General features: G+C 58.8%; 7 protein-coding genes across 9 annotated transcripts in view; 3 read left to right on the forward strand and 4 right to left on the reverse strand.

Moving 5' to 3' along the window:
- Positions 1-3,151: 3,151 nt before the first annotated feature.
- CCS (copper chaperone for superoxide dismutase) lies at positions 3,152-7,588 on the reverse strand. 2 transcript variants are annotated; one of them, XM_031941695.1, is made up of 7 exons: positions 7,503-7,588; positions 5,221-5,358; positions 4,682-4,859; positions 4,025-4,085; positions 3,774-3,851; positions 3,587-3,690; positions 3,152-3,467 (listed from the first exon to the last, which is right to left on the reverse strand). In XM_031941695.1, the coding sequence occupies exons 2-7, from the start codon at positions 5,345-5,347 to the stop codon at positions 3,314-3,316; spliced, it is 702 nt and encodes a 233-aa protein (XP_031797555.1). In that variant the 5' UTR covers positions 5,348-5,358; positions 7,503-7,588; the 3' UTR covers positions 3,152-3,313. The 2 variants fall into 2 exon arrangements, with proteins under 2 accessions (XP_031797555.1, XP_031797556.1); XM_031941696.1 differs by lacking the exons at positions 5,221-5,358; positions 7,503-7,588 and adding an exon at positions 5,084-5,214.
- Positions 7,589-7,876: 288 nt separating this feature from the next.
- On the forward strand, positions 7,877-11,587 carry CCDC87 (coiled-coil domain containing 87). Its single transcript, XM_031941667.1, has one exon. The coding sequence runs from the start codon at positions 8,065-8,067 to the stop codon at positions 10,726-10,728; it is 2,664 nt and encodes an 887-aa protein (XP_031797527.1). The 5' UTR covers positions 7,877-8,064; the 3' UTR covers positions 10,729-11,587.
- Positions 11,588-19,600: 8,013 nt separating this feature from the next.
- On the forward strand, positions 19,601-25,524 carry CTSF (cathepsin F). The gene is made up of 14 exons (XM_031941684.1): positions 19,601-19,884; positions 20,465-20,563; positions 21,869-21,941; positions 22,053-22,108; positions 22,206-22,281; positions 23,067-23,180; positions 23,297-23,442; positions 23,527-23,623; positions 23,706-23,786; positions 23,885-24,004; positions 24,110-24,174; positions 24,327-24,417; positions 24,641-24,699; positions 24,789-25,524. Exons 1-14 carry the CDS (start codon positions 19,696-19,698, stop codon positions 24,861-24,863), a joined length of 1,341 nt encoding a protein of 446 aa, XP_031797544.1. The 5' UTR covers positions 19,601-19,695; the 3' UTR covers positions 24,864-25,524.
- A 541-nt stretch (positions 25,525-26,065) lies between these two features.
- On the reverse strand, positions 26,066-43,735 carry ACTN3 (actinin alpha 3). The gene is made up of 21 exons (XM_031941665.1): positions 43,575-43,735; positions 39,409-39,523; positions 37,031-37,150; positions 36,850-36,936; positions 36,680-36,767; positions 36,223-36,301; positions 36,035-36,116; positions 35,267-35,352; positions 34,032-34,124; positions 33,632-33,862; positions 33,399-33,546; positions 32,611-32,761; positions 31,117-31,225; positions 30,888-31,028; positions 30,185-30,367; positions 29,644-29,778; positions 28,885-29,064; positions 27,911-28,057; positions 27,725-27,790; positions 26,517-26,675; positions 26,066-26,404 (listed from the first exon to the last, which is right to left on the reverse strand). Exons 1-21 carry the CDS (start codon positions 43,707-43,709, stop codon positions 26,246-26,248), a joined length of 2,694 nt encoding a protein of 897 aa, XP_031797525.1. The 5' UTR covers positions 43,710-43,735; the 3' UTR covers positions 26,066-26,245.
- A 3,390-nt stretch (positions 43,736-47,125) lies between these two features.
- ZDHHC24 (zinc finger DHHC-type containing 24) lies at positions 47,126-51,513 on the forward strand. Its single transcript, XM_031941693.1, has 3 exons — positions 47,126-47,457; positions 50,636-50,913; positions 51,002-51,513. Exons 1-3 carry the CDS (start codon positions 47,183-47,185, stop codon positions 51,274-51,276), a joined length of 828 nt encoding a protein of 275 aa, XP_031797553.1. The 5' UTR covers positions 47,126-47,182; the 3' UTR covers positions 51,277-51,513.
- An 829-nt stretch (positions 51,514-52,342) lies between these two features.
- On the reverse strand, positions 52,343-59,379 carry BBS1 (Bardet-Biedl syndrome 1). Of its 2 annotated transcripts, XM_031941677.1 has the most exons (18): positions 59,096-59,379; positions 57,859-57,935; positions 57,618-57,652; positions 56,719-56,991; positions 56,189-56,341; positions 56,035-56,081; positions 55,915-55,953; positions 55,379-55,451; positions 55,158-55,289; positions 54,975-55,081; positions 54,677-54,797; positions 54,397-54,555; positions 54,246-54,315; positions 53,971-54,129; positions 53,642-53,775; positions 52,892-53,026; positions 52,717-52,803; positions 52,343-52,621 (listed from the first exon to the last, which is right to left on the reverse strand). In XM_031941677.1, the coding sequence occupies exons 1-18, from the start codon at positions 59,167-59,169 to the stop codon at positions 52,535-52,537; spliced, it is 1,962 nt and encodes a 653-aa protein (XP_031797537.1). In that variant the 5' UTR covers positions 59,170-59,379; the 3' UTR covers positions 52,343-52,534. The 2 variants fall into 2 exon arrangements, with proteins under 2 accessions (XP_031797537.1, XP_031797538.1); XM_031941678.1 differs by lacking the exon at positions 56,189-56,341 and having other exon boundaries at positions 59,096-59,374.
- A 914-nt stretch (positions 59,380-60,293) lies between these two features.
- DPP3 (dipeptidyl peptidase 3) overlaps positions 60,294-65,112 on the reverse strand; it is an 8,312-nt gene continuing 3,493 nt past the window's right edge. The window contains exons 7-18 of the mRNA XM_031941668.1: positions 64,473-64,603; positions 64,249-64,379; positions 64,100-64,158; positions 63,597-63,791; positions 63,374-63,486; positions 63,202-63,294; positions 62,682-62,744; positions 62,367-62,491; positions 62,093-62,213; positions 61,745-61,924; positions 61,215-61,377; positions 60,294-60,773 (exon numbers count right to left, since the gene is read on the reverse strand). Coding sequence (XP_031797528.1) covers positions 60,601-60,773; positions 61,215-61,377; positions 61,745-61,924; positions 62,093-62,213; positions 62,367-62,491; positions 62,682-62,744; positions 63,202-63,294; positions 63,374-63,486; positions 63,597-63,791; positions 64,100-64,158; positions 64,249-64,379; positions 64,473-64,603 — 1,547 coding nt within the window. The 3' untranslated portion in view covers positions 60,294-60,600. The remainder of the gene's footprint in view (positions 60,774-61,214; positions 61,378-61,744; positions 61,925-62,092; positions 62,214-62,366; positions 62,492-62,681; positions 62,745-63,201; positions 63,295-63,373; positions 63,487-63,596; positions 63,792-64,099; positions 64,159-64,248; positions 64,380-64,472; positions 64,604-65,112) is intronic.

Here is a 65,112-nt window from a genome sequence, read left to right on the forward strand (position 1 = left end):
AGCTCTTTGTGGAAGCAAAGAACTGGAAATTGCAGGTGTTTGTAAATTGGGGAATGGCTAAATAAGGGCTTGTGGTATAAGTTCATGATGGAATATTACTCTGCTGTAGAAAAATGATTTTAGAAAATCATGTCGAGACTTCCACAAAATAAGGAAGAACGAAATGAGCAGAACCAAGAGAACATTATTATAAGTTTTTATTTACAAGTTATATGCATGGGTAATTTTGTAGCATTGACAATTGCTAAACTTTTTGTTCCAGTTTTTCCCCTCCTTCCCCCCATTCCTTCCCATCTGATGGCAGGTTGACCAATACATGTTAAATACGTTAAAGCATCTATGTCCTAACAGTTATTTCAGCAATATTGTTTTAAAACAAAATTTGAACAGCCAAGTCATTCTAATTGTGGATAGAGCATTGTGTTTGGAGTCAGGAGGACCCGAGTTCAAATCTGGTCTCAGACACTTAACCGGTCTTGGCTGGGTGACCCTGGGCAAGTCACTTAACTCCAACTGCCTCAGGAGAAAAACAAAAAAAGCTGTTCATCTTCCATATCTCATGGCTTTTACAAGGAGCTGAATTTTAAATTGATTGCAAAAATAGTTGTTTTAATTTGCATGCAGGGTATTGAATAGTTGAAAAGTTTCATCAAGCAAGGAAGGAGAGCAAGGGAGGCATCTCTTTCTCCCACTTGGGCAAATCCAAAGAAAGACCTTCCTAGTTGTCCAGGATAGAAGCTTTGTGCAGTCTTCGCGGGGAGGGAGATTGCAACCACTGGTTATTGCTTCTAGCCCTCTGTGTCCTTACATGCTTGTCTGGATTTCTCTGAGGTTTCTCTCACTCCAACAGTCACACTCCATCCCACCCATGTGCCCCAACTGCTTTCTTCCAGCCCATGAGCCTCCAGGTTTGTTAAGGGCCAACTGTGCAGTTCCCTGAATGATGTGACCCTCAGTTAGCTCCAGGTCTCGCGTCCTTCCAGAGGAAGGTGCTCCTGTCGATGTTTTGGCCCATGAAGAGCCTTTCTTTCAGTCGGTGGGCTCCTGGGGTCAGGCCCACACTCCTGACAGTGGGCTCAGTGTATTCAGATATACTCAACATATCTTCAGTATATTCCTAAGTAAGGGAGATTGTGTCAAAAGGTTTTTTTTAAAAGCCTCTTTACTTGAATAATTCCAAAATGAGGAGGTTGTATGTGCAACAGGAGGCAACCTAAGTAGGGGAGCAGTGACCATAAAGGAGTCTTTTGGTTTGTCAAGTTAGAGGGAAACAGAGGCCCACTCCGAAGGAAACAAAGGAAACTGCTGGGAAAGCTAGAAAGCAAATCTGAAGGAAATCAAACCTACGTCGTCATCTCTCGCCACGTACCCCAATAATTCAGAGGGATGGTTGGCTGAGACATTAAACATAAAGGGCAAGCGAAACCTTTCCCGACTACGAGCAGAGGAAGAATTTTATTCTATAAAGAATTAAATTGTATTTAATTTTTATTTTTGGTTCCAAATATTCTCCCTCTGCACCCACCGAGAAGGCAGGGAAGAACGATCCCTTTGCAAATAAGTATAATCACGCAAAACCAATGTCTGCATCAGCCATGTTTAAAAAAAAAAAAAAATCGAGAAAAATGGGAAAAAATGTCTCCTTCTGCTCTCATTAACTGGGGGAAAAATATCTTTGCTGCGACAACAATAATTGTACAATGTTAGATATGGAGAGAACTGGTTCAGATAAATGCAGAGGAGATAAACAGCTAGTTCTCAAAGGAAGAAAACTAATGTATTGGAAAAGATGCCCCAAAGGGAAAATGACAATCGTTAGGGAGGCTCTGGGAACTGTGGCACGTGACTAAGGGACTATTAGTGGGCGTGATGACTAGAAAGGGGCCCACAGGTGCTGGATGTTTACCGTCAAGCTTTGTTTTCTGTTACTCGGTTTTGTACAATCTTTTTTTTTTGCATTGTTATCCACACTGGAACTTTCTGCATCTCCATCAATGTATTGTGGGTTGGACTAAAAAATTAAATGAGAAGGGGGGGGGGGAATTTTGTGGAAGCTGTAGACGACCCAGTTGTAAGGATATTATTGTATAGTATCAATTTTATCTTCTAGTACCCAAATGTAGACTATTTTTTCCCTAGGACAAAGGGAAGGCCAAAATATCCTCCCTCCTAGATATGGAAGGAGTAACCATTATTGTTTTATGAGGGACACTGCAAGAGCAGGAAGGACACTTGATAAGCAAACATTGTTTGGTCACTCAGTCATGTGACCTAAGGGAGGTCATTGTCCTGCCGGAGGGCTCCGGGACAGGGAGGTCGGTGACCTAACCTTGTTTGAGGTGCTGGGGTGGGAGAAAGGGGCGCATGGCGGAAATGGCCTGGCCGTGGGAATGGCAAGATGACATCAGATCGTAGGGAGCTGAGGGTGACCCCGGGAGGGATGGCTCAGGAAATCTGAGCGGGGATGGAGGGGAGGATAAATGTCTGAGGTTTATGACTAGAGGCCAAAGGCCGGCAGAGAGCCGAGGGCTGCCTTTAAAGCTCAAGGGACCATCTGCCACCAAGGAGGCAGGAGACCAAGATCCGGCGGGGAAGGAGGCTGGGAGACAAGTGCGCCCAGAGAACACGGACAGCAGTGGCAAAGGCCGTAGAGGCCGGGACGGGACTGGGAGGCCACGATATTTGGCCACTAAGAATACTGGTGGCTTAAGAGAGCGAGCGAGGGACTCAGAGCCCAGGTCAGTTAGGATTCACCTACAAAGGCAGGCTGGGAGCCAGGGGGGTGGCCAGGTGACGTGAGGACACGGGCAGCAGAGGGGTGGGGTCAGGCAGAGGCAAGGGAAGGACGGTGAAGGTCCCGATGGGACAGTCCAAGGTCACACTCAGAAGTCCCACACATGTTAGCAGGACCCTTGGATACCAAGGGGAGGGCGTGATGTTCCACCCATGCCCGGGAAAAGGCTTTCACCTTTGAGGAAGGAGCCAGCTGCCCCCTGCCTAGAGGACGTGTGCCCACTGCCGGCGGGGGAGCGCAGAGAGGGAAGGGGTTCTGCTCAGAAATGAAGGTATCCTAGAAGCCGAGGCCACCAGTCCCGAGGGGGATGGGAAGGAAGTGAGACCCTGGCTAAAGCACAAAGAACCAGCATTGACGTCTGATAGTAAAATAAACCTTTAATTACAAGAGAGACGGGATCAGCTTGGTCGTGGGCAGGAAGGGGTGGGGGCTGGTCCACAGAAGGGGATTTTCTGATTCATTTGATTCAATGGGGGTGTCAGCCGAGCCCTCAGGGGCATCCCAGTGGTTGGTGGCGGGTCAAAGGTGAGCGGGGGTCTGCGGGGGCTTCTTTCGGCCCTCACCAGCGATGGGCCGGCCTCGCTCGTCCCAGAGGGTGAGGCCGTCACAGGAGCAGATCTGCTTGGGGTTCTGGAAGAGGCCGGCGGAGCGAGCGATGATCCCGCAGGCGAGCCTGTGGGACAGTCCGGGTGCCGCTTGGTCAGGGACAAAGTGAAGAGGCCCTTCCGGAAGCTCCAAGAAAAAGACCCCGCCCCAGCATGCCCAAGGAGGGGGGAGGGGCAGTGCCCTTACCTTTCTCCAGAGTTCCCCGTGATCTTGGAGAGTGGGTGCCCTCCCCGCCCCAGGTCGTCCTCGCCTGCATCGATGACCAGGCTTCGGCCAATGATGTCCCACACCTGCAGAGGAGGCAGCTCTGAGGCCCTGCCCGGATGGGAGGGACCGGCCCTTCGGCCCCCCCAGCCCCCACTCAGCCCCTCACCTGGAGCTGCTCATCCTCCAGCCTGAAGGTGGCTCTCCCATCGGACTCGGCGTAGACGTTTCCCAGATCTCCGCGGTGCTGGGAAGGGCACAAGAGCTGCGGAGGCTGCCCTGGCCCTGGGCCGCAGTGGCCAGGGCAGGAAGGCAGACTTCCCTGGGGCCCCCATCCTCTCGCCCACTGCTGTGGCCCCTGGGAGCCCCGCGCCCCCCAGACCAGACCTGCATGCTAGCCCTTCCTGGCCCAACACTTACCCGCTGGGCGTCCTGGGGGCCGCCATGAGGCATCCCATCCGGGTTGAAGTGGTCACCACAGCTATAACTCAGAAGCATTTTATGGGCCTGGAGGAGCTCAGCAAGTGGGGCCTGCTCCCCTCCCCCACCATTAGGTCCTTCCTACCCAGACCACCACGGGGCTGCTGCCTCTCGGCAGGGCCCACTGAGCCTTTCAGCTTTTGGACTATATTTGGTATCTCTCATTAGCAAGCAATCAACAAGCATTTATTAAGCTCCTATGGGATACTGGGTCCCATGTAGGCCCCATAGAGGCAGCCTACTCATAAATGGGGAAATCGAGTCCATGGATATTCCCAAATGAACCCAAAGTGACTGAATGGAGAGGCAGGACTCGGACAGCAGGGAGAATGAGGAACCCCGAGGGGTGCTCCCCGGGCAGTGTGGACAAGTGGACTGTCCTGGCTGGGGGACTCATTCTGGGGACCGACTGGGAGGGGGGCTGGGCCTGAAATCCCATGAGGCCACCTAGTAGCAGGAGGGGGCCAAGGAGGTTCTGTAAGGGAGAGTTCTGTGTCCTGCCCTCCTTTGGGAGCTAACTGGCTTATGGGGCACGAGTGCCTAGAAAACAGGGGGATACGAGGCTGATTAAAGTCATCCCCAAGGGCTCCTACCCACCTGGCACAGTTCTCGGTCAAGTCCCCATACTGATGGACATGGAGGCCGTGGGGCCCAGGCTCTAGGCCATCGATCGTCCCCTCGATGAGGCAGCATTTGGGGGACACTTGTAAGAAACGCACAACTCCCTGGACAGCCCCAGGCCGCCCTATCATGGCCACGGCTGCCCCCAGGTTCTCTGCAAGATCAAGTAAGATGGGTGAGCTGACCCCCCCATTGTGGCCACGGCTGGCCCTAGGCTACCTCACAGCTGGCTCTAGGACCCCCATCATGGCCACCGGGCCCCCAGGTTCTCGGTAAGACTAGGACAGGTGGGCCGCCTTCCCCACCCACACTAACCCCAGGGCCCCTTCTCTAACCAGGACGAGCCTTCCTATTCTCAGGATATAGTGACCCTGGTACCTGAAGATCTCTTCCGCGTCAGAAGCCAAGAAGCTGGCTTGGAAAGCTATTCCGGCCTTGTCTCAGGCTCCCTTCAGGTCCCAAGTCTGCCCTCCTCGCACCCCGCTTCTGCCCCTTTCCCCGGCCCAGATTCTCACGATGCATGTGGCTGCCCATGCCCTTCAGCACTGCCTGGCACCCCGTACTCTCCAGGAGATCCTGCACCTCCTGGCTGGGCAGGGTAGTGGTCACGAGGACACTCTGATTCTCCAGCTGCACCTCCATTCCCTGGATACCTGTGAGGACGAAGGAAGGAGAAGGAAGATGCAAGGAAGGGAAGAAGGCCTGCTGACTCCAGAGCAGCCTCTCTTGGGGCTCAGGCTGCCCCAAGAGAAGCTCGAGCGCCCACTTCAGCGCCCCGAGCCGGGGCTCACGGACCCGCGGGCAGGACCCCGGGCAGCCTGACCAGCCGAGGACGGGGGCTACAGCCTGTTTTTGGAGGCAGTTGGGGTTAAGTGACCTGTCACAGCTAGGAAGTGTCTGAGGCTCCACGGTAACTTGTCTCAGGGTGGGGCCACCTTAACCATGATGCCCCAGGCCTGACCCGAGCCCTGCACAAGCCACCCCGAGAGGGGTCACTCGAGGCTCACCATAACCCCGTGAGGGAAGTGCTGGCTCGGTGACCCTCCCTCCCAACACCCTGGAGGTCGTTTCCCCCAAAGCCCATGCTCCGATTCCACTTCCTGGTCACCTGGGAGGGGAGCAGGAGGGAGGTACAGGGACGACCAGACCAAAATAAGAATCTGATGACGTATTTTAAAAAATACCCAGAAGGGAAGGGAAAAGCCGGCCGAGTCTGAAGTGGGAACCCCACAAGCTGCCCGTGTGGAGACTCCCACGTCCTAGACAACGTTCTCTTGCTCTCCTTCCAAAGAGGACGCGCCTATTTGTAGGCTTTTGCCTGCATCTTGGGCCAGACTAGCACGGGGCCCTCAAGCCTCGAACCCAGGACTGCCCAGCTGCAGGGCCCACTGGCTACCCCAGGCCAGGCCCCTCCCGGTGAATGTTGGCCCGAGATAGGAAGGGAAGGATTCTGGGCCAGGGGACGAGCATGTCCAGATGCAGACACCGCTTGGGGATTCGGGGCTGCCCCCATCCTCCCCGCGCCTCCTCGGCATCCACGCCCTGGTCCAGCCCCAGTGGGAGGGGGGACCTCCAAGTGAGACCCAGAAAGAAGGCAGGCAGAGCCAGGCCCCCACTTCAGGCCCCTCCCAGCTTCACCCCTGGGAGCCACAAGCCCAGACCCCGAGGCCTGTGCACCCACTAGACTCAGTCCTGCCCTCCTGCCTACTGCTCTGGGTACAAGGAGTGTATGAACTTGGGGAACGCGGGGGTGGGGCTCCAAGGCAGGCCCACCACAGTGTGGCTGTGGAGCTGAACCTTGAAGGCACTTAAGGATTCTAAGAGCCAGGAATGGGAAGGGAAGGCATGCCCGGCAGGGGGGACGAGCCTGGGCAAAAGTCCGGAGGCCGGAGCTGGGGGAGCAGCAAGAAGGTCCGGTCCCCAAAGCTGGCAGAAAACTTTCAGTGGGGGGGGGGGGGGGAAGAGAACAAGATGCTCTTGGTAGCCATGGAGGCTGGACTGCAGAGAGGCCTGCTTGGAGCGGGGGATTCTGGGAGCAAACAGGAGGGGAGATGCCCATTTAAGCACCTGCCATGTGCCAGAATCCCCAAGGGCTTGGTGGCAGGCGGGGCCCCGAGAGATCTGGAGAGTAAGCCCTAGACTGGGGGGGCCCAGCCAAGCAGACCTGGAGATGATATTGGGGAGGGGGCCAGGGACCTCTCGGTGAGAAGGGGGGTCACCACCCACAGGCCGCACAGGTGGCAGAGGAGGGAGCCAGTGAAAGAGGGGCAGCGCCTCGGGTACCCCCAAACCCGGGGAGGAAGATGCAGCAAAGCCTGAGGAAGGTGGGCCAGGCACGCGAGGGGGGCTGCGGGGGCGGAGCCGGAGCCGGGTCTGCAGCAAGTGCAGGCGAGAAGGCGCCAGAAAAACAAGCCCCCAGGACCAGGCCTGGAGGCTGCCCCCGGGACCATCACCGAGGAAAGGGAGGCTCCGGCAGGAGACGGAGGGAAGGGCCTCGCACTCTCACCTGCCACGCCACGCAGGGACGCCCGCACCCTGTCCACGCAGCTTTGGCAGCTCATTTGCACGGCGAACTCCAGCTGTGGGAGGCAGGGTTATGTCAAGGGGCGGGACTCTGCGGCCAGGGGGCGGGACTCTGGGGGCGGTGGGGGGCGGGACCACGACGGCCAGGGGCGGGGACAAATGGGAGGCACACGGCTCCGCCGAACCGAGGGGGGCTCCCCAACTTGCCGCGACTGCGTAGCCGGCCCCCTCGGAGCGGCCCGTCCGCCCTCCCGAGATCCGTGCGCCCACTCACCGTGCACGCCGTCTTACTGTCTCCCGCCCGCGCAGGGGCCGCCGCCGCCGCCACGGAGGCCATCTTCCACCTCCCAGGGCCGGCGCAACTCTCCCAGAGGCGCCAGAAATCCAGAAGTCGACCGGAGGGGGCGGAGCCTCGAGACCTTTGGCCCCTTTCACGTGGTCCCAGCCACTCAGATCCGCCGAGAGGAAGCGAGCCCTCAAGGCCTCCCATAGGCTGCGGACCCACAGGCTCCGCCCCCTTGCTCCTCCAGAGGGGGCCGTACCTTACGCTCTTCCCCCGCGGGCTCATAGGTTCAGCTCCCTCGGGCCCATCCTCCCGACCGCGTGCGGCCATTGGCCAGGGCCGAGAGCTCAGGGTTCGGCCCCTTCCTTTTCCGGTGTCGTCTCCATAGCGACGCGTCCTGGCTCCTAGAGGCACCAACAGAACCGCCGGGGCGCCGGCTGCTTCGGGGCGCCGGCTGCTTCGGGGCGCCGGCTGCTTCGGGGGTCGGGATCCGCACTTCGCGGCTCGGAGGCTCCCCGGCCGGGTCTTCGGGGAGCGAGCAGCCGCCGCCGCGATGGAGCACAGGACGCGCAGGCAGCCGCCGATGGACAGGACGGCGGACCCGGAGATGCAGAAGGTGTACCAGCAGCTCTTGCGGCCGCTCTCGCTGTTCCCGGAGGGCATACAGCTCCCGACGACCCCCGAGCCGCTGCCCCCCTCCCAGATGAAGCGCGAGGCCCGCGTGGGCCGCGACGCCTACTTCCTGGAGCAGCTGTCTCCGGGCTCCCTGTGCCTGCTGGTGTCGGACCGGCTGTTCCGCGTGGGGCTCACGCGCGAAGTGCCCCTCGAGCACCGGCAGCAGCTGCTGGACGTGATCCTGTCGGAGCTGCGGTACGGCTGGCAGATGCCGCCCCCCGAGCCGAGCCTCAGCCCGCGGGACCAGCAGAACCTGCGCCAGCGCGTGGAGACGCACGTGGTGCTGGCCTCGGAGCAGCTCTTCGCGCACTACCTGCACCTGCTCATCACCCTGACGAGGCCCCAGACGGAGTCCGTGCTCACCGACTCCGCCACGCTCACCCGCCTGTCGGCCTACCTGGCCGTGGACTGCTCCCGCTTCCTCACCAGCCCCCAGGTCTACCGCAGCCTCGTGAACGACTTCATCGACCTGCAGGGGCTCCGCCCCTTCCACATGGGGCCCGCCAAGCCCGAGGACTTCCGCAAGCAGGCCCTGTTTCCCCAGCAAACCTTCGGCGCCTTCCAGGCCTCCCGGCTCTGCCCGCTGCCCTGGCCGCACAGCACGGGCTTCTCGGAGATCCCCTGCTCCGCCCTGAACATGAGCTACCTGATTTCCCTGAGCCGCCCCGCGTACCTCTCGGTGAGGCCTTGCCCCGACGCCTTGAAGGGGCTGCGATCCATCCCGGACCTGGACCTGAAAAAGTACCTGCGCTGGCTGCCCACTCTGACCCCCAGGTCCTCCAAGTACGAGGAGCCTTTTGCCCAGAGGATCCACCCCTCAGAGGCTTTGAACTTGGAGCAGGGCCTGGAGATGGGGACTTTTCTGCAGCTGCACATCCCCAGGAAGTGCTGCTCTTTGCCCAACATGAGAGAAGGTCGGAAGCTTTCAGACGAACTGGGCTTAGGTCCTTTATCCCCTCGAACTCTAACCCCGCTGATCCTCGGCCTGGAGTCAGGAACAGAGTCCTTCAAAGGCACGCCTTCGGAGGACCTCAAGCACATGACGAAAACCCTCATAGTGGAACGGTCCAAGAAACCCCTGAAGAGCTCGGCCCTCCCCCCTCTCCTCGGGGCCTTAACCCGACTCCCCAACGGCTACCTCCGAATGGAAGAGCTGCAGAGAGTACTGAAGACTCTCCAAGAAGAAGACGACTCCGGAAAATGGGACTACAAGCCCATCATAAAATTCTCAGCCACTGAGCACGCACAGCCAGCCACTGTGGCCGTGCGGTGGAAAGATCAGACCATTCTGAAGGCCGCGGCGCCCAGAGTGTCAGATCGGGCCTTCCGGGACAGCTTCTACCTGAAGGAGGAAAGCGTTCTCTATAACCACCTGTCTGGCGAACTGGACGGCAAAACCGTGGAAGACCTGGACAACATCCTCTTTGCTGGGGCTGGGATCCAGGAGATCTACAAGGAGCTTTTGAGTCGCGTCTCTGCCGACTATCTGCAGTTTGACCGGGGGCCCCTCGTGGAGCCCACTTCCGACCAGGACTGGACCAGATACGTGATGTCAGGCTTTCTGAACACAGATCCCAACATGCGCATCATCAACCCTGCCCTGGACGGCATCGGAAAGCACAGATTACCTTCTTTAGCCTACGATAGGTTTGCCCCACTGCTGTGTCCCAAGGTGCCCAAGCGGTGGTTCAGAAACAAGTCTTCCTGGCTGCGCTGGTGGAGAGCCACCCTGACCACAGATGACTACTTTCTGTACCTGGCCACCCAGGAATGTGACTTTCTCCATGTGATCTTCCACATGTACCCAGAAGATGAACCTGTGCAGGCTCCTGTCATCACCAAAGACACCCTACAGCTCCCACCTGTGCCTCCACTGGGGCAGGAGGAGGATGTCGGGGAGTTTGTGTCAGGGTTCTGGGATGCCAACTCGGTCCTAGAGTACGGCCTGGGAGCCGAGGGCACCAGATCCCTAGGGGACTACAAGGAAGGGAAGCAACTTCAGAGGCGACTCGAGAGGATCTGGGCAATCCTGCAGGTGCCGGACAAGGACCGGTTGGACATGGCCATCAAGTACAGCACCAATGCCCGCTTGGGGCAGCTCCCTGCCCTGGTGGGTGCCTGGGAGAAGGCCTTGCAGCCCATCCAGGAGCGGGAGATCTTGTTAGCACAGCTGGAACGCTTTGAGCAAGAAGCCTCTGACCCCAACCGCTTCTTCCTGAAGGTCGATTATGACCTTTGGCGCTTGGAAAAAGAGTCCCATATTCGCAGCAGCTTACATCAGAGGATTAAAGCAGTGGAGACCTTACTGGCCAAGCTCCTGCACAATATCCAGATCACCTTTGGAGACTCGGTGACCTACAAGGGGCGGTGCTATCTGGAGAAGATGAAGAAGGACAAAGTGGAGATGTTGTACTGGCTGCAGCAGGAAAGGCGGGCCAAGAACCTGCTCCATGTCCAAAAGAGCTCCCGACTGCCTTCCCTTCTCCCCAAAGTCACAGGAAACCCAGAAAACGGTTTCATTGCCTCTCACCCAAATAGCTAAACGGCAAATATTACCCCCTTCCCCAGTCCCCAGATGGGTCAGCCGGGTGCTAGAACATCTCAGAAATCCAGGCCCACTGGGGTGGGTTAGGAACAAATCTCTTCTAGTTGGAGATCTTAGTCGAGTTCATATTTTATTATAACAGTATAGCTGTAGGATGAAAATTGCCACTCTGAAGGCCCCAGGTTGGCCAGCTAATTTCAAGTCCCGTTCAATCGATATAGCCGAGCTCTGGTATGTCGAGATAACTGCGTCTGAACGTTCAAGTGATTGGTAGGTAGAACGCTTGAACATCTCATTCTGCTCCAGTTCTGAAGGATGCTTGGTCCCTGAAGAGGAATAAGAGTCTCTCTCAGGTCTGGCTTAATCAACAGAGAAGGCAAAAGCTGATGCACTGTGGCTTCCCCACCCCCCCCCACCCCATCTCCAGACTGTTGTTGACAGCTGACGCCCCCGATGGGAGTTGAATTTCTTTCCCTGGGCTTCACCACACAAACACCATCGACCCTTTGCTGGGACTAGGTTTTGAAAGGGGAGAATCTGGGCATTGTCCTGGTTATCAGGGGGCAGGCAGCATGAAGGTCCTGAGTAGGATGATGGGATAAAAAGGCCAAGACCGTACCTCGCCGGCTTTTACAGTTTTGTCCAAGGTATAGATCCTGAACTTGGTCCTCAAAGGCTAAAGTCTAGTAGAGGAATCTTTCCCAGATCAGATCCCATGGTTTTCCCACTTCTGTCCCATGGCCAAGTTTAGAGAACATTCTACAAGTCAGGTTATGATACTCGCCAAATACACACCTACTAGGGACCCTGTGGCTCAGCCGCAGGGAATTGGATTCGTTGTTTTTTTTTTTTTTTTTTAAACCAGAAAAGAGGAAACAGCCTCCAAACAGATGAGGAAAGAGGTTCACTGACCATCTGAGTCGGAATTTGGAAATGGCCAAAGGACTATGCTTTCTCCCTGGCTTCTTTTCCCCAAGCCCTGGGATTTTTCTGCTTGAGACATCACTTTAGATATAATCCGGTCTCCCCAGTACAGGCTACCTTGCGATCAGCTTAGACTCTTGGGAGTAAGTGAACAAATGGAAAGATTGAAAAGTTTTCTTGATTACTTAAAAGATGAAATTATGCAATCTAACAACTAGACAATCTGAGGTTTGATTTTCTGATGGTCAAATTTTCAATTTCTGGTCAAAAGTACATGTACAAAGATACACGTGTGTCTATATAGAGATATATCTATATATTTCCTAATGACGAACTTTCTCTACCCATGAAGATTTAAGTCTCCTCTGCCACCGAGTCTCACTTGCTTGGAGGCCCATAGAAGCCCTTCATAGTTTGAGCTAAAAGGGACCCTAAAAGTCATGTAGTCCAAGCCCCTTCTCTGCCTGAGATTTTCAAGTCCAACTTTCCCAGGCGGCCTCCCACATTCATAGATAGAGATACACGTGCACAAAATATATTTATGTTGCATATGCATCTATTCCATACTTGTGTGCTCAAATGCATATGCACATTTGCTATTTCAAGGAGAAGCTGTGATTGCTTTGGTGCAGTCATTTAAGAGATTCATTTAAGAGACTCCTTCCCCCTGTCGCTATCCAGAGGAACAAGCGTCCAAGTCAAAACGTTGGAAAGCTGCCAGTTTTATCCTAGCTTCCTTCGTCAAAATTCAGGGCAGCTAGAAACCCAATTCAAATCCAGCCTTAAGACATTAGTTGTGTGACCTCGGGCAACACAACGTAGCCCTAATTTCCTCATCTGTGAAAGGAAATGGTAACCACAACAGTATCTTTACCAAGAAATTTAGTCACAAAGAATCAAACACAACTGATCCATACCTCAGTTGACACGTTTTACTACAGCCCAGCAGCCAAGGTGTGCAAACAGTCCCTTCACCAATGCAGATTGCTTCCTCTGCAGTTTTGATTCTTTATTGAGCCCATGCCTGGGTAATTTTTTTACAACATTATCCCCTGCACTCATTTCTGTTCCGACTTTTCCCCTCCCTTCACCCCCTCTCCCAGATGGCAAGCAGTCCTATACAAGTTAAATAGGTCACAGTATATCCTAGATACAATACGTGTTGCAGCTTTGATTCTTAATGTAAGCCCAGATCCAGAAGATTCAGGATCACACAGCTCTTCTATCTTGGCTCTCGGCTCAACTCTGTAGCTAATACTCTATCCCCCGCGCCATGCTGTCTGAGCGGAGGGTGGAGGTGACCACGTGAGGGATTGTCTAGCCTCTGGCAATTCTGGAAGTGAGTCCCAGGGTGGCCACAATAGAAGGGAGCCCCTCAATGAAAACACTGCTCTGAGATAGCCCATTGTCAGGAGACCTGCCATACCTCCAATACCCTCTAGAGGGTACTCCTAGCCACATGTTCTTGCAACCATGAAAATGCAGTCCATCCAATATCAACTTAGCTCAGTATTAAATGGTCTTGAATTTAACAGCCAGTGCAAACTCTGTATGCCATTTGCTCCCGCAATACCACTTCTGTATCCCAAAGAGATGATGAAGGGGAAAGGACCCACATGTAACAAAACAGCTCTTTTTGTGGTGGAAAACTTGCAAAATGAAGGGATCCCCATCAGTGGGAAATAGGGGAATGGCTGAACAAGCTCTATTTGATTGTAATGGAATATTACTGTGCTATAAAAAATGAGCTGGTTCATTTCAAAAAACCTAGAAAGACTTCCGTGAACTGATGGGAAAGAAGTGAGCAGAACCAGGAGAACATTATGCCCTATGTGATGACCAACTGTGACACCTCGTTTCCTTTTCTTCCTTTTTTTTTTCTCCTTTTTAAATATTTTTCAAAGAGCTTTCAACATTCACCCTTGCAAAACCTCGTGTTCCAAATTTTCTCTCTCCATCTCCTCTAGTCAGCAAATAATCTAATATAGGTTAGACATGTGCAAGTCTTCTACACAAATTTCCATGGTAGTCATGCTAAAAGAAGAAAAGCAACCCAAGCAAACAATAACAAAAAGGTGAAAATACTCCATTACACTCATTCAGTCCCCTTAGTGCTCTCTCTGGATACAGAAGGCTCTTCACAAGTCTATTGGAATTGCCTTGAATCATCTCATTGTTGAAAAGAGCCAAGTCCATCAGAATTGATCAACAGTCTTTGCCGTTTATAAGGTTTTCTTGGTTCTGCTCTAGCATCAGTTCATGTAAAACAGCTCTTTTTCAATAAAAAGATCCAATACCATCAACATAATGACAGTTCCAAAGAAATGGAAAATGCTATCCACCTCCAGAAAAAGAACCTATGGAATCGGAATACAAATCAAAGCAGATTTTCTATTTTTTTGTGAGCTTTTTCTTTTGATCTGTTTCTTCTTTCACATGACTAATATGGAAACATTTTACATGCTTGCACATATATAACCTATATCAAATGACCATTTTAGGAAAGGGGAGGGGAGAAAAGTTTAGAATTGTCATACAATTTGCAAAAAATTAGTTTAAGTATTTTACAATAGAGAAAATGTACCTGAAAACTTTGTTTTTGGGGGTTTTTTTGGTCTTGTGTGGGACGGGTGTTAGACCCCCCTTTCCCAAATTAACTAATCCAGACATCTTCAGATACAAAGAGAAAGTTGTCTGACATTTAGAGACCATGTGACTTCCTGCAACCCAGGGTTCAAGACCTGATCAACACAACTGATCCATACCTCAGTTGACACCTTTTACTACAGCCCAGCAGCCAGGGTGTGCAAACAAACTCCCTTCACCAATACAGATTGCTTCCTCTGCATCTTTGATTTTTTTTTTTTTTTTATAACTTTATATTGATAGAACCCCTGCCAGGGTAATTTTTTACAACATTATCCCTTGCACTCACTTCTGTTCCGACTTTTCCCCTCCCTCTTTTCACCCCCTCCTCCAGATGGCAAGCAGTCCTATACATGTTAAATAGGTCACAGTATATCCTAGATACAATACGTGTTGCAGCTTTGATTCTTAATGTAAGCCCAGATCCAGAAGATTCAGGATTACACAGCTCTATCTTGCCCCCCACTCAACTCTGTAGCTAATACTCCATCCCCCGTGCCATGCTGTCTGAGCAGAGGGTGGAGATGACCACGTGAGGGATTGTCTAGCCTCTGGCAATTCTGGAAGTGAGTCCCAGGGTGGCCACAATAGAAGGGAGCCCCTTGATGCAAATACTGCTGAGATAGCCCATTGTCTTGTAGAAGAACCATGTAACTGTCTCAAACTTTATGCAATCAGTCCCATTCAGTCTAGATAAGTAATTCCATCAACATAATGACAGTTCCAAAGAAATTTTGGAAATGGAAAATGCTACCCACCTCCAGAAAAAGAACCTACTGAGTCTGAATACAGATCAAAGCAGAATTTCCCATTTTTTGTAAGCTTTTTCTTTTGATCTGTTTCTACTTCCACAACGTGACTCATATGGAAACATTTTACATGCTTGCACATATATAATCTACATCAAATGACCACTTTTCGGGAACCAATTAGGAAATTGAGGTTTTTTTAATGTTTAAAATTGTTTTTATATGGAGAATTTTAAAAAATATTTTACAATAGACAAAATGTGCCTGAAAAACCAGTTTTCGCTTTTTTTTTGGTCTAGACAATTCATTCCATCTTTGTGGCGAAATCCTGGTCCCAAAACTTCCTCCACTAAAACACCTCAACAATTTGCAGGTCACTCCCAGGCTTAGAAGCTGCCTGGGACAGAAAGCAATTATCTTAAGTCATTTGTGACAAAGGCTGGACTTTGAGGAAGTCCAGAGCTTCCCCATTCTCAGAAGGACATCCCATTTCAGGGCATTTCCTGGCCCCATATCAGGGCCAAAGAATCAGCTATTTAGCTCCAAGTCATTATTAATCAGAGAAATGCAAATTAAGACAACTCTAAGATACCACTACACACCTGTCAGATTGGCTAAGATGACAGGAAAAAATAATGATGAGTGTTGGAGGGGATGCGGGAAAACTGGGACATTGATTCATTGTTGGTGGAGTTGTGAACGAATCCAACCATTTTGGAGAGTAGTTTGGAACTATGCTCAAAAAGTTATCAAACTGTGCATACCCTTTGATCCAGCAGTGTTACTACTGGGCTTATATCCCAAAGAGATTATAAAGAAGGAAAGGGACCTGTATGTGCACGAATGTTTGTGGCAGCCCTTTTGTAGTGGCTAGAAACTGGAAACTGAATGGATGTCCATCAGTTGGAGAATGGCTGAATAAATTGTGGTATATGAAAATTATGGAATATTACTGTTCTGTAAGAAATGACCAACAGGATGATTTCAGAAAGGCCTGGAGAGACTTACACGAACTGATGCTGAGTGAAATGAGCAGGACCAGGAGATCATTATATACTTCAACAACAATACTAGATGATGACCAGTTCTGATGGATCAGGCCATCCTCAGCAACGAGATCAACCAAATCATTTCTAATGGAGCAGTAATGAACTGAGCTAGCTATGCCCAGAAAAATAACTCTGGAGATGACTAAAACCATTACATTAAATTCCCAATCCCTATATTTATGCACACATGCATTTTTGATTTCCTTCACAAGCTAATTGTACAATAATTCAGAGTCTGATTCTTTTTGTACAGCAAAATAATGTTTTAGTCATGTATACTTATTGTGTATCTAAGTTATATTTTAATATATTTAACATCTACTAGTCATCCTGCCATCTAGGGAGGGGTGGGGTAAGAGGTGAAAAATTGGAACAAGAGGTTTGGCAATTGTTAATGCTGTAAAGTTACCCATGTATAAATCCTGTAAATAAAAGGCTATTAAATAAAAAAAAAAAAATGTAAAAAAAAAAATACTTAAGGCTGTGTGACTCTGGGTAAGTCACTTAACCAATTATCTCAGCAATGGAAGGAGATGAGAACTCACTCGGAGAACTCACAAAAACACAAACTCTGAGTAAAATTCCTTCGAGGTGTTTTGTCAGTAAAGAGTGCAAAGAAAAACTGCAAAACAAGATTAAAAAGTCTGAGCACTGAGGGCCCCCTTTTCTCCCAGTACCTGGGAGTCCGGGCTAATATTCTAATCGCAGAAATCTATCCCCAAAATAAAAGAACAAATCGCTTTTAAAGGAGGTACTTAAATGCTATTACCCCCCTATCCTGTTCTCACCCACCCGTCCCCACTTACCACAGTCGGTTTCTGCCGCTGACGGGACAAAGCTCCTTTCTGACAGAGGTATCGGGAGTGTGGTGAGCAGGGAAAGAGATCCTGAGCCCGGCAGGGAGAAGGCTCTTGTATCCATCAGTGTGGCCCAGAGTCCCACCCTGTGGGAGGTGATCTGCTCTGTAAACCACTTATGTCAAAGCCCTGAGACCCACCCCCTGCAGAGGTCTGGAGGGGTCTCACTTGGGCCATGTCAGAAATCCCCTGAGGTTACATTTTCCCTATAAAATATACTTATTGGGGGGAGGGGGGGCAGCTAGGTGATACAGTGGGAATACTGGCTCTAAAGTCAGGAGGACCTGAGGTCAAATCTGGCCTCAGACACTTAATACTTCCTAGCTGTGTGACCCTGGGCAAGTTACTTAACCCCAATTGTCTCAGAAAAAAAAAAGAAAGAAAAGAAAAAAAAAGTACTTATGGGCCATCCCCTGACTGCTGCCCTCCATTGATAGGATCTGTGACGTGGGGGTTGGCCTCTGATGGCGGCAGGCACCCAAAGTTGGGGTTCAGTCGTGTGAAGAATTCCCAGTGGCCGTTCTCTTTGGCAAAAAGTAGATTTATTTAGGGAAGAGATTACCGAGGAAATGAAGGGATGCGCAGACACCAGGGAGGGTAAATGTGAAATAGAGGGAAAGCCAAGCTCCTCAGGGAGCTCACAATTACCCAGGGGAAAGAGCCCCCATGGGGGGGGGCACGCCCTTAGCTGGCAGGCTAAATCCTGAAAGGGACTCAGCGCCCTATAAGGAGAAGTGGGGCTGGGAAGCCTAGTGGAGTTGGGGGAGATACCACACAGCTGGGGGAAGGGAAGGGAAAGACCACAAGGAGGCTTATGGGGAAAATTAGCCTCAGGCTCTTGACAGAACTTGGATTCTGACTGGATTACCTGGACAGGGTGAGACCAGGGACTAAGTTGATCTCCTTTTTCAGAGCCCTCTTCCAAAGGGGAGAATGTTTGTCCCTTCCTCTGCCTGCCACACCTGACGTCCAAGACCTCCTTACCATCCTCTGGTGGCCACATTGAAGCGGGTTGTGGTCCATTTAAGACACTATTTCCAATGGCTGAATAAATTGTGGTATATGAATGTTAAGGAATATTATTGTTCGGTAAGAAATGACCAGCAGGATGAATACAGAGAGGCCTGGCAAGACTTACATGAACTGATGCTGAGGGAAGTGAGCAGGACCAGGAGATCATTATGTACTTTAACAACAATACTATATGATGATCAATTCTGATGGACGTGGCCATCCTCAGCAATGAGATGAAACAAACCAGTTCCAACAGAGCAGTAAGGAACTGAACCAGCTACGCCCAGGGAAGGAACTCTGGGAAATGACTAAAAACCATTACATAGAATTCCCAATCCCTCTATTTTTGCCCACCTGCATTTTTGATTTCCTTCACAGATTAACTGTACACTATGTCGGAGCCCGATTCTTTTTCTGCAGCAAAATAACTGTTAGGACATGTGTACTTATATTGTGTTTAACTTATACTTTAACATATTTAACATGTATGGGCCTAGCTGCCATCTGGGGGAGGGGGAGGGGGGAGGGGAAAAATTGGAACAGAAGGTTTTGCAATTGTCAAGGCTGAAAAATTACCCACACATGTAACTTGTAAATAAAAAGTCATAAAATTTAAAAAAAAATTTAAAAAAAAGAAACCGTATTCCCCAGTGCTCTGTGATCCTTTCAGAATCTCAGCCATCCCTGGGAAGGCATATCCTCCCTAGACACGGCAGCTGGCAGGATGCCAGGGCCTTTCATTCAATTAGAAATTCTGGCCAAAAAGGGACGCTCCGAGGTGTTGTTAATCCCAACAGGGGATCGGGCTGTCCCAGCCCCTCCCCCCCCACGCTAAGCCTTGGGCCCTGCACCGGCTGCCCCTCCAGCCCCAGACCCGAGGCGGCCGGGCCCGCAGCGCCGCCCCTCCGAGGCCTCGGGCTTGCCAGACCGGGCCCCAGGGCGGCGTCTGACCCGGAAGCACGAGTCCGGCCGGATTCCCGCTGCCTGACACCCACCCATGAGTCTCCAGCCCGGCTTCCAGCCGGTCCCGCCCCGGGGAGCCTCGTGGGGGGGGTGGGGGAGGGGGTTAGTTTTCTAGTTTGTTTCCCTTCTCCGGACCGAGGAGGCCCAAACGTCCGCCCGTTTCTCGCAGCTCGTTTGGTCCCCGAGAAGCCAGCGAGCGGCAGGGACGTCCCGGGCGGCGCGGGGCACGCGGGGACGGGGGGGCCGGTGGGGGAGGGGGCACCGCTGGGGCCGGGTAATTCGGGATGGGGGAGGGGAGGGCTCCGGGCCGGGCTGCAGGGACAGCAAAGGCCTCCCTCATCCCGGCTCTGCAGGAGGAAGGTGAGGCGCGGAGGGGCCGGTTGGCTTGGGATCTCGCGGCTGCGAGCGCCTGAGGGAGGGTTTGCACCGGGGCCAGCGCGAAGCCGCCGCTCTCCCTGAGGCGCTTTTCCTTCTGAGGACGTCCCGGCTCGCGCGCTCCCGGTGGAACGGCCACGGGCCGGGACACGGAGCCCGCCGGGTTCCGTCTTTAACCAAGGAAGAAAGGGGGAGGGGGGGAGGGGGAGGGGGGCCCCGCCCCACGTGCGCCTGTAAACAGGCAAAGGCGCAGGCGCGGCGCGACCTCCACGCCCATTGGCCGGCGCAGTTCCCGCCCCCCCCCACTAGGGGCTGCGCCGGGCCTCGGAGCAGTGAGAGCCGAGGTCGGCGGCCGCCCGAGATCCGGAGCCCGCCGCGCGTCCGGCCATGGAGGTCTGGCAGCTGCTCCTCCCGACACTGTGGTCTCTGCTCCGGGGCGGGGAGGGCTGGCGCCTCCCGCCGGCGTCAGACCCCGCGCTGGAAGCCCCGGCTCGGTTTGCGATGGAGGTTTACAACCGGGGCCGCGATCTGGGGGCTGCGGCCGAACTGCTGAGCGTTCGGGGGCGGGGCCTAAAGGTGAGGGGCGGGGCCTGGAGGCGGGCGGGGCCTTTGTAAAAGGCAGAAATGAGGGGGCCTGCGGCCTCGAGGCGGGGCCTGAGAGGGGTGGGCGGAGCTTGCAGCTGAGGGACAGGGCACCCTTGGGTAGTGTCCTTCAGGGGCAGGACCTTGAGTAAGAGGAGACCAGGGGGATTTAGCTTCGGGGGCGGAGCCTGAGGGATGGGGTGGAGTCGGACCCTGGGGGTGGAGCCTGTAGGTGCCGATTATCCCTATGGGTGCCCAGAGATCTTGCCCCCCTACCTGGAGGGGCGACCTCTGTAAAAGCGAGGTCACTAAACTGCACCCAAGGATCCCCGGGGACCACCTATGGACCTGCTCTTAAAACACTCTCCCCAGTTTTATCCCACTTTAATTTATTTTCTCTTCCCCCCTTCGGCAGCCCTGCCCCCACTCTCTGCTCCCTGCGTAGCACGTTTGACACCCCTGGACCCCAAAGCGGGGGGCGGGGGCCCTCAGCATCTGCTGGGCCGGGGCCAGGGAGGGGGAGGGCGGCCCCAGGTTCCCGCTCCCCTTCCGACCCTGCCTCCCCTTTGCTCAGATGGCCCAGGGCCAGCTGTACTCCCTAGAAGTGACGCTGCAGGAGCCGCCGTGCGGCCCCCCCACGGCCTGCGAGGACGCCCGCCCTTCGGGGACCCTGGTGAGCACCGGCCTCACAGCTCTGAGCTTGCACTGGGCCGACCCCAGCACGTTGGGGGGGAGGGGAGGGGGAGCAGGGGGGGGGCGAGCCTGCCCTGGGTCGGCCCCAGCACGTGGGGGGGGCGGGGGGGCGGGGCAAGCCTGCCCTGGGTCCGGCCCCAGCACGTGGGGGGGGCAGGGGGGCGGGGGATGGGGGTGGGGGTGGTGAGCCTGCCCTGGGTCCGGCCCCAGCACGTTGGGGGGGGGGCTGACTCAGCTGGGAGGGAGCATCACGAGGCCGCAGCCGCCCCCCCCATGGACGAGTCCCCCCTGAGTCACTCCCAGGAGCCCGCCTACGGGGTGGGGGTGGGGCCGGCACAGGGATCCTGCCCGAGGCCTGCTTCTCCCTGAGCGTCTGGGGCTGGGTCCCAGGGCAGCCTGGGCCCTGGATTTGGGCCGGGCTCCTTCCATCCCACAGACACCGATTAAGCCCGGCTGAGGCAGAAGGGCCGGAGCAGAACCTGCCCCGCTGGGGTTCCAGTCTCCCGGGAGGGCAGCCCCAGCCTGCAGGAACCAGCCCCCGCCTCCAGGGATGCTGTGAGGACCCCAGGAAGGGCAGCCGGGGGTTCCAGCTTCCAAGCCCCAGCTGCTGCCCTCTGGCAGATCCGGGAGCAGCCTCCCCCCACTGCCCCCACCCGAGCTCGCTCTAGAGCAATGATGGCCAACATTTATGGAGCACTTGCTGTGTGCACTATGCCTATTCTCATTTGAATCTCACAACAATCCTGGGAGGGCGCTGCTATTATTATTCCCATTTTACAGATGAGAAAACTGAGGCAGAAAGGGCTAAGTGACCTGCCCAGGATCCCACAGCTAGGAAGTGTCTGAGGCGAAATTTGAATTCAGGTCTTCCTGACACCAGGGTCAAGTAGTGAGCATTTATTAAGCACCTACTGTGTGCCAGGAAGTATACTAGGCAATAAAAATGAAACTGGCCCTGCCCTAAAGGAGGTGATGATGGTGGGGGGCCAGTGGTACAAAGGAGAAGTCCGGGCAAAGGGCCCTTTGTGCCAGGAGGATCATGGATCCCAGCTCCGGACCTGGAAGGGGCCTTTGAGACCCTCCAGCCTAACCCCAGCCCCGACTTACACACGGCCCACAGAATCTCAGACAGAGCAGGGGCTTTGCGTAGAGTCCCTGGGAGGAAGCGTCTGAAGCAGGGCTCGCACCCCTGGGCTGCCCGTGCTGGACCCTTTGCTGTGGGGAAGCCCCGCCCTGCCTGCTCCCCCATCCCCCACCCCAACCCAAGCTTCTTCTTCCGCCTCAGCTTTGTCACTTCGAAGTCCTGGACCAGATGTGGGCCAAGCAGACGCTGCTGAAGCAAGACTGTGGCCGGCCGGGTGAGCGGAGAGGGTCCGGGCCGGAGGGTGCACTGTGCAGGGCAGGGGCTCCTGGGGGGGGGCTGGGCCCGGGCTCCCCCCAACAGCTGCTTTTGCTTCCCTCCTGGCTAGGGGACCAGCGTCTCCACTGGACTTCCGGCCGCCAGGCTCCCGCCCCTGCAGCGCAGGTGAGAAGCCAGAGCAGTCCCGGTGTGGGCCGGGCTGGTGCGGGCCTGGCTCTCCCTGTGCCTGGGCCGGTGTGGGCAGCCCCTCCTTCTGTTTCAGGAGGACTCGGTGCAGCTGATCTCGCTCTTCAAGGACTTCCTGACCACCTACAACAAGAGTTACGCCAATGCCACAGGTGAGAACTGGGGGGGGGGGGGGCGGCTGTCCCGGGGGCCTCGTGCCCGTCTCTGCCCTTGCCCCCTCGCAGGCAGCTCAGCTCAGGTGATGTGTCTGTCCTCTCCCTCAGCAAACTTGCACCGCTCCCTGTGGGCTTTTGTGGAGGAAAGGGAAGAGAATGTGCACTTATTGAGCACCACCTCTGTGCCAAGGACTTTACAAAAGATCTTGTGGGATGGGCCCAACCCTTCCCCTCCCTCAGCTTTCCTTCAGTAGTTTTACCCAGGTGTACTCTGTGCCCCCTTTCTCCCCCTGTTTCTCCCAGGGCCACCTCCTCCAGGGGGCCCGCCCTGCTCTCCCCCCATTCCCTGGTGGCTGTTTCACTGTCTCTGTGTTTTCTCCTCCCATAGAAGGTCCCGCAGGACAGGGACCTTTGCTTTAGGCTGTGTAGCCACAGTGAGTAACACTGGTGTAGAGGGGTCAGCTAGTCAACAGGCACTTATTAAGTGCTTTGGGGAGGCCGGGAGAGGAGAACCCAGATCACACGGGTACCACGTGCAGCCCACGCCTGGGACACAGAAGGTGCTTCGTAAACACCTGTTCCCTTCCCCAAGCCCTCACTGGGTAATTGCGATCCTTAGCGAGAACCTGCAGCCACAGAGCACGGTGCCGACCCCGGGCAGCCGCCCTCCCGGAGAGCCTCCCCTTCTGGCCCTCGCTTGGGGGGAGAAGAGGGGAGAGGCCGGGGGCTTGGAGGCCCGGCCCGTGTGTCTTCCCACGTGGTGAGCCCCTCCTTGTCTGCAGAGACGCAGAGGCGCCTGGGGATCTTTGCCCGCAACCTGGAGCTGGCCCGCAAGGTGCAGGAGCTGGACCGAGGCTCTGCCGAGTACGGAGTCACCAAGTTCAGTGACCTCACAGGTACGGGGTGGGGGTTGCGGGGGTGGGGGTTATGGGAGTTATGGGGGTGGGGGCACTGCTGAGGGCCACCCCTGCCCAGCCTCCTCCCCACCTGGGCACCCATTTCCTTCCTGCAGAGGAGGAGTTTCGGACTTCTTATCTGAACCCCCTGCTGAGCAGCCTCCCAGGCCGGGCCCTGAGGCCAGGTCCTGCCACACGAGGCCCGGCCCCGGCCTCCTGGGACTGGAGAGACCACGGGGCTGTCACCGGCGTCAAGAATCAGGTGGGAGCTCGGCCACGGAAAGCCCACGATGGGGGGAGTCTGGGGGGGCTCCGAGGCAACCCCCGTTCCTCCTTCTCTCCCCAGGGCGCCTGCGGCTCCTGCTGGGCCTTCTCTGTCACCGGCAACGTGGAGGGGCAGTGGTTCCTGCGCCGAGGGGCCCTGCTGGCCCTCTCCGAGCAGGGTAGGGACGGCTCCGGCTCTGGACTTTCCTGGCCCTGCCCCCACCCTTGGGCCCTCAGACCTTCCCTCATCTCTCCTTGCAGAGCTGGTGGACTGCGACACTCTGGACCAAGCCTGTGGCGGAGGCCTGCCCTCCAACGCCTACACGGCCATCGAGAAGCTCGGTAGGGGGAGGGGACCCCACTGGGGGGAGGGGTCCGCAGGGGGTCCGGCGCTGCTCTCCCGGCCCCCCCAGTGAGGGTCTCCCCGCCTGCCTCCCCAGGTGGCCTGGAGACAGAGAAGGATTACAGCTACGAGGGCCGCAAGGAACGCTGCAGCTTTTCTCCCGACAAGGCCAGGGTCTACATCAACAGCTCCGTGGATCTGAGCCGTGATGAAGAAGGTGGCGGGGGAGTGGGAAGGGGAAGGGTCTTTGGGAAGCCCTGGGCTGTCTCAGCTCCTGAGGGCCGCCCCATGCGAGTCACCCCGTTTGTTTCTTTCTCCCCAGAGCTTGCCACATGGCTGGCGGAGAACGGCCCCGTCTCCATCGCTCTCAACGCCTTCGCCATGCAGGTGAGAGTACCCCGGCCTCCCCCCCACAACCCCTGCAGACCCCCCAGACCCTCAGCCCTCCCCCCAAACCCCCCAGGCCCTCAGCTCTTCCCCCTCAGACCCCCCAGGTCCTCTGCCCTCCTCCACGCTCCATCTTCCTTCTGTCTCCCCAGTTCTACCGCCGGGGAGTCTCCCACCCGTTCCGGCCCCTCTGCAGCCCCTGGTTCATTGACCACGCTGTGTTGCTTGTGGGCTATGGCCATCGTAAGTCACCCGATGACTTCTGGGCAGTGGGGGGCAGGGCGGGGTGGGGGTGGGGGACAACTTGGCCCTGTTTCCGTCCTTCCCATCGGCCTCAGCCCCTGAGCCTCGGGCTGTTTCTCAAGCCCTCCATGTCGGAGGGGCGCGCTGTGCCAGCTCCTGGGGCCATGGCCAGGCTCCCCCAGGCCCCTCCGGGCCTCTGAGCCTCCCTGGCTTCTCTTTGCAGGCTCCGGCATCCCCTTCTGGGCCATCAAGAACAGCTGGGGCCCCGACTGGGGCGAGGAGGTAAGTAGTAGCTGCCCCCGCCCCCAGCTGCTCCCCCGTCTGGTTCCTTCCATTCTCTTACAGAGCTTTGTCCCCCTCCTTCCTTCCAGGGTTATTATTACTTATACCGAGGGGCCCGGGCCTGTGGGGTGAATGCCATGGCCAGCTCTGCCATCGTGGACTAGAGAGCCCACTCCGGCCCCGAACCAGTAAAAGCAGCATCCCCTGTGGGCAGGGCAGCATCTCGGCAGCTGCCTGGCCTGGCTCCTGACCTCCGACCCCTAGACTAGCCTTGGCCTGGCTCCTGACTTCTAACTCCTAGACTAGCCTTGGCCTGGCCTGGCTCCTGACCTCTGATCCCTGAAGATTAGCCTTGGCCTGGCCTGGCTCTTGACCTCTAACCCCCTAGACTAGCCTTGGCCTGGCTCCTGACCTCTGACCCCTAGACTAGCCTTGGCCTGGCTCTTGACCTCTTACCCCCTACACTAGCCTTGGTCTGGCTCCTGACCCCTAGACTAGCCTCTGCCAACTCCCAGCGCTGTGGGCGCCCTCAGCCCTGGCAAGGCTGTCCCCACCCCCTGCCCAGGGCCGCCTGAGGTGTGGGGGAGGCAGGCAAGGTGGGGGGGGGGCTCAGCACCAGCCAAGAGCAGCTGGGGGTCCAGCCGGAGCAGGAAGGATGGGGTCCCCTCGAGTGAAGCAGGACCTCAAGCCCAGCTACTGCAGGCCCTTCCCGAGCCTCAGTTTCCCTCTCTGGATGATGGTGTGAATCCTCCTTCCCCCGGCAGTGCAGTTTGGGCTGGCCGCCGGGGCCCCTCCAGCACCAATAAAGACAGTTCCCTCCCTGTGTTTGGGTGCAGCGGCTCCTCTGCAGGGCGCACAGTCAGACCCGGGTGCAGCGGCTCAGAGGAGGGGAGCTTGCCTTAGCTTGGGTCTGGGGCCCCCATCATTCGTTCCCACACCGCAGTCAGCTGGGGGCCTGCCTGTGCCGCTCCCCTGCTCCCCGACCCCCAGTGGCCCCCTACCGCTCCCAGCTCCCAGACCAGGGGCAGCCGCCTCTCCCTAGGCCTCTCCTGATCTCAGTCCCCTCCCCTTCAGCCCGTGGGACATTTTGTCTCCCTACTAGGGCTCCCTGAGGCAGGGGCCATTTGCCTGCAGCCCTGTGCTAGCACTGGGACTGACACACAGTAGGTGCTTAATGGATGGCTGATGGGCCCCCCGAGGGTCGCTGGCCCCAGGTCTCATCACCGGCCCCTCAGAAGCCATTCCGCCCCCCCCCCCCCGCCCTGCCAAGGCTAGAGACCCTTCGTGGGGGGGCTCAGTGGGACTAGCCCCCACGGGGCTCCCGGCCTGCTCGCTGCCCCCAGTAGAGGAGAGTCGGGGTCCCAGCTGGGGAGAAGGAGCTTTATTGAGTGCAGCCAGTGGGGAGGGAGGTGACTCTAAGCTCACAGACGCCTTTGAGGGGGGAGGGGACCTTATGGGGAGAACTGGGGTGAGGGGGTCGGGGAGCACTTAGGTGCTGCCCAAGCAAGGAGGAGGTCGGATGCTTCTGAGGGTGCAAGGGAAAGGGTCAGAGGTCACTCTCCCCATAAAGGGCGTTCGAGAAGGCGACGTAGTCCAGAGCCCCTGAGGGGGCCCCGGGCCCGGTGTAGGTGATCATCCGGCGGATGCAGTACTCGGCCTGCTCGGGCGGCAGCTCCCGCCTCAGCTCCTCGCTCGTGATGTAATTCTGCAGGACAGAAGGGCTGGGTCAGAGCCCCCGACCCCACCACCTGCTCAGAGACCGCCCTCACTCCCAGCAGGAGGGCTCCCCGGGGGCGGGGTCCGGCCCCAGCACCTACCTTGTCTCCCGCCAAGATCTTGAAGGAGGCCACCACCTGCTCGGCCGTGTCCGTCTCGGCCGTCTCTCGGGTCATGAAGTCGATGAAGGCTTGGAAGGTGACGACCCCGGCCGCGTTGGGGTCCACCATGGTCATGATGCGGGCAAACTCAACTTCCCCCTAGGAGGCAAAGCGCAGGTGCTTGTTCCTTGCATGCCAGGTGTGGCGCTAGGAACGGGATCCAGAGCAATGGGGACACAGAGCTGGCGCCGTCCTCGAGAAGGGAATGTGCACAGGAACAGGGGGGAAGCTTTGGAAGCCGAGGGGCTCGGGAAGGCCTCCTGGTGGCCAAACTGGAGGAGTGAGAGGGCTCGAAGGGGTGATGGCTGGTCTGGGTGCAGGGGGGCAGCGACTAAAACTATCCCCCCAACAAGCAAAGTGTTGGTTCTGAGCCAATGGCACTTAAAGAGTCCGAGGTCCCTCTTCCTCACAGGGCCCCACTGTTTCAGGGCTCAGGGTCTGAACACTCAAGAACAGCTATAGCAAAGACAATAGTTCCATTGATTGCTGTGTGCTGCGTCAGCAGGGTCCCTAGTCAGGGAAGCAAGGAGTGTCTCCACACCAGGTGGACGGGCTTCTCCTTAGGTTGGGCAGGAGGAAATGGGGCACGCTCTCTCGTCAGCGAGCTAAGTGGTCATGAGAGGGTCACCTGCCCCCTGTGGACAAGAGGTTGGTTCTGGGGGACTTTCCCTATAGTTGAGTCAACTTCACAACCCTGGGCCTGGTCAGCATGACTAGGAGAAACAAGGGAGGAGGGCCTTTAACTTCCTATAATCGAGCAGGTGAATCTGCAGCTCACGGCTGTGGGGTCTTATACCCAGAGCTTTGATGTGATTCTGTCAGATTGGTTAGTGCTGGAATGGAATCAGGGTCCGAAGGAATTGACTTTCACAGGGGCACAGCCCTTGCCAGAGCTCGGGGCTGGGAAATGGACTGTCACGGGGAGCAGCAGAAGGGGCTGTTTGGCCGGCATGGAGAGTAATGGGACAAGCCAGACTGAAAAGGCTTCAAAGTTGGTTTGGGTTCATGCTAGAAGGGAGGAGCTCCTAGAGCGAGGAGGGGGCCGGGGCAGAAATGGCTGGAGGAAGAGGGCTATGGGATAAGCCCTTCAGGTCCCCCCTATCGTGGGGCGGGAGAGCAGGGTGTGCAGAGGGACTGGAGAAACTCACCAAGTCGTAGCCCATGGAGATGAGACAGGCTCGGAAGTCATCCGGTTCCATCATCCCGTTCCGTTTCTGGGATAGTCAAGGAGAAAGTCAAGCCTTGAGCATCCGGCCCCTCCTGCCTCTACCACGGGCACAATTCTGCAGCCCTCCCAGCCCTCCCCGGCTCTCCTGCCAGGACTCTTTACTGACCCGATCAAAGTGGTTGAAGGAGGCCCGGAACTCGTTCAGCTGTTCCTGGCTCAGGCCTTTGGCATCCCGGGTCAGCACCTGGTTCTCCACCTCATTGATGGTCCGGGCGATGGAGGTGAGCAGCTGTTCCCAGCCCACGCGGATATGCTAGAGGGAGGACAGAAGGGGGGCATTAAGACACCCTGGTCTTCAGCAGCCAAGGCAGAATGGGGAGAACAGAAGTCCAGGTCCCTTCCAGCTCTAAAATCCCTGGAGGCAGGAGATCTGGATTCAAGTTCTGAGCAGCTTTCCTCCTATTGGGCAAGTCAATTTTTTCTCTGGGGCTTTAGTTCTCTAAATCCCCCTCAGCTTAAAATATTCCATATTCTAAGGGCCCCTCCCCAGCTCTGACATTCCATGTTCTAAAGACCCTCCCACTCTGTCGTTCCGTGTTCTAAGGGCCATCCCAGCTCTGACATTCCATGTTCTAAGGGCCCTCCCAACTGACAATTCCTGCTATTGAAGCTGGAGAAAAGTCCACTTGCAGCCTTTGCCTCTTGAGATCTGGGCTTATATTCTAAGGAACTTGAAGGAGAATGGTCCCATCTGGGCCATGGGCTCAGGACAGTAACCAGTCCCCCAGGCAGCAAACCCTCAAGTGCCCATTGTGCCCCAAGCAGTAGAGGCAAAGCAGGTCCCTGGGCACTGGGCAGGATCAAGAGATGATGCAATGGGAATGCACTGGGAGAAACTAGAGAATCATGGGAAGATTGACTCAGAGCTCAGGAGGATATTATTACTGTAACCACAGAGGGCAACCCTGAAATTCTGGTTAAATGTCAGGACCAATCTCCGCCCCAAGAATGCCGATGGCGCCGGGTCCCTCGTCTCCCCAGACAGGTGGGGGCCCACAAGTGCTGAATGATGCCGGCCACTAGAGCCCCCTCTGTTGTCCTCCCCACCCCCACCCCCCATCCCTCTGCTTCCACACCAACCTCCATGCTGTAGACGGTGTGTTTGTTGTCAAACACCAGGCTCTCCTGCAGCAGCTGGTGGTCGCCCTCAAGCCGGTCCACGTTGCTCTTGTAGTTGATGATATTTTGTTCTTGCTGCTTCAGTCCCGCCATCTGTTCCTCCAGGGAGCCAGCCAGCCCCACGGCCAGACGGCCAACTTCCTGCAGGGTCAAAGACAGCCTGGTCAGTGATACCTAGGGTAGGGCAACGAGAGCTTTGCCTTCGGGTGCCAACTTTGGAGGGTGCTTCTTCCCATGCAAATGCCTCTGCTCTCTTACTCTCCACCTGTTGCCCGTCCCTCCCTTCACCTGCCCTCGTGAAGTCTCCCTGCAAAGGACTTTGGGTTCTGAGGCCTGAGGTTTCTCTTCAGGTGTTCTTCAGTTGGACTTTCCTCGGCCACCAACTTCCTCCTGATATTCCTGTTGTGTCCCCAGACCAGGGCCCTGCTCGCTAGGGGCAAGCCCACCTTGTGCTAGGTCCGGCCCATGGGGGGGGGGCCCACCTTGTGCTAGATCTGGCCCATGGGGGGGAGCCCACCTGGTGCTAGGTCCGGCCCATGGGGGGGGGAGCCCACCTCGTGCTAGATCTGGCCCATGGGGGGGAGCCCACCTGGTGCTAGGTCCGGCCCATGGGGGGCCCACCCTTGCTGTATCAGGATCGCTGTTGCCTCCAAAGCCGGGCGAGGGCGGGCCCCGCACCCTGCCCTCATCCCCTCCCCCTTTGGCCCCCGCTTTTCTCACCTCCACCTTTCCCTGAATCCAAGGGCCGATGGCGTTGGCCTGGGCCGCGAACTGCCTGCGGAGCCGCTCGTTGGCCTGCTGGCGGGCCAGCTCCTCCTGCAGCGTCTGGTCCCGGCTGGGCACCAGCTTCCGCACCTGAGCGATGGGCACCAGGCGGGTGGGTGGATGGGGAGAAGAAGGGGGCGTGGGGGGCTGGGCCCACTGCGTGTGAGTTAAATGAGGGCAGGACCCGCAGGACCTCAGAGGTCTCCTGTGCAGGGTGGCCCGCCCAGAGCCCCGGGGGTTCGGGACGGTGCCCGCCCAGAGCCCCAGGGGACGGGAAGGTGCCCGCCCAGAGCCCCGGGGGACGGGAAGGTGCCCGCCCAGAGCCCCGGGGGACGGGAAGGTGCCCGCCCAGAGCCCCGGGGGACGGGAAGGTGCCCGCCCAGAGCCCCGGGGGACGGGAAGGTGCCCGCCCAGAGCCCCGGGGGACGGGACGGCGCCCGCAGGGGGCTTGGGGGAGGGAAGCGGGCCGAGGGGCGGGAACAGGAGCCGGACTCACCATGTCCCACTTGCTTGTGATGTCCTGGGGCGTGAGGCTGATGTAGGGGTTGGAGGCCGGCAGGCGCAGCCCGTAGGTCTGGCAGATCTTCTGGATCTCCCCCTGAATGCCCAGGATGGCGCCCCGCTCGCGGTCGGCCTCGGGCAGGGTGGCCTTGAACTGCTCGTGCGCCGTGATGAGGCTCTGGGGAACAGCGGCGAGGGCCCGGGCTCACGTTGGGCCCCGGAGGGGGGAGGGGGCAGCCGGGGCGGGGGGCACGGGGAGGGGAGACACCGGGGGGGGGGCAGCCGGGCCCCTCCTGGCCAGGGCTCTGTCTGCCCGTCTCCATTTCTCTGTCTTAGCCCCCCAGGCCCGGGACCCTCGGACCCGGAGAAGCCCCTGCCCCGAGGCCCAGCCCGCAGCCCCCAACAGGAGATGCCGAGAGGGCGGGGCCGCGGGCACCCCAACAGGCGTCCCTCCCGCGGCTCCTCGGGCTCACACAATCCGCAAAGGAGGCGGGGGGGGGACTAGGAAGCCAAGCGCCCTCCCCACAGGCTGGCTCGGCTGTCAATCCTCCCGGGCCAGCCAATGAGTGAAGAGCAACCAAGTACGGGCACGGGCCCTGTTGCTGACGGAAAGCTCGGCCAGCCAATGACGTGGGTGGGAGGAGGAAGTGGGCGGGGCCTCTTGTACCACCCTCTCCCGCTCTCTCCGAGCGACCCACCTGGGTCTCGTCCACCGAGTGCACCAGCCACACGTCCTGCAGGTCCTCCACCGCCCCGTCCAGCCAGTTGTTGAAGGGCGCCGCCCGGCGGGCAAACTCCAGCTGCAGCTGGTCTATGGTTTCCAGGAGCTTCTCCATCCTCTGGGGAGGGGGGGCACGCGAGGTTGCCCACGGGCCGCCCGCCCCGCCGTGCCCTCCCCCCGCTGCCCGCCCCCGGCCCCTCCGTCACCTCCAGGGCATCCCTTCTTTTCTGAGTCAGCGTCCCCAGGGAGTCCCACTGGTCGCAGATGGCCTGGCAGCGGCTGTTCACGGAGGCTGCGTCGTGGTAATCCAGCTCACTGAAAGGGGAGGGGGTCGCTGGGGGTCGGGGCAGCTCCGGCCCCGGGGGGGGGGCCCCCACCTCCCTCAGGGAGAGGCAATGGCCTTGGGGCCGGGGCGCCCCCCCTCCACTCCTGCCCTGCCCCGGACATGATTCCTGCAGCCCATCCCTCAGCAGCCCGGGCACATAGTAGGTGCTTCATATGGACTTCCACACTCATGGGCAAAAACAGTACCTAGCACACAGTAGGTGCTTCATAGGTGCTACTTGACTTCCATACCCATGAGCAGGAGCAGTGCCTGGCACATAGTAGGTTTTTAATACATGCTACTTGACTTCTATGGGCAAAAACAGTACCTAGCACACAGTAGGTGCTTCATGGGTGCTACTTGACTTCCATACCCATGAGCAGGAGCAGTGCCTGGCACATAGTAGGTTTTTAATACATGCTACTTGACTTCTATGGGCAAAAACAGTACCTAGCACACAGTAGGTGCTTCATGGGTGCTACTTGACTTCCATACCCATGAGCAGGAGCAGTGCCTGGCACATAGTAGGTTTTTAATACATGCTACTTGACTTCTATGGGCAAAAACAGTACCTAGCACACAGTAGGTGCTTCATGGGTGCTACTTGACTTCCATACCCATGAGCAGGAGCAGTGCCTGGCACAAAGCAGACCCTTTAAAAATGTTTGTCTACTCCATCAGTTCACTTCTAGAGTCCTCAGTTTACTCATTTGTAAAGTGCAGATAATGATGATAGAAATAGCTGACAGGCTGTGATGGCAAGGAGGTTTTGGGGACAGCCAGCCTCAGAGTCAGGAAGTCATGGGTTCAAGGCCAGCCTCCGCCATGTCCTGGGCAGGTGACACTGAGCAATCCCTCGACCAGCCACCATCCCAAACCCCTTCCTGTGAGCAGGTTCTTGCAGAGCAGGTGGTGATCTGCACTGGTAGAGGGCATTTCCTCAATGGGAGTTCTTGCTTTCAGTCTCAGGGCTGGGCCCCCGGCATATCTGGGGCCAGACCCCCTGCCCTCGGTTCCAATTTATCGGGTACAAGATACTGGGCCAGGCTTTGAAAATCAAAACTGGTCTCCAGGAGATGATATTGTCCCGGAGGCTGCAAGTGGCGGAGCTGGACCCGAGTTTGTTCTGTCTCCGGAACTTCACTCCCTTGTGGGGGAGGGCCTGAGAGCAGGTGTAGCTGGGTCCCTGAAGCCCCCCCAAGGATGGGGAAACTAGCCCCAAATCTTTGGGGACACGGGGAACGGAAGGAGGGGGGGCAGGGGAGTGCCCCAGGCTGGAGCTAGAGGCGGGAGTCCCTGGAGAACGGGATGGACCAGGTGAGGGGGACATGCACCCTGAGGAGGGGGAAGGAGGAGGGGCCGGGGCAGCCCGTACTTGAGCTCCTGGGCTATGGCAGCAATCTGCTCCACCCGGTCCTGGTGGGCGGCCAGGTCGCTCTCAAAGGCCTCGTGCCGCCTCAGCAGGGCCCGCACCTCCTGCAGGGAGGCCGATTCATAATCTCTCTGGCTCAGCAGATCTTCCTTTCCTGGAGGAGGGAGAGGCAGGTGACCCCGGGCCCCCACAGTCACCCAGGGTGCCACAGTCAGAGGGCACCATCTGTCAGAGGGCATGGGGCCGGAGCGGACTTTAACCTGCAGGGAGACCAATCCTGACATTTTAAAGCAAGAAACCCTGGCCCCACCTGGGGAGGGGACCCTTCACCCACAGCCGGCTGGTGGGACCCCAACCCGAGCCTCCTGACGCCCACTCTGGGGCTCTGTGCCCGGACCCCTCTTATTCATTGCCCAAGTTATTTTTATCAGAACCAGCGGCTGATACAGAAACGCAGCCAGAATCACAGATGGGTGCAGCTGGAAGGACCTCACTGCCCATCCCACACCCAGGAAAAATACCCACAATCCTGCTCCTGAAGGAAGGCCATCCCACCTCTGCTTGAATACTCCTGGGACGGAGAGCTCACCCCTTGTACTTTGGAATGGCTCTAATTGATAGGAAGCTTCTCCTGACATCAATATGATGTCATCTGTCCATCCCGCCCCCTGGCTCCTGGTTCTACCCTGTGGGCAGTGGAATCGCTCTCCCTCGGACACCCTCTTCTGTCCTCCAGAGCGACTGCAGAAAGAAATGGAGCAGGTGCCGGCACCCCCACACCAGGCCCTCACCCCGAGTCCACGTCTCATGCAGGGAAGCTTTCTGCCGGAACTTCTCTGCCAGATGCTGCAGCCGCTGGAGCCTCCGGATCTCGGCCAGCAGCCAGTCCTCGTAGCCCTTCTCAGCCTGTTCCAGGCCCCGCCAGGCGTTGGCGATGTCCTGAGGAGGGGGAGAACGGTCGTTTTGCATCCCTGGCCGGCCTCGTGCCCCCCGCCCCCCACAGGCCCTGGGCCTCTGTGCTCACCGAGACCAGCTTGCCTTCCGAGGGCATGAAGGCGGGCCGGTGGCTGAGCCGAAGCTTGGTCTGCAGCGTGTTGAAGTTAATCTCCAGCTGGCACTTCTCCTGCACGCGGGGCGGCTTGTGCAGTCGCCGGTACTCCCGGAAATCCTCCAGCTTCCGCTGCATGGCACTCATGCTGGGCTCGCTGGTCCGGTTCTCCAGCCAGGGCACCGTGCGGCGGATCCATTCCAGCAACTGGCCGAGAGAAGGTTCCTACCTTGCCCCCGGCTTCTCCCATCCAGCCCGCCAGCTTGGGCCCCCCTGGGCAGCCTGGGAGCTTCCCCAGAGAAAGGCCATCCGGTTCTGGCCCTTACGCCCCAAGGCCAAATGTGTCCCGGTCATCAGGGGCCCCAGAGACACCCACCTCGCTGGCCAGCTTCTCATACTCCTCCATCAGCTTCTCATTCTCCTGGTTCACGGCCAGCACCTTGCAGATCCTGTTGGCAGCTGTCTCGGCCTGTGGGGAGAGGGTCCAAGGCAAGACTCCCTCAGGCCGCTTCCTGGGTGGGCTCTGTCCCCTCCAGGCTGGCTCTCCCTCCAACAGCTACAGGGCCCCAGCCTCCCCCACGTGCAGCGGCCTGAATTCCCCCCGGAAGGTCCCAAGATCCTGGATCTCCACCAGGGTGGAGAAAATCGTGTCCAATATCGTGTCTTCTCACTGTCCTTGTATCCTAACTCCCAGGCCACAAATCCCCTATGGCCCTAGTGCTCTGCATACAGCAGGGACTTAATAAATGTTTGTCAAATGAGGGGGTGAAGGAATAGAGGAGGAATGGGGCTCATTTCCCAAAACCTGAGTCTTGGAACAACAGGGTCCCTAGGGACTTAAAGTAGCATCACTACCCAATGCAGGAAAAGCCCGTGGGCCTATTTCCTTTGCGGGGACCAGGCTGGAAGCAGTCAGGATGGAGGAGGAGGAGAGGGGCCTGCCACGCAGGCTCCCCCCCCCCCGAATTCTGGGGGACACAGGAACAGACCCGAGCAGGGATTCTTAGGGAAAGTTCCAGGGCCAGGGCAGCCTCCCATGGCCAGGGCAGCTTCCCATGGCCTCTTTCAGAAACTCAGGGAATTATAGAGCTGGAACGGCCCTCAGGCACACAGGGTCCAGCTCTCTCACTCCATGCGGGCAACAGCAAGTGCCTTGCCCCAAAGACCTCAGTAACTCTGCCTGAGATTTGAACCCAGGGCTTTCTACAACCTGGTTCCAGCAGGTTTGCCATGTGACCCCCCCTTCCTTCCCCCAGTGAAACTGGTTCCATGTGCTTCTCCTGCTGCAGAGTGGTGCTGATGAATCCCGGGGGACCCCCCAATTCCAGCAGCTTCAACCTCAGAACTCAGCCAAGAGTAGTTGGCAGGAGCCCAGCACCCTTGCCAAGTAGGCACTGAAAGGCAAATCCTCCTCATTTGATCAATCCCCCGATTGGAATGGAGGCCCCAAAAGGATGAAGCTGTGGCTTTCCAGAATCCCAGGACTCAAACCCAAGGCCTTGGGAACAACACCTGTTCCACGTCCTCGTCCTAGTCGGCCTTGGACTCCGGCCCACCTCCGAGCTGCCCCCTTCCCCAACCCATCCCCACAGCAGCCCCTGCTCCCTGCACCTGCTCAGCCCCAGCAAAGGCGTGGTAGAAGCAGGATACGTAGGTCATGACAGCCTTCTCATCCGGCTTGGGGGTGTTCACAATATCTGGGGGAGAGGAAACAGGCCTTAGAAGTCCGGCCTCTCCCCCGCTGTTTCTGTGACTCTCTCCTCCCTCTCTCTATGTCTCTTTCTGTCTCTGTCTCTGCCTTTTCCTCTCAAATCCTGACTCTGGCAGTTACCAGCTGTGTGACACTGGACAAGCACCTTAAATTTCCTAGGCCTTTTCCTGTAAAAAACGCCCATCCCTTCTCATCTCGTGACCACAAAGGTGGGCAGACTCTGGGTATGATATTAGGTGTTTTTCTTTTACATTTAACATTGCTGTGTTCAAAAAATCCTCATCAACCCTTGCTTTTATTTGAATAAAATACAAGCTAATACAACAAAAGAAAGAAAAGTCCCAGAATGCCCTGGGAAGTGAGTTGGGGCAGGCGCCCTGCAGGGGCCATGGGAGGGCTAAGAAGTTGGACCTCAGGGGCCGCCTGCTCCAAGTCCCCTTCATTTTACAGATGTGGAAGCAGAGGCCCAGGGAGCCCAAGCAGCTGCCCAGGTCACACAAGGGTTGGAGTGAGATTGGAACCCAGACCTTCAGGCTCCTTCCACTGCATCTTGTCCCTGTGAAAGCTGAGTGCCGCCCCCACCACTGCCCGCCCAGCACAGCACCGCCCCCCCAGGAAAGCCGAGCCCCTTGTGTCTGCGGACATCACTGGTTCCTGGTCACGCTCACCTTCTGCATCCAACATTTTGGGGATGTCCAGGTACTTCTCAGCGACCTCAAAGGCGGTGTTCAGGTTGCCGATGGGGTCATCCTGGGAGGGGAGGCAGAGCCAGGTCAGAGGTCAGGCTCAAGGGGAGGGGGCAGCAGTATCAGTGACATAGTCAGGGGGCCAGATGCTGGCCGGGGCAGGGCCCCACCTTGCGCAGTTTGGCGTAGTCGATGAGGTCGGGGCGGTGCCGGTGGATGAGAGCACAGAGGGCCAGGCCGTCCTTCCAGCTGGGGTGGAGAGAAGCAAGATTGTAGCCCTCCCCCCACATTAGACCGTGGCCCGTGAGCCCCCCACCCACCCTGAGCTGAGGGGCCATTGAGCTCTGAGCCAATTCGGCCCAGAATCTTGTGCCATCCAGGGCAGGAGACCCAGAGGGCAGGAGGTTCTGGTTCCAACAAGCGTTCACTGCCCCTTCCCCCTCTCCTCTATAAAAAGGACATGACTTCTAAGTTCCTCCCCCTCAACTTTGACCTTCCATGTTCTCAGGGCCCCCAGGTTCTCAGGCCCCCCAGCTCTGACACCCCAGGTTCTAGCTGCTCCCACATAGGGGCCCTCCAGGGAGAGTGACCCAGGTAAGGCAGCATTTGGGGGCCCCGAGCGGGAACCTCGTGTGGAAGTTTTGCACGTTCACATTCCGGTAGGGCGCCGTCTTCCGCTGACACCACAGGAGCAAACCCTCCTTGGCCGAGGTCTCTGGGAGGAAGCAGAGGAAAGGGGCCGTGAGGAGGCCGAGGGGCCTCCAGGGCCAGTCCCGCCCACTCAGCCCGGCTCTCACCCTCCACAGAGATGTCCTGGATGGCAAAGCGGAGGATGATGGTCCAGATCATGCCCAAAGTCATCTTCAGGTTCCCGTCCACAATTTCTGGGGGGAAGAGTCAGGCCAGGGAGAGAGGAGGTTGAACCAGGGCATCCCCCACCTGCCCGCCCCCCCCCCCCCGCTAGCCCAGGTACCTCACCTTCAGCCCCGATGGACACGAGCTTGACCCCTTTGCTGGCGATGAAGTCCAGGGCCTTGTTGACGTTGGCAATCTTGTGGAAGCGCATCTTGCCTTTATCTGGCCTGGGCAGCCTCTCCCCTGGAAGACAAGAGAGAGCCAAGATGATGGGAAGCCCCTAAGAACCTTTTCAGTTCAACTCAGAAATGTCATTAAGCACCTACTGTATGCTTGGCACTAAGGATAGAAGGATGGGAAAAAAAAGACATTCCCTGCCTCAGAAAGCTTACAATCTAATAGACAGAAACTGGGCCTGTTTTGCGGCGTCAGGAACTCCCCGGAGAAGGAAGTAGCAACAACGCTTCGGGCCGTGTCTTCTCTTTAATTCGTTGTTTTGGGGGGCAGTCTAGAGCAGAGGGGCCAAACATGAGGCCCACAGCCCCCCTCAGTGCGGCCGGGACCAAAACTGGGACACACTGAACAACGTAAATAAAAACAATGAAACAAAGACGGCGTTCACATGGTTTAGTGGTCCCCGTTTCTCCTTGAGTCTGAGCAATGACGAGAGGTTGAGCCATTTGTCCACGGTCACACAAGCAAAATGTGGGAAAGACGAGACTATCCATTATACCACGCTGCTTTTCAAAGGGGGAGGGAAGGAGATGACATAAATAATTCGATAAAACATAAAAGACACGGGAGCCTTGCTAAGAGACACACGGGCACTGTATGAACCCGATTATAAAACACTCTCTGTAAACATGGATCTAAACAACTAGAGAAACATTCATTGCTCGTGGGTAGTCTGATAAAAATGATAATAACGTGAAATTAATTTACTTCTTTGGCTCCATGCCGACTGAACTACTAAAGAATCACTTCATAGAGCAAGAAAAAATAATAATGAAATTCATCCAGAGGAACAAAAGGTAAGGAATTAATGAGAAAAAAAATGAGAAGGAAGGAAGCCTGGAAGTATCCGATTCAAACTATACTATAAAGCTGCAATTCTCAAAATAACTTGGGACTGGGTAGGAAATAGAGGTTGGTCAAGAGAATCAATTAGGTACAAAATATACAGATGCAAATGAGCACATTAGACATTGGGAAAACTAGAACGTGATCTGGCAAAACTTGGTACAGATTAACATCTCACCCTACATACCCCAAGATAAGCTATGAATGAACATGTGATTTCGAGATATAAAGTGTGATATTTATTTATGCAAATTAGAAGAGGGAGGGAAAAAATTATGCTTCAGATTTATGGAGAGGCAAAACATTCGTGACCCAAAAGGTAGAGAGAATCAAAAAAGATTAAAATAATTTTGAGGATATAAATATTTTTTGAACAAGACCAATTCATCTAAAATTAGAGGAGAAACAAACAAATAGGAAACAATCTTTGCATCGAGTTGCTTCAGTTCTTCAATAATTCAAATTATAAAGAAAAAAAAAGCCATTCCCCAATTGACAAATAATCAAAGGATATGACGAGGCAATTTTCAGAGAAAAGCAAGCTATCAATAGCCATGAATAATAATAATAATAATTCATTGTTAATGATAATATATAATAATAGTATATTAATATAATGTATATTATTGTAGTTATGTTATTATTATTATTAGACATAATAGCCATATTTAAAATGCTCTAAATCATTAATAATTAAAGAATATGCAATAATTAACAATTAAATAAGAATTAAAAAGAAATAAATAATTTTAAAAGAATATGCAATAATTAAAGAAATGCAAATTAAAACAACACAGAACCTCACTTTAATCAAATTGTCAAAGTTGACCAAAAAAGAGAAAATCAATACCGGAGGAGTTATGGGAAACGGGTCCTTGAAAACACTGTCCGATGGAACATAACTGAACCGACAATTCAAGAAATCCTTTGATTTGATATATGTGTTTGTCACAAGAGTTATGTTTTTCTTTCTTTTTTAATAGGAGGTGGGAAGAGGTAGATACTCATTAACAATTAAAAAACCTAAACTATTAAAATTGCATAAATGAGTATGAGAAAAGTTTGAAAATAAGTGGAGGAAAAATAAGAAAATTACTGTTTTCTTTGATATTTCTGGTAGGAATTCAGAAATTACCTTTCTGGGACAGCTAGGATTTGCTCCTCATTGTGAGGAGCTCCCAGGGTGGAAATTCCCTCTACTTGTGCAGATTAACGACTATTCTGAGTCTCAGGGGCTATGTGGGGGCTCTGGGAGGTTCTTGTTCAGGGTCACCTTGCATATACCAGCAAGGTATCTTCCTAACCCCACTAGCTGGACAGAAGAGGTCACTCAGGGAAGCTTAATAAAACCCCAGAGGGCCCCTGCCTCCGGATGATCTCCTGGCTCTGAGAACTCTATGGCCCCTGGCTTTTGCCCTCACCTGATATGACCTCCAGGAGCAGCATGAGTTTGAGGCCATTGCGGAAGTCCTCTTCGATGTTCTCGATTTGGGTCCCGGCCTTGCGCAGGTGGGAGTTACACCAGGCTGTGAAGGTCTGGAAACAGAAGGAAGAGAAGCGCTAGAAGCTGCTCCCTGGGAGACCACAGACTGGGCCCACTTGCCTTACAACGGCCCTTGGAAGGTGTTAGTGTGCACCCATTGGACAGACGGGGAGACTGAGGCTCCCACATCAGCAGAGGAGAACAAGTAGAGGAAACTATAAGAAATGTCTGAAAAGTAAAGCAGCTTGAGGAGGGCGGGGCAGCAGCAGCAGGAGGGCCTGGGGAAGTCTCTGTGATGAAGGAGGGTCTCGGGCTGAGCCTGGAAGGGAAACCAGGGATTCCAAAGGAAGGCCGAGGAAGAAGAGCATCCTTAGCACTGGGGACGTCCAGGGTCAAGGCATGGAGACAGAAAAGGGGGCATTATGGGTAGGGAGAACCCCAGGGAGATGCAGCAGGTAGTAGATGCCTGACAGGGTCCTAGAGACAACAGAAGTCAGTGGGTTTTGTGGGGATCAGGCCAGATGGAGGGAAATCCCTTTGGCAGCTGTTCATTAACGGACTGGAAAGGAGAAAGACTCCATAGGACCAACTGGGAGGTCATTGCAACGGTGCCTCTGAAAGGTGGTGAGGGGCTGCTGTGGAGCTGAGGAAGGGGACGGCACAAGCAGCCAGAGGGAAGTCATAGAGGTAGAAATGACAAGATGGTGACTGCTTTGGTACAGCAGGTGAGGGGATATGGGTAATGGAGGATGACTCCAAAATGGTGGACCTGGGAATCCATGCTCAACGTAAGTAGGGAAATTCAGAAGAGGATGGCTTTGGGGGTCAAGATAATGCGCTGTATTTTCTACATGTTGAATTTGAGAAATCTAGAGGTCATCCAGCCACTGAGGGTTCTCATGGCAGGGATACCGGAGGGGTTGGCCATTTCCTTCTCCAGATCATTTTACAGAAGAGGGAACTGAGGCAAAGAGGGGAAAATGACTTGCCTGGAGGCATATAGCTAGTGAGTGTCTGAGACCATATTTGAAATCAGGAAGAAGGGTCTTTCCAGCTCTAGACCCAGAGCTCCATTCACTGCACCACCTGGTGGCCCCTAGATCTAGAAAGACCCTTATAGGCCATTGAGTCGAACCCCTTCATTTTACAAGTAAAAAGAAGCACAGAGAGACTAAGGACTTATCTGGGGGGCCATTCAGCTTATAAGTGTGTGAGGTAAGATCTGGACCCAGATTTTTCTTAGCCCAGCATCCTTAGCCTCTACTCAACACTGCCATGGTTGTCTTCAGGGGGACGATAATTAAACATGTGGGAGCTGATGAGGTAATGGGATGATTGAGACCAGTTCCAATGACCTTGTGATGGAGAGAGTCATCTACACCCAGAGGACTGTGGGAACTGAGTGTGGACCACATGGCATTCTCACTCTTTTTGTTGTTGTTCTCTTGTATTTTATTTTCTTTCTCATTTTTTTCCTTTTTGATCCGATTTTTCTTGTGTAACAAGATCATTGTAAAACACATATATCTAGACCGGGTTTCACATATATCTTAATATGTTGAACATATATTGGATTTCCTAGGGGGGGAGGGGAAATTTGGAACACAAGGTTTTAGGAGGGCCGGTGTTGAAAACTTACCTGTGTGAATGTTTTGTAAATAAAAAACAGGAAAAAAGGAATTGCTGGGAACTGGGGATGCCGGTGTCTTGGGGTGATGAGGAGCCCCTCTGCAGAGGATTAAAGTGTGAGGGGAAAGGAAGTGGAAGCAGGAGTGGGAGTCTCCCAAGGAGGTTGGCGGAGAGAGGGAGGAGAGGCTGGAGGGAATGGGGCAGTCTTGGGAAGGGTTTTTAAGGGTGAGGGAGATTCGGGCCCATCTTGAGCAGTGGGAAAGAAGAGATTGAAGATGGGAAGGGATGGTTGAGGTGCCTGGAGAAGGTGGAAAGGCTGGATCTGGTGCAAGAGAAAAGGAGCTGACCATGGTAGTGAAAAAACGCAGCAATCGGGGCTGCCCTAAAGAAGGGGGACAGGGAATGGTGTCAGGGTGAAGAGAAGGGGGAAAAGGGGGTGGGGGGAAGGGGATAGAAGAGCAGCTTCTGCCTCATTGCAGTGGGGGACAGGGCCCGGAATCACTCAGGGAGGAATCGGAGGAGCCCTGGGAATGGGGGGGGGGGCAGCAGTCCTGGGCTGGCCATGGACTGAAGTGGGCAGCAAGGAGGCCAGAGATTGGAGGCTGGAACAGAGGGACCAACTCTGCCCCTGCTCAGGGTGGGAAGTGTGCTGAGAGGGCCGGAAGCCCTAAAGAGGCCGTGATGGGAAGGGAGAGCTCCTCCCAGAGGCCTGAGCGGCTTCCTTTTTGGCATCTGGACCCCACGGCCAAAACAAGGCGCTCCCGGCCCTAGAGCAGAGTCAGGGAAGCAGGGGCGTGGACCTGGGGGGTGTCCCTGGAGAGTCAAGGAAGTGGAGGTGCCAAGGAAGTGGGAGGCCAGACTTCACAGAAGGCTGGTTCTTGGGGGGAGGCTGGGCCAGAACGTGGTGCTGTGGGCGAGAAGAGGTAGCCATCGGGAGCTCCATTCATGAGAACAAGGGGGTGAGAGTGAGGGGCGGCCGGGCCCTCCTGGATTTCGGGTTGGGGGGGGAGATGGTAGAGCTGGCAGAGGGAGGGGGGCTGGGGGCACTGAGGTTGCTATGAGCACTGGAGACAGACGAAGGGCCAGGATGAAGGGGACCCTGTTCAGCAGAAAGGGGCTCAGGGGCAGAGGGCAGAGGCACTGCCCGAGGTTAGCGCTAAGTTGGCTGGGGGAGGGTTTTCGAGGCAGGCGGCCAGTCCTGGTTTGTGGGGATTAGAGGAGCCTGGGAGGAATCTGCTGGCCTTGGGACTTGGGAAGGATCAGATGTGGAGAACTGGCTCAGGGACACAAGTGCAACGGCGGCTGGGGCCCAGGCAGGGCCGGCCTCCAAGGGGAGCCCCCGAAGACCAGGAGGAGCGGAGGTAGGGAGGCTGACAAACGCTTGATGAAGGCTGAGCCCCGGCCTCGGTACAGAGCAATGGGCTCAGGGCTAAACCACCCACTCCCCTCTCCCCCCCCACCCCAGTTTTGGCCTGAGCCTGGGAATCACCTTGGGCTTGAGTAATGGAAGCCCTGGTCTGGTCACTTCCTGGGAAACTCCTTGAGGGGAAACATGGAGCAGGGGATTCCCCGGCTCCAAACTCAGACTGTTTTGGAAGGACAGTTGGGGGTGGGGTGGGGACACCCTCCTAACTACCCTAAAAGGTCAGGATCCAGCAGACAGCAGCTACACCCCTTCCCGAGGCTCCCCCAAGTCGCTGCCTCAGCAGAAAGTGTCCATCTGGCCAGAGGGTCAGATTACTGGTAAGGAGACCCGGGCCACCCCTCCCCCCCAGCCTCGACCAGATTCCCCCCCACCCACCTCCTGGATAGGGAGGACTGAGAATTAGAGGCTGGTGCTCTAGATTGGGGCTGGGCTGGATCCCTGAATCGGGGGCATCTGGGTGTTAGTTTTGGCTCTGCCGCTGGCTAGACACGAGACCTAGTACATGTCTCTCTTAAGCCTCAGTTTCCCCATCTGTAAAATGAGGAGTTTGGACCAAGGACCCACATCCAGTGTCCAAATGGGCTGCCTCCTTCTCTCTGCCTTCATTCTTTGGGCCATCCCAGGCCCTAGTCAGGAGATAAGCAGAAGAAATGGGGGAGGGGCGCCTCTTTGGGTGAAAGTCTTGGGGGCCAGCAGGGATTGGGGAGCGGTTCTGAAGCTGAGCTCTTTCTCCACAGCCCCCCCACGTCAGGCTGGGGGCTTCTCCCACCTCCCCCCACTCCAGGCTGGGGGGGTCTCCACAACCCCTGCCATTCCAGGCTGGGGGTGGGGCGTGATTTCAGTCAGAGGGAAATCTTGGGGGGGGGCGGTCTCCACATGCTCTGGCCTTCTCCCTCCCCAGACCCCCGCCAGAGAACCCGGCGTCAGGGACCAGCTCTGCCTCATTGTGCAGAAAGGGGGCGCTGAGGCGGGTCTGGGACGCTCGCTCGAGGCCCCCCATTTTCTCACCGGGACCCAGGAGCCCCTGGCCCCCAGCCCGGCCCCCTCACCTTCCGCTGCTGCTTCTCCCAGGCGGGGTCCAGGAGCAGGTCCCGGTCCCAGTCCTCCTCCTGCTCCATGTACTCCCCGCCCCCATAGGGCCCCTGGCCCTCGCCCAGGCCCTCGGGCTGAAGCACCATCATCATGCCCGCCTCCCGTGGTTCTGCCCCGGCTCGCCCGGCCCCCGGGCCCCGACGGCGGCGCCCATAAATACCTCCCGGGACCCGGATCGGGTTCCCGGGGGGGGGGGGGGGGGGGGGGGGGGGGGGGGGGGGGGGGGGGGGGGGGGGGGGGGGGGGCAGACAGAACCGGGAGGAGGAGGATCCCTGCCGCCCCCCTCCCAGCCCAGAAAAGCGGGGGAGATCTTTGGGCATCCGGGCGCCTCCGAAGCGCTTTGACGTCGTTTGTCCGAGAAAGCCCGGGGGGCGGGGCTCTCTCCCTCGGTTGCATCCCCTTTCCTTCGCACGTCCGAGATGGGGGAGAGGGGGGGGGGGGGGCGCGGGAGAGGAGGGGAACCCACCAGCCACCCGTTTCTTGGACAGAGAAGTCGAGGCCTCAGGAACGCTCTGAGTGGGCTGCGCTTTTTTCCTGGAACTGAGGGGAGGGGGTGCGGGGGGGGGGGGGCGCGAATGTCTGGGAAGGTGTGCGAAGCCCGAGGCCGGGCGCTAATCCCGGGTAGGATCCCGCGGAGCCAATTGGACGAGGCCGAGGCTATTAATACTCTGGCCCGGAGCTGGCCAGCCGGGAATGTGCTGAGGCAGGGAGGCCGCTCGGGTGCAATTCCATCCCCTCCGCCGCCGAGGGGGCCCGCGTGGGCTCAGCGCTCGGAGCAGGGACCCCGGCGGGGGCGGGCGCCCCCCCCCCATGCGCCGCCTACAGCACACGTCCGGCACGTGGCACTGGGCAGTGACCCCTGGAGGGAGGCCCCGCCCCTGGGGGAGAGGGCAGCCGAGATTGGACACAGACACAGGGCGCCCAGGTTTGCAGAGAGGGAGAGTCTCCATCCCAGAGACCCCGAGTTTCGGGTCCTTTCCGGGTCCGGGAAAGGAAGCAGCGACCACCGAGCGTCACCGCCCCAGACCGGCCAGATTTGCCCCTTTTCTATTTTGACAGGATTGTCCACCCGGCAGATCGGGGTTCGGGGTAGTCGGGATTTCAGCAGAACACTTGTTCCAGTTTCTCGAGATGGTTCTAGGCTGGAGCGCTATCAGCTGCAGCAAAGCCCAGTGCGGGGGAAACTGGAACTGACTGGTGGCCTAGGACTGCTGAAGCCCCCAGAGACCCCTTGACGGCCAGTCCAGTGTCAAGTTCTCCCGGGGAGCGGCCCGGGATCTGTGAGCTGGATGAAGGCTTAGACATACCCAGTTTGCAGGTGACAGAAAACAAGAAAGGGTGACCAAGAAGGGGGGGGGGCAGGCTCTTACCTGTGCAACAGAATTGGGGTCTAACAAGTATAAGATGGAGGACAGTTGGAGTGTTTTAGTGAGTTAAGAACTGGAATCAAGTCAACAACAGGACAGGGTAACCCAAAGAGGGAATTTACACTAAGAAATACAGCGCCAAGAAGGTTGGCCTCCAAGTCAGAAACACATGACCCCATCTTTTTCCTCAGGTAAGTGTTGGCTGAGTGACCTTGGGTAAGTCACTTAATCTGTTTCCTCATCTGTAAAGTGAGGGAGCTGGTCTCTCCCAGATGCCTGCACTGTGCTAAGCACCATGGTACAGAAACATAAGTCTTTACTCCCAAGGAGCATACATTCTATTTAATTTTATTCAATCAGGGAAGCAAGCGTGTTTGTGGTACACAGCAGGTGCTTCATAAATGATCAGTTGCTCCTGGGAGAACAACCCTAGAGTATTTTGCTCAGTTTGGGCCCTGTGTTTTACGAAGGACGTTGACATGTTGGAGACCCTCTGGAGAAGGAGGATTCTGGGTGGGTTATTGAAGACCATGTCCTATATGGATCAGCTGCAGCAAGGAGAAATGTTTTTAGCATGAGCGACTTAGGGAGATCACCAAGGGCATCTTCCTATAGCTGAAGGACCGTCATGTAGGAACCTATTGGATTTGTTCTACTTGGCTGGAGGGGCAAGAACCAGCGGCTGAGCCAAGTAACAGAGTAGCCCTCTTCCAGTGATGCTGTGGAATGGCCGTCACGGTCCGTGAAGACTAAAGCTGAGCGGCATCCAAAGAGCGAAGGCGAGAGGGTTTTCAGGAGGACTCAGCATATTACTCAGAAAGGAACACGAAATGGCTCTTGACCCACTGACTGAGACACGCCCAGGGCAGCAGTTACGGATTCAAATAGAAACTGGGGACCCTAGATAGCACCTAAGGATCTCTGGGGGCTACATATTGAGGTAGAAAATCACACATGACCATCATCTATGTTCTGGTGCATTTTAATTTATTTGGTTCACTATTTCCAGTTGAATCTGGCTTGGGCTGCACGCAGCAAGGTCGTGGGGCTTGTGCAGCTGGCAGGCAGCACACCTGATGCCTCGAGTCCGAGGGACTCCAATAGAAACATGTATGGAGGGCAAAGAAGCTGAGCTGCTCATTCGGTGAGATCATAATAGCTGGAACTCATTTGACATTTTACAATTTGCAAAGCATTCACACGTAGCTCATCTGATCCTGAAAGGCAGGTGCTGGTATTATCCCCATTTTACAAGGGATCATGGGACAACAGATGGAATGATTCACTCGTGTCCAGGCAGCATGAAGGGATGGGAGAAGATTCCTTCCCTTGCCCTCACCCCAGCTGAACCCTTGAAGGATCCTGCCTCTGTGGGAGGATGGGCAGGCACAGCTGGCTTACATCTGCGTGTTTGAGGAAAATCCCCCTCCCCCTATGAGATCGAAGATCTTAAGAAATACTGTGACAGGAAAAAACATCCTGGTAATTATCTAAAAGTGGAACAGAGGCTATCCGGGGCAGCAGCCACCTCCCTGGCACCGGAGCTCTGCAAATGGAAGCTGGACCGGCAGGAGATCTCCTGCTGCTTAAAGGGAGGCCCATCTTATAGGCGAGTCACTGAGCACTTATTAGGCGCCTGCTGTGTGCCGTGCTACACAAAAGGGCAAAGGCCGGTTCCTGCCCAGGAGGACCTCAAGCACCGGCTATGGACAAACCGGTGATGGACAGCTCAGGCATCAAGGGGGGGAGCGCAAAGGCACTGAAAGAAATCTGAGGCTGGGGGAGGAGACAAAGCCCCCACGAGTGGTAAGGATGAGATTTGAACCCAGGACCGAGCCTGCGGACCCGGTAGAGGCTGGACCAGATCTGTGGGGCTCGCTTCTGGCCCGGAGAAGCCGCGCCCTCGGAGGCGGGGCCCAGGCGAGGGGGCGGGGCCTCGGGGAGGTTCGCGGGGCCGAAGCTTGGGCTCGCGGGCTGAGCTCGCGCACGTCCTCATTGGCTCGTCCCTCCGTCCAATCAGAGGCTGGCGTCGGCAGGCGCTCGCCGCGCATTGGGCCGGGCGGCGGCCTGCGGGTTCTGATAGGCGCGAGGTCGCGGCGGGGGCGGGGGCTCCTGCGCGGCCGGGGTCGGGCGGGGCGGCGGCGCTGGCGGCGGCGGAGGCCGCGGGAGGCCCTTCGGGCGACGACGGGCGGCGGGCCATGGGCGCGGTGTGGGCCGCGGGCGGCGGCCGGGGCCCGCGGCTGCCGCTGCTGCTGACGGCGCTGTGGGCGGCCGCCGTGGCGCTGGAGCTGGCCTACGTGCTGCTGCACGGGCCGGGGCTGCCGGCCGCGGGGCCTCTGGCGCGGGCGCTGCACCTGCTGCTGGCCGCCTTCCAGCTGCTCAACGTGCTGGGCAACGCGGCCCTCTTCCTGCTCCGGGACCCGGGCATCGGCGGCGTGGTGCTGGCGGGCCGGGCGCTGGGCCGCGGCTGGGAGTGAGTGCGCATGCGCCGAGGGCGGGGGAGCGGGCCCCCTCCCGAGGTGTCTACACCCCCTCCCCCCCACCGCGCCCGCCCATCTCCGCCCCGGGCTCCAGTCCAGCCTCCCTGGGGGGGCTTCTTCCTTGGGCCGAGGGCAGCCCCACCCTGTATCCCCTCGGGCCGAGGCGGGAATGTCGGTGCACGGAGCCCCGGGGAGGTCTGGGTGCAGATGACGCCTGGGACAACCTCTGGTTCCCCTCCTGTCCGGGGGACGATAATCACCTTATCCCAGGACCCAGATGAACCGAAAGGGATTTTCTGAGTTTCAGCCCCCCTAGGAAGGTCACTGGGATGGTGATGAGGAACATTTATTAATCGCCTAATGTGTACTAAGGCCTGGGTATACAAAGCGCCATCCTTGCCCTGGAGAAGCTTAGTCCTTCTCCTGGGTGCCAGGGAGGGTCTGGGGCTGGCACCGGAGGTGGGCATGCAGGAGGAGCCCCGAGAGACCCCTGGTGCCCTCTGTTGGGTGGAGAAGGTCAGACACAGACTCGGTGAAGTCTGCATCAGGGAGAGGAAGGGGGGCCTCGGGTTCGAGTCCTGCCTCTCTGAACCTCCCTTCTGGCCTTTGTTGGGTCAGAAGTCTCCTCAAGGGCGGCCCCGAAGCTTGCGGGCCCACCAGAGGCTGTGGTCACTTGGCGTGGGAGGGGCCTAGCACTAGAAGTTGGGGCCCTACTGGCCCAGGCCGAGGCTCTCAGTCCTCAGCAGGCAGGCACCGGTTTGCGGTGGTGCTCCTGTGCCCTGCTGAGTGCTCTGCCTCTTTTCCAGTTGTGATTTGGGGTGCGGGTGGCAGTGGAGTTGTGCAAGACTTGGGGGGTCCCGCTAGTGCTGCTGGGCCCCAGCCCTCAGGGATCATGGTTTGGGGCCGGGGGGCTGAGGCCAGCCTTCACTGGCAGGAAGGTTTAAGGGGGGATGGATGACGCTTCTGTAAAAAACAAAAAAAACTTCCACAAGTTCAGGTGCGGGGACACAGACGTCTGTGGGATGGGCCGTGCCCAGGGAGAGGGGCTGGCCCGGTTGGGCAGGGTGAGCTGGGACAGGAGGGCCTGGAGCAGAGAAGGGCCCAGGTGCCGGCTCAGGGCAGAGCCAGGAGCCACTGGAGGGGGGGAGCCGGGGCTGTACACCCCCAACATTTGGCCCCATCTCATGGTGGAAGAGAAGCCTCAGGAGGGAAGGGAGCTCGTCAAGGCCCCCCGCTTGTCAGGAGGTTCCACTCAAGACTGGCTCCAGCTGGCCCGGAGGATGAGGAGAAAAGGGGCCGAGAAGGGGCCCCCGAGCCGCTTCCAGAGGGAACACAGGCCACGGCCTGGGCTGGAGGAACTGAGTGGCTCCAGAAGCAGGTGCTGACCAGACAAGAGGGATGGTGACCAGGGCCCCAAAGGACGGCCGTGGGGGACCCTGAAGCACCGTGTTGGGCCCTTCCCGAAGCCTCTGATGAGTCTGGACAGAGAGACGGGCAGGCAGGCCGGGGAGCGCTCCCCTTGAGTGCAGCAGAGGCCCTGGAGGCCTCTGGGGGTGTCTCCTGGGCTCAGCTGCTCGCCCTGGTTATCTGTGAGGCTGGACCCAATCCCAGGGAGCAAAGTGGGTTCTGTGAAGTCCTCGGGCCAGACTTCTGTGCTGGGCCAGAAGCAGGCCCTGGGCTCGGAGCGGATCCTAGGAGCCATTGGTGGCAGCCGGGAGGGAGAGTGCCACAGACTGGGGCGGGGAGGGGCAGGGTCTGCTCTGCCCTCGCCCATCCCAGTGCAGAGGATGGGCGCGGTTTGGGGGCTGCATACTCAGTGAAAGCTTCTGGAGGAGGGCTGAGAGCCTAGAGTCGGTGCCGTGGGGAGGTGGTGAGGGACCAGGCAGGTGGAGACCATCTCTGGCTCGAAGGAGCAGAAGCGGGTTTGGGGGAAGTTTCCTTGTGGCCTGGGGCGGGACACAAAGGCATAAGCGCCATGGCCCCTCCCTCAAGGAGCTTACATTTGGTCAGGCCCAGAGTGATGCTGCTCCTCTGGTGGGAAGGGAGCTGCCTTCTGGCTGGAGCCCCTTGGGGGAGTGAGCTCCCTCCAGTGGGGGGGGGGGTTCTTCCCTCAAATGCCACACAGCGACACTGGCTGAGGGGACCCGGAGGCTGAGGGTGGCCGTCCTCCAGGCGCAGAAAGAGCGGAGGTTCGGCTCCACGATGCTGTGATTGTCCTTGGGAACCCGGGGAATGAGGGGGAACAATGGGAGTCCCCAGACAGGTGGCAGCCGCCGGCTCCTTCCGGACGTGGCCCAAGTATCCCTAGGTTCTGCCCCTCTGGGTTTGTGGGGAAGGGTCCTGGGGCTTTCTGAGAGCCCTGTGCAGTGCGTTCTGGGACCTGTTCCACCGAGGCACTAGACAAATGGCGGGGGGCTGCCGACCTTATGGGCAGGGTGAGGAACTCGAGGGAACATTTGTTCGGTTCTGTAGAGACCCAAAGAGCTGGAACATGTCGGTTCTGGACAGGGCCGGCTGGACAGCCTCGGGCCGCCGCCTGGCAGGTGATGGGAGTGTGGTTTGTGGGGGCTGAGGGGTCCCTGGAGCGGGATCAGCACGGGGGAGTGTGAGCCACCCTTCTTTCTGCTCACTTGTTGGCCTTAACTGGGTCTAAATCCTCACCTGAAAATGGTTGATGCCATCAAAAGGTGACGACCCAAGAGCAGCTGGGGGGCAGAGTAGGGGGTGTCTTCTGGCCCCCCAGGAGCCTTTGGGAGGGTCCCCAACTGGAGGCTGCCTGACTTTGGGAATGGGGGGCTCTGAGGCGGGGTGCTGGGAGTGTGATCCTGGCAAATCCCTGACCCCTCAGAGCTCCAGTTTGCTCATCTGTGAAATGGGACTGAGGGCTGCCTCAGAGAGGATAGTGGCTCAGCTTTGGAGTCAGGAAGTTCTACCCACCACCCATGCTGGCAGCTCTCAGATTGCCCTGGGGAAGGGAGCTTCCACACAGGGAGTCCCCCACCCCAGAGAGCAGCTTTGTAGACCGTGGAGTCCTTGGGAACGGGAGCAGAAGAGGCTGGGAGTTTGCCGGGGGCTGTGAAGAGGCTCCAGAGGGAAGGTGGCCCTGGAGGACAGGCTGGTGGGGGTGTGGCTCAGGGGGCTGGGGTTCATGGGGCCTCCCTTGCCTTGCAGCTACTGCTACCAGTGCCAGAGCCAGGTCCCCCCGCGCAGCGGGCACTGCCCGGCCTGCAGGGTCTGCGTCCTGCGCCGGGACCACCACTGCCTGCTGCTGGGGCGCTGTGTGGGCTTCAGCAACTACCGGCCCTTCCTGTGTCTGCTGCTCCACGGGGCCGGCCTGCTGCTGCACGTCACGGCCCTGCTGGGCCCGGCCCTGGGCCTCCTGCTGCGGGCGCACTCCCAGCTGCATGCCGTGACGCTGCTGCTGCTGCCCTGGCTCATGCTGCTCACCGGTGAGGGCCGTGGGGGGTCGGGGGCTGGGCCGGGGAGGCCCCCCCCCCCGGCCCGGCCCCAGCAGCCCCCTGCTGTGTGCTCCCGCAGGTGGCGTGTCCCCGGCCCAGTTTGCCCTGGCCTTCATAGCTGACACGTGTGTGGCGGGTGCCCTGCTCTGCGGGGCCGGGCTCCTCTTCCATGGGATGCTGCTGCTGCGCGGCCAGACCACCCGCGAGTGGGCCCACGGGCAGCGCCTCTACGACCTGGGCCCCCGCCGGAACATGGAGGCCGCCCTGGGCTCCCGCTGGCTCCTGGTGTGGCTCTGGCCCTTCCTGTCCTCCCCGCTGCCTGGGGACGGCATCACCTTCCAGACCGCCGACTGAGGAGCGTCGCCCGGGGGGAGCACACACTGGGGGCCGAGGAGCGTCGCGGGCCGCTCCCCGCCCGCCTGAGCCCCCCAGGTTTGCGCCCCCACCCAGCAGGGCCCTCCCCTCCCCCTGCCTGCCTGGCCCTTGAGCCCTGCATTCGGTTCTCCCTGACGCTGCCCCTGCCCCCAAGGCTGGGCCCAGGGCGGGCTGTCGGCCCCAGTCCCCGCTACAATAAAGCCTTGAAGTTACTCCTGCCGCTGCGTGGGGGCCGTCTTTGGGGGAGCTGAGGTTTTGCGCCTGGGCAGACTGGGGTGGGCACTTGGGGGCATGGCCAGGATTTGGAGGGAGGGGAGTGCCCAGAGCGCCAGGGCCGGGAGGAAATGGGGTCAGAGAGGTCTGGGGCCGGCAGCGCCTCCTGGTGGGGGGCGCCCATCCTCGGGCCTCCTCAGTGTGCGGCTGCCTCCCTCACCTGGCTTCTGTGCCCATTTGCGGCTCCCCCCTCAGTGTGGTGGCAGGGCCAAGGGGCACTCCGCGAGGATGGGAGGCAGGCGGCCAGGGGCTCCCCAGGGTGGGCAGCCTCACTCTGCTAGGGGGCCTTTCTTCCCTGCTCGGCCCTTGGCCGAGGCCTCTGACTGACTGACAGCTGAGGAAACAGGTGGCAAGGTGCAGGCCTGGGGTCCAGTACCAGGGTTTTATTGGATTGGTACCCGGCTGCCATTCTCCGTTTCTGGAGAGGGCGGCCCAAGGGACCCCTGGTGGCTGGGCCCTGCCCCCTCCCTTCTGTCCCTGCCTCGGGCTGTCCCTGAGGATTGGCAGCTCCATCCCAGAGCCCTTTGACTGGTATACAGAAAGGGCTTAATAAATGCTTGCGGTGTGATGCTGTGGCGCTCTCCCCCCCAACAAGGCTTCGCAGGCACAACCTGGGGGCTAAACGCCAGAGGTCCTGAGCCATGGCAGAAGGGGGTGTGGGGCTTGGCGCCCAGGGAGCCAGAACGGGGAGCCGACAGGCAGGGAGGGTCAGGGGCCCCCAAGTCCCACTGAGGGCCTTGTCCTTGGCAAGAAAGAGGCCAGAGTGTCGGAGGCTCCTCACCCCTTTAATGACAGCCAATGGCAGGCCTGAGGGGGAAGGGAAGGCAGAAGTGCCAGCTGCTTGGAGGCGGGATCCTCGGGCCATCAGCCGGTGCCTCCAAAGCCCCTCTCGGGGCTGGCCTCCATGGCGGCCTCCACATGGAGGCCCTGCCTGGCTGCTGCTCATTCCTGGCCAGCGCCGGGCTCAGGCGGCCACCAGCCCCTCGCTCACAGGCATGTTGATGTGGGCGCTCAGCAGGGGCGCGCTCTGGCCCTCACGCAGAACCAGCACCTGTGGGGGAGGCAGAGGCCACTCATGCAGCTGGGTGGGGGGCTCCATTGTCAGGCCCCCCCCCCAACTCAGCCGGCCTGCCCCTGGTGACCCACCTTGATGATGTCCGAGATGCCCTTGTCACTGAGACACTCCACAAAGGTCTCCATGGGGTAGCTGAGGCCTGGCACCAACATGGGAACCTGCGGTGGGGACAGAGGATGGGGGCTCACGGAGGTGGGACAAGGGGGGGCCGGCAGGGGCAGGGGAGCGCTTGGGAGGGGCTCCCACCTTGAAGAAGGCCCGGGGCAGAGCATAGAGGGACTCATTGTACAGGAAGGAGACCAGCAGGCCGATGGCCGGGCGGACGGCAGACGTGTTCTGGAGGTGAAGGGTCAGCCTGAAAGTGGGCCCCAGGCCCTGAACCTGGGGAGGAACAAAGCTCTTAGAGCTGCCGCGGGGACTCAGCCACACCCAGGGTGCTCTTCCTGAGGGGGGCATCGAGCCGCACCCCCCATGACCCCAACAAGCCATGGGGTGCCCCATCTGGACATCCAGGGACTGGATGGGGAGCTCATTACCTTTTGGGGAGCTCCGGTCATTGCAAAATGCTTAAACAAAGCCCAGAGGGATTTCTGAGTCCTCCTCCTGGGTCCTGGTACCCCTGGCCCCTCTCTGGGAGGGTGGCTGTCCCTGTGCCCCCGCTAGCACCCTGCTCTGACCCCCATCCGTGAATGGGGGCTTTCTAGGCCTCCCTCCGCCAAGAGGGTCCCCGAGCCCTTCAGGGACCTGTCCAACATCACAGCCAGGAGGGGTTCGAGGCGGGCTTCCAGACTTCAGGCCTCCCCACCCTGTTCTCCCATCTGGCCCTTGGGCCCTAGAAGGGCCAGGGGGAAGACTCAGTGATCTCCGTTGTACGGACGGGCTGCCCAGCCTTCCTCCTACTTCTTGGCTGGGGGGGCCCCTCCCCTGTGCTGCCGGGGCGTCCCCAGGACCCTTAGCACCCTCAGCCTGCTCCGCTCCCCCCCCAAGCTTCCTCACCACGGCATGCAGCTTGAGGGGCTCCCGGAGGGTGGCAGACACGGGGTTCAGGCTGGACTCCAGGGCCTGCACGTAGGCCCGAGCGGCCCGCAGCCGCAGCAGGTAGAGGTCCATCTGGAAGGCTCGGTGCATGGCTGTGGAAGGCATGAGAGGTGGGGGGGCCCCGAGATGCCCAAAGCTGCTGCCTAGGGGGATTCTGAGAGGAGTGTGGAGGGGACCCGGAGGGTAGCAGATGATGAAAAGGGGGGAGGTCGCGGGAAGAAGGCAGAGCGAGGTGGGGGCCCCTGGGGTACCCCCAACCATTGGCTACAGTGTCTGCTCGAGCTCACCGGTGCCGGCCTCCCGCTCCCGCAAGGTCTGGTCCACATAGAGTCTGGTCTTTCGGGGCACATTGAGCCGGAGAGCTTGGGCTGGGGGGGGCCCTGCCTCTCCAGCCCCTTCTCCAAATACTGCCGTTCGCTTCAGGATCTTGATGACCAGGCCGCCGCCTAGTGGAGGGGGAGACCCACAACTGCCTGGGGGCCCTTCCCCCTCAGCCCAGATGGGAGGGTCTCTGCTCTGCCCCCCAGGGGGGCCCCCCGGCCCCAGGTCATGCCCCCCTGACCTCGAGTCGTCATGATGAGGGTGTTGTCCTCTCGCCCGTAGCGGCCGAAGCAGATGCTGGTCACCGCGTCCTGGGGGAAGAGGCAGGTGGGTCTGTGAGACAGGAGGGGAAAATCCCAGTTTGGGGGGGGGGGCCCGGAGCCCCAGCTCACCGGGGTCCGGATGATGTTGAGCAGGGCCTTGTCTCGGTAAATGCGCATCTCCCCGTTGGCCAGGCCGGCCATGACGGCCTGCAGGCCCCGCGAGCGCTGCTCCAGGAGGCTCATGGTCAGGATGGGTGCCGGCATGGGCACCGTCCACAGCTTCTTTCCCTGCGGGGGAGCCGGGGGGTCAGGCGGGCCCAGGCGGGAGCCCGGCTGAGGTGGGGGGAGGTCAGGCTGGGGCCTGGGGAAGGAGAGAGGAGGCTGGGGGCTGGGGGGGGGCAGGCGGTACCTTGTGGGTGAAGCTGTGCAGCATGTCCTGGGTGCTGCCCACCACCAGCGTCTTGTGGATGCGGACCAGCCCCACGGGCTGGGAGCTCAGCTCGATGCAGTACCTGGGCCGCTTGGAGTCCCTGCGGTCAAGGCCCATCAGAGGGTGCCTCCCTCCCGCCCAGCCTTTGCCCCCGGTTCCCCTCCTGCCCGCTTGCTGGCACACTCAGGGCCTCCCTCCCTGCCTCCCACCCAGCCCTCGCCCTTGCCCTCCCTCCTGCCCGCTCGCAAACTTGGAGCCTCCCTCCCGAGCCCGACACCTGCGCAGGATGTAGATGTTGCCGTCGCGGCAAGCGGCCGTGAGCCAGAACTCCACATCAAACTGGCCCGACACCTCCAGGAAGACGGGCACGCTGGGCAGGCTCATCTGGGGGGAGGTGCCAACGGTCGGCCCGGCTGCGGGCGCCCCCCGGGCCCTTCCCCCCACTTGGCCCCCGGCTGACCTTGGTAAGGACGGTGAAGGCCTCGGGGTCCAGCACCAGGAGCTCGCGGTTCTCGGTCCCCAGCACCAGGCAGGACACGGCATCCTCGTCGGCCAGATTCTTCTTCAGGATGGTCATGGCCGTGATGACTGTCTGGTGGCCAAGGAACCAAGAGGCCTCAGCCAGGAACGGGGGTTGGGAAGGGGAGGGGGAGTCTGAAGCAGGGAGGGGCCCCCCTATACCTGTCTCTTGATGGGCTGATTCTTGTGCTGAGCAACAAAAGCCTCCATTTCTCCCAGCTCCAGATGCAGGAACCTACAGAGCAGACGCCTCTCAGATAGCCCGGCTCCGAGGCCCCGGGCACCCACCTCGGGCGACCTCTGGGGCCTCCCTCCAGGCCGGAACCTGGATGAGGGACCCCTCCTCCTTGGCCCTTCTGGATCTGGGGCTCGGCAACCCCCTCCCCCTCCAAGGGCCCTCGGCGGGACTCTACGCGCCATCTCAGCCGTCCCAGACCCGGGTTTACAGAACGTACTGAGCCCGAGGTGCTGGAGCCGGCCCAGGCCTGGCAGTCACCTTGTCACAGGGGCCGAGCAGCTCTGACTTTATGGAGAAAGAGCTGGGGCCCCCGAGGTGAGAGTGGGGGGGACCCCAGGCCCCCCACGACGCTCACAGAGAAGTCATCTGGGCCACGGGGGAGCCCTTAGCTGTGTCCGAGCACGGGCAGGCGGGTCCCCATCAGTGCCCACGGCCACACTGACCCCACAGTGGAGCTCACCTGAGGGACTGCACCGACAGGGGCACCTCGGCCTTCTCCCTGGAAGCAGAGGGGGCTCAGGTCAGGGGGGAAAGAACAAAGGCCAGAGGGCACAAAGAACAGCAGGGAGAGCCTTCTCACCTGATCCCCTCCAGCATCTCCTTTAGGGTCAAAGGGTCAATCCGGTCCTGCGCCAAAGGGGAGACTCCGCAGCTCAGGCCTGCGCTCACAGGTCCCACAAGGCCCTGTGGCCCTGCCCCCACCTTCCAAGCCCTTTCCCTCTCTATGAATGCACCTGTTTGCTCCAAAGCCCTTGCTTTCCCCAAGATGTGAACGCTTTCTCCTCTTTCCTACTGTCTCCCCCAGAACTGGGCCAAGGCCAGCTGGAGTCCCCACGAGACCTTCGGGAGGCACATCCGAACCCCTGCCAAGCCCCCCAATAACTACGCTGCAGGAGAAGCGGGGCTGTGTGAGCCAGGTGAAACTGAGGCAAAGAACCGGCCTGAGGGGGAGACCTGAGGACCCTGGCAGAGGGGAGCAAGAGGAAATCTGCTTTTGGGACAAAGAGGGAAAAGGATGCTGGGGCCTCTGCTCCAAAGGGCCCCCCATCCTCGTCATGCCCCCTCCAGGCTCACGCCACACATGTGCACACACATGGCCACCCACCAGCTCCATGGGGGCTGGTCCAGCACGTTGAGGGAACCCGATGACCAGGGGACTCGAGCTGGGATCCCCTTCCTCCCTTCTCCCCCAAATTGCCATTTTTCTCCTCTCGTTTCTGCCTGAACTATTCTCTCCCCGTCCCCCCCCCCTTGTGCCCCCCACCTCCTTGGCTTGGTTCCAGAGGTCCTGCTCCAGGGGGTTGGGAGGCAGGGGAGGCAAGCTGAATTTGAAGTAAGGGCGAAGGTTCTTGTAGACGTATACACAGGGCCCAGAGGCCAGCGCCAGTGCTGGGGTCCGAGGCTCGTGGGGCTCCATGAGAAAAGCAGCGGCGGCGGACGGCAGGGTGGGCAGGGGGCTCTCGGTCAGCACCGATGGTCCCTTGAGCACCTTGAGGCGCGGGTGCCGACCATTCGCACCCAGGTCCCCCACCACCAGCTACGAGGGAAAGGCTCGAATGAGAAAGGTGCTCGCCGCTGGCCCCGAGGCTCCAGGGCCCTTCCTTCTGCTCGGCAGCTTCCCGGCAGCGGGAACGGACGGGGCCGACTCCACCAGGTCCTTGGCAGGCGCTTAATCAATGTTCTCTCACTCAGGCCCCTTCCAGAGTCTGCATGGACCCAGGGCTCCCACAGGCACAATGGGCACAGGGTTGGGGGGCGGAGGGGACTAGGGGTCAGAGAATAAGGGACTTTGTTCCCACAAGAAGAGGGTGGGCTTGAGCCCACCCTTGAGCACAGGGGGTGGGCCGGGCCAGTCAGAAGTCCTGGGTGTTCTGAATTCAACGACCTTCAGAGTTGTCACTCTGTGGGGTCAGGGCCCACGCTGAGATATGGGGCCAATCTCTTAAGCTTCCTCTAAGCCTCCTTTCCCTGCTATAAACGGACGGCCTGGATGCGCCCAAGGCCCCCGGCTCCGGGGATTCAGCCGGCTCGGCCGATCAGCTCTGGAGCCACGGGCAGAGCCATGGCTGGCTCAGGCTTGGGGAGAGACCCGAAGCTCCAGGCTGGGCACTGGGCCCTCTCCTCCCCCCCAGGTTTTCCCGTCTAAGCCCAACAACCACTCACCTTGTACTCGCCATCCCCGTGGAGATCCGCAAGTGCTAGAAAACAGAATGGCTCGTGAGGGTGGGGAGGGCAGAGCCCCGGGGCCCAGCTGGAGCTCCGGGCAGGGTGCTCTTGGGCCCAATAAAGCAGGTGCTGAGACAGAGAAGGAGAGATAAAGGGAGACGGAGGCAGAGGTAGGGACAGAGAGAGACAGAGGAAGGGAGGGAGACAGATGGGGAGAGACAAGAAGAGACAGACTCACCGAGGCATGCGGAGAAGGTGTGGATGTTGGCCATGGGGTCATAATGGGCATCCAGCCATTTGGAATTGGCTTCGGTGCTGGAGAGAGGAGAGGTGGAAGGGGCATCATGGTGAGAGGGGAAGGACCGCGAGGGAGTGGGTGTGGGTGGGTGGCTGGTGGCTCTGGCTGAGGGGCAGTGGTGGGGTGGGGTCAGGCTGAGGGCTTCCTGGGGCTGCCAAGGGGCGTGAAGCTGGGGGTGGGGGGGTGAAGGGCAGTGCCAAGGGTCAGGAGCTTCCTTCACTCGGCCAACCAGGCAGCTGGGGACAACCTTCCAGAGAGCTTCTGGGAACTCGTTACTCGCGTTTTATGGTTCTGAGAGACCAACAAGGGGCCCACTGTGGTGTACGATAGTGATGCTACACATCCCACACTTAATGCTCTAAGTACCCACGTTCTGCCTCCAGCACTCCTGGGGGGCACGGGGCTACACCCCTTCTCAGCACCCAGGTTCTACCTCCAGGGGTACACGAGGCTACACCGGTCCCGTTCTCAGCGCCCAGGTTCCACTGCCCAGATGCACGAGGCTACCCTGATGCACGAGGCTACCCTGCTTACTTCTGAGCGCCAGGTTCCACCTCTAAGGGGGAGGGGGGGCACGAGGCTACATTGTTGCCATTCTAAGCCCCAGGTTCTACCTCCCAGGGTGCACAAGGCTACATTGTTTATTTGTATTGCCCAGGTTCCACCTGGGGGGGGGGGGCACGCCCGGGTGCACTGATTACTTCTGAATGGCCAGGTTCCACCTCCCAGGGTGCACGAGGCTACACTGTTTACTTGGAGGTGCCCAGGTTACGTTGTTTACTTGTACGCCCTCAGGTTCCGCGAGCCCCCGGGTTGCACGAGACTGCGCGTTCACGTTTCGGAGAGCCCACGTGCCCCCTCCCTTCGCTGCTATGTCCCCAGCACCCCGGGGGCGTCCGTGAGCTTCTCGGCAGCCGCGGCTCATTTGATCCCAACACCCCCCGCGGTGCAGGGGCCCCTCCGATCCCAGCTCGTATGACAGATGAGGAAACTGAGTCTGTTGTCGGGCGGGGCGGGAGTGACGTACTCTCCGAATGCGGACTCCGAACGCCCTCCCCCCTCCTGGGCCCCGCCCGCTCACTAACGGTATTGGGGGGGTGGGGCCGGGGAGGGGAGAACCCGCCGCTCCTCCCGCCAGCCAGAGGGGCAGGCGCCGCTGGGGGTCAGGGGGGGTCACCTATTGGGTCGGCAGCCCGCCGAATCCCCGCTCGCCGCCATCTTATTCTCCATCACCCCGGACAACGGACGCATCCTCCCGGCGGCTCCGCCCCGGCGCCCTCCTCCCGGCGGTCCGTCGGCTCTGGGAGCAGCGCGCCAAGGTTCCAAGCAGAACTCTGGAGAGCGTTCTGCGCAGCCGCAGAGCCCGACGGGAACGCGCCTGCGCCGGCCGTCCGCGCCTCACTCCCGGTCTATAGCGGTATCTTCTGGGCTGCAGGTTCCGCGCTGCCCGGCTCGGCTCTCCCGCTGGGAGGCGGGTCTCGGCGCTGGCCTTCCACCCCTGACCGTGCCATTCTAAGGCCCCTCCCCCCATCATTCTGGGCTCCGTTTTAAGGTTCTCCACAGCTCTGACATCCACCGTTCCGAGTTCTCAAGCTGCTGCCGCATTGCACGTTCTGTGCCTCCTCCTCCTCCTCCCTGTCCCCGCCGTGTTCCAAAAGTGCTCAGCTCCCACCTGTGTCCTGGGTCCCTCCCCGCTGCCATTTTCTGTTCCAAGTTCCTCCAGTCCCGGATGGTCCTCCTGCCTCCAGTGGGCCCTCACTCCCGTTTTCCTCCCCTGAGCTGTCAGAGGACCACGTCCCCCCCCCCCCAATCACACTCCTCTCTCTCGGCTCCCCAGCCACTCTGGGACCCAGGTAACCCTTTGCTGGGCCGGTCGCCTCCTCCCGTCCACACTGGCCTCCTCCTGTCCACACTGGCCACCCTGCTGTCCCTAGGAGGCCCCAAGCACTTTTATGAGTAGCACTTCCCCAAGCCTGGAATTGTCGGCCTCCTTGGGGGCACCTGCCTGGCAGCCTCCAAGTCTCAGCTCCGAGAAGCCGTCCCACTTTCCCCCAGCCCAGAGCCTTCCCTCGGCCATCTCCCATTTGGCCTGGTTATGCCTGTGACCGCCTGCCCGCTGTGCCCCCCACTAGATGGGGAGCTTTGAGGGCAGGTGCACTGCCCTTTGCTTTTCCTTGTAGTGTGGTATGCAGTAGATGCTTAATAAATGCTCAATGACTTAGCCTTCCCGTTCTGACATTCCATATGCTACATCCGGTCCCATCTCTAAGGCCTGTGTTCCCTTCACCCAAGGCTCCCTGGTTATGGTTGGAGGCAGAGGCCCAACCCGCAGGCCCCCGGGGCCCGGGGCGGGAAGGAAGCTCAGTGGTCAGCACTCCCGTTTGGCTAGCTCTTTAAAGGTTAGAAACCACTTTCCTCACAACAACCCTGTGAGAGGTAGGCAGGCAGGATGGAAGCATCCCGGACAGAAGAGGAAGCTGCCTCTGAGAGGGGAGGCTGGGCCCAGATCCTGGACAGGTGGTGCGTCCGAGACGGGCTCCTGCAGGCCCTTCTGGCTGACCTCGGGTGGAGGCGGAAGGAGGCGAAGGCCCGGCCCCACCGGGCACAAAGGCCCCATCCCTCCGGCAGAGCAAGGGAGGGCCCCGAGGGAGGAGGGCACGGGGTGGATGGAGCCGAGCTTCTTCAGGCCCGGGGGGCCGCGACCACGGTGGGGTTCCTCCAGAAGTGGGCGTCGGCCTTGGCCAGCCCTGTGAGCACGTCCTCCAGCAAGGGCCCATCCTCGGGGAAGCGCTCGGAGAAGGAGCGGATGAGGCCGGCGGCCGAGGCATCGTACTCCAGGAGCTGCACCTGGGAGCCTGGGGAGGGGAGCAGAGGGTCCTCAGCAGGGCCCCACCAGGCCTCTGAGCCCGTGACCATGGGGGATGGAGGGGGGCAGTGCCCCCTGGCTTAAGGAAGGAGGATGGCAGTGATGGAGTGAGGAGGGGGTGCCTGGGGGGCCATCACCTGGGGGATGGGCACCTGGGCCTGCTTAGCCCCTGGAGGGCAGGACCAACTTGGTCTGAGGGAAGGAAAAAGCTGTCCCACTGGAGCCGAGAAAGCCGGGCTGGGCCGCCTTCCCTGACTGGCCCATGGAGGGCTCCCCAGGCCCATCCCCGGCACGGGCAGTGACTTTCCCGGCCCCTGTGGCTCTCCCGGCCCCTTACCCAGCCCCCAATGAGCCCGGGCACTCCCCAGCCCATTTCCCGCCTGCTCCTGTCCCAAATGGAGCCTGAGCCTGGGGGGGCGTGAGCTGCTACCTTCCAGGCAGGTGTTGGGCTGCACGATGAGCTTGCGGGCCTCCTTGCGCAGCAGCACCGTCTCGCGCAGGGCGAGGAAGTTTTCAGGGGCAGCGTCGGTGACCGCGGAGTAGCCCTGGTAGAGCGCCCGCCCGGCGGCCACGTCGCCTGTCGATTTCAGCACCTGGGGGGGAGGTATCAGGCATCACCTGGCCCCTTACAAATGGGGAAACTGAGGGCGGGGTTAGGGAGCGACCCTCCAATGAGGCCTTTCGGTTCTCCCGTCAATCAAGCAATGAGCCTTGACTAAGCACCAGCTAGTGCCAGGTGATTGGGGGGAGGACTTGGGGGGGAGGGAAGGCGTCCCAGGCCAGGGGCACAGCCTGGTCAAACATGGAGGGGAAGACACAACAGGCTGCAAAGGCCCTGTTGGGCGATCAGCAAGGAGGGGGCTCCTCTAGCCCGTGGGGTGGCCCCGGCCCCTCCCTCACAGGCAGCCTCTGACTTAGAGGGCCGAGTGAAGGGCTAAGGGCCAAAGAGCCTCTGCTCACCTGGAGTCGCCGCAGGAACCGTTCCAGGGCAGGCTTGCCAACCGAGCGGATCTTGTGCCTATCCAAGCGGACCCGGGCATCCGGCCGCCCGTCGGAGCCGGTGGTGGGAACCACCGTGACCAGGCCCTCCCCGGCCTCCAGCAGGACCCTCAGGATCACAAAGCGGGCCTGCATGTGCGCCTGCGGTGACCAGGTCAGGTCTCAGTCCGGGGCACTCTCCCTCTTCTAACCCCGCCCTCAAGTGGGGAGAGACCAAGAGACCCCTGAGGAGCCCAGGCCGATTGTGCTCAGCCCCCTCCCCCCTCACACTCCCCCTTCTACCCCCACCCCCATCCCCACCTCCCCCACCTGTCTCCAGCTGGACGTCTCGGGAGTGTAGAATTCCAGGCCCAGCAGCCCGGCCCGCACCATGTTCAGCCAGTTCACGTAGACCACGTCCTCCGCCTCAGGACCATCCAGCCCAAAGATCCTGGAGGAAGCCAGGCCGGGGATCAGGGGCTCCCAGGGGCCCCCAGACCCTATCTCCTCACAGGCCCACCCCGGGTCCCAGAGCCCCTTTTGGCCCAGCCCACTCACAGGCCCACCCCAGGTCCCAGAGCCCCCCAGCCCAGCCCACCCTTACTCCAGGACTCGGGGGTGGAGGCAGAGGTAGAGCCCCACGCTCTCAGCCCGGCACTCCTCGTAACTGGAGGCGATGGTGCTGAATTTGCTGTCCCAGGTCTCACCGCTCCGGTACCAGCTCCTGATCTGGGGGCGAGGTGAGGCCGGGGGGGAGACGGGCTGCTGGCTCCCCGGCCTCCTTGCCCTGGGCCTTGCCCAGCCGTTCCCCCCTCGCCTGCCCCCCTCCAGTCGGTGGGGGGCTCCCCAGGACTGCCCTCCGTGCTCTTCCCTTGGGTCTTGGGGTAACCCCTCTATGCTCCCCCCACCCACTCCTCACCTGCTCCCCCGTTTCTGGGTTGATCACAGTGTTCTGGTCAAAGTTGAACGCTCCCTTCTCATCCTGCAGGAGGAACCAGAACAGAAGGGTGGGATGCCCGCCCCAGAGGTGTCCAGTGTCCCAGGGCCTGCGGGCCAGGCCCTGTCTCAAGAAGCCCAGAGGAGGGGGCTCTCTACTCCCTTTCCTCTTCTTAGCCCTTTGTTCCCTGGCTCCACATACTCCTCCCCTGAACTAACAGCACTGGGTCAGCAGCGCCAGCAGATCCAGCTGGTATGTGACACTCCTAACCTGCAGCCCCCACCTCTTGTCTCTCCACTGCAACCTCTGCTCGCCCTTTTCCTAGGCCCACTGGCCCCTGCTCCTGCTGTGCCCCAAGGCCCGAGGGGCAAACCCTCACAGAGGGGGTCACTGGGGCTGAACCCCGGACGCCGGCCCTGGCTGAGTGGGAGCTGCACCTCGGGCAGGGCAGGGGCCACACTGGACAGGGAGGGGCTGCAGGGAGGGGCGCCCGGGACCTCACCTGCACAAAGAGCTTCCCGCTGCCATGGCCCAGCAGCTCGTGCAGCCCCACCTGGACTTCGAAGGACGGCCCCTTCCAGCGGATGTAGAGGTCCTGCAGAGGGGAAGGGTCAGGGCCGCCTGGCCGCCCCCGCCCTCCTTCCTGCCCGGCCCCCACGGCCGCCCTCCCTCACCTTGTCCTCCTCTTCCAGGAAGGTGAGCTTCTCGCGCTGGGTGGCGTAGGCCACGGCGAGCACGTTGCCCAGAGACACGTTCTTGAAGCCGTCCTTCTGGCGAAGGTCGTCATCTGGAGGGGTGGGGGAAGGGACGTGAAGGGGGATGGGAGCATGGGAGCGTCTGTGCCCCCTCCCCCGGTGCCCCTGTGCCCCCTCCCCTGAGGCTGGCAATGCCACTCACAGTTGGGGATGTTGATGCCAGCTGGGATCCCGGAGCCCGCGAAGGTGAGCACATCCAACGAGGTGAAGTCCGGGGTCAGGAACTTGTCCTTCTCGAAGGCCGGGGGCCAGGGCAGCTCCTTCAGCAGCTGCTCCGCACTCTCCACCAGCCGCTCAAACTTGGCGCTCATGGACTTGTTCACCACGGCTACAAACCCTGAGGGCCCAGGAAGGGCAGGGCTGGAGGGGGAGCCTCAGGGGACCCCAGGGCACAGTAACGGGGGGAGAGGGGCAGGAAGGGCGGCCCCGCCAGGCAGATGTGCTGAGTGAGCCACAGACAGGCTCCCCTGCTAGTCCCCAGGAGCCGATCTCGGCCATCCCATTGATCCCTGGTGGGCCCCGAGCTGGGGAGCGGGCAGGTGCTGCCTCCTACCCGCCCCCCCCCACCCCCGTGGCCCAAAGATCCCCCGCCGCCCTAGGATCCCAGTCCCTGTACCCAGAGGCCCCTGGTGCCCAGGAGGATACCTTCAAACTCTCCGCGGGAGCCGAAGGGGTCTCGGTAACTCTCGATGAAGCCGATGTAGCTGGGGAGAGAAGGTGACGTTGGAGGCCGTGGGGCGGACGGGGAGAGGGGGGAAGGGGGGTGGGGACCCCGGGGACCATGGCCCTCTCACCTCTCCACAATGGGGCCCTTGTCTTGAATCCAGTATCTGGAGCCCTTCTTGTGGGCATCGATGGAGCCCTGCGTGAAGCTCTCGATGTACTGGCTCAGCATGTGCTCCTGGAGGCCGTTGGCTGCGTAGGCCTGTGGGGGAGGGAGGCCAGGGGCGCTGCCGGTCTCCTGGAAGCTGCCTTGGCTCCCCTGGGGCCCGCCCCCTCCCATCCCGCAGAACACTACCTTGGCTTTCTCCAGGTGCTGCACCACTTTCTGCAGGAGAGGGGAGTAGTCTCCCCGGGTCACCTGGAACTGGCAGCCCTCAAACTCGTAGCTCTTCAGTTTTGGCGTCATGTCGGAGTCTGGGGTGGTCTCTACAGGGCCGGGAACACAGGAGAAATGAGTAAAGAGCCAGCACCCAGACCTGGCCCTCTTGTAGCTCAGGGGACGGAACCCAGGGACACCCTGCTTCCTAGAAGGACAACTGGAGAGACACAGGGCGAGGTGAGAAGCAAGAACCCAGAGGCAAGAAGCTGGACCGAGGGTCAGTCATCAGCAAGCATCTACTGTGTGCCACACTTGGAACATAGTAAGCGCATGAAGCTGGATGGAGGACCAATTCATCAGCAAGCACCTACTGTGTGCCTTGCTTGGGATCTGCTATTTAAGTGCAGGAAGCTGTATGGAGGGTCAGTCATCAGCAAGCACCTACTGTATGCTGTGCTTAGGACCTTCTAAGTGCTTTTCCACTCTTTCATGTTCAGCACACAAAGGTCAAGTGAAACAGGCCCCTTGGGGGGTGGGGGGGAGCACAGGCACATTCACAGGGATGAGCCTGGGCATATAATCTCGAGGGCAGGCCCGGGTTTGGAGTCACACCAAA

Source organism: Sarcophilus harrisii, chromosome 6 (assembly GCF_902635505.1).
Source record: "Sarcophilus harrisii chromosome 6, mSarHar1.11, whole genome shotgun sequence".
NCBI classification, from domain to species: Eukaryota; Metazoa; Chordata; class Mammalia; order Dasyuromorphia; family Dasyuridae; genus Sarcophilus; species Sarcophilus harrisii.

Bases quoted from the DNA above. Each gene is read 5' to 3' on its own strand.
- CCS (XM_031941695.1), bottom strand. From the start codon at position 5,347: ATGGAGGTGCAGCTGGAGAATCAGAGTGTCCTCGTGACCACTACCCTG. The intron at 4,086-4,681 runs GTGGGTAGGAGC...TCTGAGTTATAG, and splicing joins TTGACCGAGAACTGTGCCAG to CTGTGGTGACCACTTCAACC. The intron at 3,852-4,024 runs GTAAGTGTTGGG...TGCCCTTCCCAG, and splicing joins GCCCCCAGGACGCCCAGCGG to CACCGCGGAGATCTGGGAAA.
- CCDC87 (XM_031941667.1), top strand. From the start codon at position 8,065: ATGGAGCACAGGACGCGCAGGCAGCCGCCGATGGACAGGACGGCGGAC.
- CTSF (XM_031941684.1), top strand. From the start codon at position 19,696: ATGGAGGTCTGGCAGCTGCTCCTCCCGACACTGTGGTCTCTGCTCCGG. The intron at 23,443-23,526 runs GTGGGAGCTCGG...TTCTCTCCCCAG, and splicing joins TCACCGGCGTCAAGAATCAG to GGCGCCTGCGGCTCCTGCTG. The intron at 24,700-24,788 runs GTAAGTAGTAGC...CCTTCCTTCCAG, and splicing joins GCCCCGACTGGGGCGAGGAG to GGTTATTATTACTTATACCG.
- ACTN3 (XM_031941665.1), bottom strand. From the start codon at position 43,709: ATGATGATGGTGCTTCAGCCCGAGGGCCTGGGCGAGGGCCAGGGGCCC. The intron at 39,524-43,574 runs GTGAGGGGGCCG...TTCTGTTTCCAG, and splicing joins GGGAGAAGCAGCAGCGGAAG to ACCTTCACAGCCTGGTGTAA. The intron at 33,547-33,631 runs GTGAGCACAGAG...CCCCCTCCTCAG, and splicing joins CGGAAGGCAAGCTGGTCTCG to GACATCGCCAACGCCTGGCG.
- ZDHHC24 (XM_031941693.1), top strand. From the start codon at position 47,183: ATGGGCGCGGTGTGGGCCGCGGGCGGCGGCCGGGGCCCGCGGCTGCCG. The intron at 47,458-50,635 runs GTGAGTGCGCAT...CTTGCCTTGCAG, and splicing joins GCGCTGGGCCGCGGCTGGGA to CTACTGCTACCAGTGCCAGA. The intron at 50,914-51,001 runs GTGAGGGCCGTG...GTGCTCCCGCAG, and splicing joins CTGGCTCATGCTGCTCACCG to GTGGCGTGTCCCCGGCCCAG.
- BBS1 (XM_031941677.1), bottom strand. From the start codon at position 59,169: ATGCGTCCGTTGTCCGGGGTGATGGAGAATAAGATGGCGGCGAGCGGG. The intron at 56,082-56,188 runs GTGCATTCATAG...CCTTTGGCGCAG, and splicing joins AAGGGCTTTGGAGCAAACAG to GACCGGATTGACCCTTTGAC. The intron at 54,316-54,396 runs GTGAGCTGGGGC...CTCTTCCCCCAG, and splicing joins TCAACATCATCCGGACCCCG to GACGCGGTGACCAGCATCTG.